The sequence below is a fragment of the Styela clava genome, chromosome 13 (assembly GCF_964204865.1).
Source record: "Styela clava chromosome 13, kaStyClav1.hap1.2, whole genome shotgun sequence".
Classification (NCBI taxonomy): Eukaryota; Metazoa; Chordata; class Ascidiacea; order Stolidobranchia; family Styelidae; genus Styela; species Styela clava.
In genome coordinates, this window is record NC_135262.1 from 20,060,918 (window position 1) to 20,122,905 (window position 61,988).

At 38.4% G+C, this 61,988-nt stretch overlaps 2 protein-coding genes across 2 annotated transcripts; one reads left to right on the forward strand and one right to left on the reverse strand.

The window, feature by feature from the left end:
* Positions 1 to 36,949: 36,949 nt before the first annotated feature.
* Positions 36,950 to 45,064, forward strand: LOC120332639 (uncharacterized). The gene is made up of 3 exons (XM_039399933.2): positions 36,950 to 37,100; positions 37,380 to 37,583; positions 43,801 to 45,064. Exons 1-3 carry the CDS (start codon positions 37,063 to 37,065, stop codon positions 44,393 to 44,395), a joined length of 837 nt encoding a protein of 278 aa, XP_039255867.1. The 5' UTR covers positions 36,950 to 37,062; the 3' UTR covers positions 44,396 to 45,064.
* A 2,927-nt stretch (positions 45,065 to 47,991) lies between these two features.
* On the reverse strand, positions 47,992 to 59,292 carry LOC120332442 (plasmanylethanolamine desaturase 1-like). Its single transcript, XM_039399685.2, has 5 exons — positions 57,878 to 59,292; positions 57,441 to 57,560; positions 56,732 to 56,968; positions 52,443 to 52,635; positions 47,992 to 49,934 (listed from the first exon to the last, which is right to left on the reverse strand). Exons 1-5 carry the CDS (start codon positions 57,975 to 57,977, stop codon positions 49,787 to 49,789), a joined length of 798 nt encoding a protein of 265 aa, XP_039255619.2. The 5' UTR covers positions 57,978 to 59,292; the 3' UTR covers positions 47,992 to 49,786.
* Positions 59,293 to 61,988: the final 2,696 nt, after the last annotated feature.

Below are 61,988 nucleotides of genomic sequence, written 5' to 3' on the forward strand. Positions count from 1 at the left end.
TCCTAATCGCCCAAAAACCATATTACCTAAGTGGGCGTGGCTTTCTACACGTTTTCTCGTCACTGGGGGGGTGGGGGCACTTCCCCCACCCCCAAACATGTTTGGAAAAATTCCCAATACCCGGGCAAACCGTTTCCCGGCCCGGAAACGCAGCTAAACGGCTTCTAAACCCCAAAATCACTCTTGCGTGACCTGATTGACAGCCTAGAAATGGCAACGTCGCACATCCTTACTTTTGGGCCACTAAAATCTCGATTTGGCCCACTTCCTCTGGCCCGATTTTTCTGAAAAATTTTCTTTGGTATATTGGGACCCTCAGCTATCTTTTGACACCCCCCGCTTGTCTCTAGGGCTTGCGGTTCTCCGTAACATACCCTGTTGGATCGGAGTCTGTGATTGACCTTCCATTAATATCTCTGGCCGCTGGCTTTTGATTTTTGTTGTGGCTATCGCCACCCATCACGAGACGTGGCGGGGTAGCATCCAGAATAAACGTCTGCCTGCGGCACACGACGAGGGGGGCTGCGGGCGCACAAATAGTTGGTTTGGACCATGCCGGTTTTGTCTACGACGCTCGGGCCGCCATCCGTTGCGTCGGACGGATCGCGGCGTGATCCGACCGACGCCATTTGCGCCCCCTGACATAGACAGTTTTATTCGTATGGACGGTTAATACCAAAATAGGTCGCATTGTCGAAAATTCTAACTTTTCTGATTGAAATATCGACATTGCGACAATTTTGTAGCAATGTCGAAATTTCCGTCCAAGAATGTCGCAATGTCAATTTTTCATACCAGATTAGGGTTGTTCTGCAAATTATATAGTTTGTCGCAATGTCGATTTTTAGTTGTTGAATTTTCGACAGTGCGACAAAAAAGGATTAGGGTTGTTATGCTAATTAGATAGTTTGTCGCAATGTCGATTTTTAGTTTTTGAATTTCAGTCTGTTTTCATCGATTTTAAGGTCCGTGATCACTCGACCGTGACGAAATTTTATAGGCATAAACTACACTCCAACTACCTTCTATAACCCAAATACGAGACCCCTATCTATTACCGTTCTCGAGATATGGCAGAAAATCACTGGACCGTTACTGAAGCCTATGGGAAAAAAAATTTCGCTGATACGTGATTGGAATAAGTTTTCTGATCATGCCCATGCTTTTAGATTCTCGATAAGACCTCTCTGAAGCCGGCAAAAGGCCAAAATCACTAGACCGTGACGGAGGCACGGGAGCAAAAAAATTCCTTGAAAAAAGTATTAAACTAAACTTTCTCAACCTACCTATGTATTTTTTTTTCTCAATATCTCAATTCTCAAGCGCAACGTTCCGAAGTCACTGGACCGTTACGGGGTAGGGGAATCCCCAAAGTTGGGGTGGTAATATATTCTATTAATTAGTCCCTTCGATAAATATGCATCACTTTGCCCGAAAACCGATTCCAAGTGCTCCTAATCGCCCCAAAACCATATTACCTAAGTGGGCGTGGATTTCTACACGTTTTCTCGTCACTGGGGGGGTGGGGGCACTTCCCCCACCCCCAAACATGTTTGGAAAAATTCCCAATACCCGGGCAAACCGTTTCCCGGCCCGGAAACGCAGCTAAACGGCTTCTAAACCCCAAAATCACTGTTGCGTGACCTGATTGACAGCCTAGAAATAGCAATGTCGCACATCCTCACTTTTGGGCCACTAAAATCTCGATTTGGCCCACTTCCTCTGGCCCGATTTTTCTGAAAAATTTTCTTTGGTATATTGGGACCCCCAGCTATCTTTTGACACCACCCGCTTGTCTCTAGGACTTGCGGTTCTCCGTAACATACCCTGATGAAACGCTTCGTGTAATAGACCTTCCATTAATATCTCTGGCCGCTGGCTTTTGTTTTTTGTTGTGGCTATCGCCACCCATCACGAGACGTGGGCGGGAGAACATCCAGGGGAAGGTCGCTACGCTACCCGCGAGGGGAAATGTATGGAAATATTTTTAGTAAATTAAGAAGCATATGTTTGTTTGAAGTTTGTTGGAGGGCCCACGTCGTTGCGCCGGACGAATGGCGGAAATTCGTCCGGCGCTGTGCCCCCGACCCCTCTAGTCCATTAAGAAGTTCAAATACCCTGTAATAAACTGATCACCCCTAACGGGAGTCAAATTTTCCCAATTTTAAGGTCCGTGATCACTCAACCGCGACGAATTTTTTTTGACATAAACTAGACCTCAACTACCTTGTATGACCCGAATATGGCATCTCTACCTTCTACCATTCTCGAGATATAACGTAAAATCACTGGAGCGTGACTGAGGAGATGGAGAAATAAAATTTCTTACAAAATAGATTCAAATAATTTTTCTAAACATGCCCATGCCTTTACTTTCTCAACAGGTCCTTTCAGAGGCCTGCAATAAGCCAAAATCACTAGACCATGACTGGGGAGTGAGAGAAAAAAAATTTCTCGAAAAAAGCATTAAACCAAATTTTCCCAACATACCTATCTATTTTATTTCTCGATAGCTTCGTTTTTAGGTGCGCAACCTTCTTATGCCACTGGAGGGCGATTGGGAGGGGGAAGTCCCACAGTTCTGGTGGTGAAATATTCTATATATTAGTCCCTTTGAGATTTAAGCATCACTTTGCCCAAAAACCAATTCCAAGTGCTCCTAATAGCCCCAAAACGATATTACCTAAGTGGGCGTGGCTTTCCACACGTTTTCTCACCTCTGGGGGGGCGGTGGCACTGCCCCCGCCCCCAATTATACTTGGAAAAATTCCCAATACTCGGGCAAACGCTTTCCGACCCCGGAAACTGAGCTAAACGGCCTCTAAACCCCAAACTCACTCTCGCGTGACTTGACGGACAGCCGATTGACCAATCAGCAGCTTCGGGCCACTAAAATCCCGTTTTGGCCCACTTCCTTTGGCCCGATCGCTCCCAAAAATTTTCTGTGTTTGTTTGGTAACTAGCCCCCGCTACATGCAAAGTTTCGTCCGGATCGGCCCTGTGGTTCTTCAGATAATAGTGATTCACGGTCGCTTAGAGTAGTTAGCTGTAGCTATTGACTTTCGTGCAACGAAATTTGATTCTATACTGTGCATACGCACTTTCAGTGCTCTCGGGTTGCCTAACCATCCAGGGTCGGTCGCTTCGCTACCCGCGAGGGGAAATGTAAGAAAGAGATTTGAGTATAAAAGAGCGGATGTTTCATTATGAGTTTGTTGGATGCACCAGGGTCGTTGCGCCGGACGAATGGCGGAAATTCGTCCGGCGCGTAGCCCCCAGCCACTTTAGTTCATTAAGTAGTTTAAATAACACGTCATAAACTGATCGCTCTCGATGGATGTCGATTTTTATCAATTTTAAGGTCCGTGATCACTCGACCGTGACGAAATTTTTTAGGCATAAACTTCACTCCAACTACCTTGTACACCCCAAATATGAGACCCCCATCTATTACCGTTCTCGAGATAGGGCAGAAAATCACTGGACCGTGACTGAAGGCTACTAGAAAAAAAATTCCGCTGATACGTGATTGGAATAATTTTTCTGATCATGCCCATGCCTTTAGATTATTGATAAGACCTTCCAGAAGCCGGCAAAAGGCCAAAATCACTAGACCGTGACGGAGACATGTGAGCAAAAAAATTTTCTTAAAAAAGTATTAAACTAAATTTTCTCAACCTACCTATGTATTTTTTTTTCTCAATATCTCAAATCTTAAGCGCAACATTCCGAACTCACTGGACCGTTACGGGGAAGGGGAATCCCCAAAGTTCGGGTGGTTATATATTCTATTAATTAGTCCCTTTGATATTTAGGCATCACTTTGCCCAAAAACCAATTCCAAGTGGTCCTAATAGCCCAAAAACCATATTACCTAAGTGGGCGTGGCTTTCCACACGTTTTCTCACCACTGGGGGGGTGGTGGCACTGCCCCCACCCCCAATTATACTTGGAAAAATTCCCAATACTCGGCCAAACGCTTTCTGGCCCCGGAAACGGAGCTAAACGGCCTCTAAACCCCAAACTCACTCTTGCGTGACTTGATGGACAGCCGATTGACCAATCAGCAGCTTCGGGCCACTAAAATACCGTTTTGGCCCACTTCCTTTGGCCCGATCGCTCCCAAAAATTTTCTGTGTTCATTTGGTAAGTGTCTCCCGCTACATGCCAAGTTTCGTCCTGATCGGCCCGTCGGTTCTTCAGATAATAGTGATTTACGAGTGCTCCCAGAGAGTACTTCCAGCTTTTTGTCTTCTGTGCAAAGACTTTTGATCTATACTGTGCATACGCACTAAAGTGCTACCGGGTTGCCATACCATCCAGAAGAGGTCGCTGCGCTACCCGCGAGGGAAAAGGGGATGTCTGTTTGAAATTGTTGTTAACGAAGTTGTGCTGTCGAGGTGGTTATTTCGAGTGGCAAGTCGTCACGCCGGACGAATGGCGGAGATTCGTCCGGCGTAGGGCCCCCCGTCCATGTCCACCATCTCGGTTCACATAATCCGGAGTGCACATTTCCGAGTTTCTCAATAGCAACGGTGTTTCTTTTCGTTTATATACTAGCGATTTTTTCTAATCTAACGTTTGTGGTGTGTGATTTGATTGACGGCGTCTAAACGGCTGGATCAATCTGGATGAATGTTCTCCTGTTCTCCTAGTATCGTGCGTTTCCTAGAAAGACTGGACTGATGTTTCCTTTACATGGCAGCAACAAATAAAAGTTAAAACTAATTCAAATAATTAGCAATATTCAGTGATAATCTGGCCTCATCTGTCAATGCTGTCAAACCCGAATGAAAAAAAAACAATCTTTTATCATAAAAATTATTTATTTCGTACAAGATATATACAAATTACACTGCTGAACCCAACGGCTAAATATTGCCATTCACAGCGAATACGTATTGAGAAATGATAGGAGTATCACTTTGTATATTTAAAGACCAGAACAGATTCATAATAAAAAATCGTTTCTTATACAGATATTTGCCTATATAAATTACCGAGCTTCCATGTGGACCCAGGAGGTGTCGGTTTACCCACTCGTTAGGACTTGTCAATGGGGTCCTATCGCGTTCCAGAAAACTCTTGAAACGCCCTATGCCCATGTTAGCAGTATTATTACATTGTTAAGGGACTAAAGCCTTAGTGCCACGACAAGGCAACACAGTACCGTAGGTAGGAAAAATATTTATTGTTATTCGCGTATAATCCTAATTAATATAAATGTTCAAAAATGGACCATGGGACTTCATCATCAAATTTAATTGTTTTCAGTTCCCACTAAGCCGTCACTGTCATTAACTCTAAGTCTTCCAAGTCTTTCAAGAATGAGATCGTCATAGAAATGCATTCTATCAGGAAAAAAGATATTCCCTGATATTACGTTCAACATCACAGATAATACAGTCTCTGGCGTAACATTTTTTCGGAGGTGTGAATGAATCGTTCTTTCGACATGTCTTCGTTGTACTTCCGCTTCGTTCTGGGAAAGATTGTCAGAGAAACCAAATATAATAGCTAGTGGAGCCCATGGCATATAATGTCCTTGACTAGTGAAAGTGGTGCCATTGCCCGCATTGTGTTCCGCTATTCGGCGCTTGATACTTCGTCCTGTTTGTCCCAAATACGACACATTTGGGAAAGAAAGGGAAATGAGTAAATAGACAACTCCGGATTTAAAAACTGGAATCTCTTTCGCAGTGAAAGAATAAGGAAAATTATATTTGGTAATGAAACGAGAACGTCGATCGATATTAGCCATTAATCTTGAAGATATATGGGAGGTCCAAAAGTCATCGGTGCGTAGTATTTCAGCAATTGTGCTAGTTGTAACGAATTGATCGCCGACGAAGTACATACAAGATAAAGATGGTACCCGCGACAGGAGTACTATAAGTTGAGACTTTTCCCAAAGACGTAAATGGCGCTTGCTCTGCTCCTGATTGTTTATCTCAGTGGCAACGAGGCTACAGGTTTCCCCCATAACGCGATGAATTGTATTAGCCTTGTAAAAGCGAACAGGAAACTGGAGTCTTCTTGCATGAGTCAAACCGCTTATTAGGACATCATTGGTATAACGCGGCCTCAGAATGAAAAGTGGCCAATCGGAATTCATCGTAGAAAAAGAGCGTCCGCCAGGGGGCACGAGTTTTACTTCAACTGCAAATTCTGATGACAGTTCATTCGAATGTAGAAATTTTTGAACAACGCAGAGTTGTCCTTGAGAGAACTTCATATTACCGGAATTATTGTTATAAGTTAGTCGAAGAACAGCGCCGTTGAATAGGGAAATTTCTTTCGGTTCCAAAACTTGCCTGGTTATTTCATGAGTTTGAGTTGAAGTAGCTGGTCCCCAAGTCATTCCGTCGTATACCTCGTCAATAGCAAAAAATGATTTTAATACAACATCAGGGTCATCGGCTTTCGCTTTCAAAAATTCATCAATGGCCATTTGTTCGCCTTTGCGTGTTGAGACAATCCTCATTGCTTCGTCCGGAACGCAACTCCAATCTGCCACGAAATTGCAAGTATCACGCAAAATGTTGATGATATCGTTAATTTCATTTTCTTGCAAAGAAGGTTGGCGGATTATTGATATAATTTTCTGGAGGTCTATATCACCTGAAGATCTGACGAAATGCTCAAGAGGTAGAGCTTTGAAAAAGGCCATGAAATGCAATGATGTCCAGAAAGGGGCGCCTCGAGGTGGTGGAAGTTGACAGGGATCTCCATTTGCAATAACGAACTTGTGACCAAACGATTCGTCCGAATACATAATTTCCTTCATACATCTATCTAGCATTGCGTACATTTCGGATGAAATTAGCCCAATTTCTTCAAATATGAAGATATCGGTTCTTTGCAATAAAACCATTTTCTTGCCATATTTTTCCAATTTATGCATCATAAGGCAGTAAGACCTTTCTGGTAAGTTGTTGTATTTGTCAGCAACGGGCAATGGAAATACTTGATGAATGTGTATCCCGCCTAAGACCCGTGCTCGTTCGGAGGTCAACGAGAGAAGGGTCACTCGAAATCCCAGGCTCAATGTGATAAATGCAAGAATCTGAATCAAAAAAGTCTTTCCTGCACCAGGAGGCCCAACGATACAGGGAAATCTGCTGCAGGGTGTTTTAGGCTCTGGATGCATGTAAGATTTCAATGCATTTAATGCCATATCGAGAGTCTTAATTTGTTCCAAATAACTTTCATCTGTCTGATTGTTTACTCTTGGTATCAATGACGAAGTTGCGCAGTCAGAAAAAACTGGAATCCAATAGATCAGTGGTTCGATTAAACTGGCATTGAAAACGTCTTCAACATTCGGAATATTTTTTACTCCGGCGTTGACTAAGGCACTGCGTAGCGACTCGATTAAATTTCGTCTTCTGACGTTTTCAATCAGTGCTATCTCATCTTCAGCCGTATTTCTTATTGCTAATTCGGAAATGGGAGGAATTGTTGAAATAAGATCACCTGAACCACACACAATTTCCGTTACAAGGTCGTCGACGATTTTCGTGAATCCTTCAAGTTTTCGTCTTGTAATTGGAAGATGAAGTCCTTCTTTGTCCATATACAGTTTAAATATTTGACTTGCATCCTGCTGGCTATACTCGGGTTTTCTGGAAAGCAATCCAGCTTGTTCGAAGACGTCACGGAAAGAAGTCGTGCGATGAAACAAGTCAAATTCCGTTTCGTAATAGCCAAGGGTCAGAACCATATGATAGAGAAAATTGATCCTCTTACTAGGATAAATGTAAGAGCTCACAGCAACAGTTTCTTTGATATCTTTTTCCTGGATAAAGATTTTTGAAGACTCTTGGTTATTTGCATCCGTTTCGGATAGAATACGCATCAGGAATTTCCGACTGAACTCATAAAGATCTGCGCAAGTTGAAGAAGTGAAGTCTGTTTCATTCAAGAAGTCGCGTAACTTGTTGAGTCCGGACCTTCTTATCTTCACCTCGTACCCGCACGCATCATAGAGTCTGTCGGTCATGGGATCTAAAGATAAGCGTAAACTAGAAGAAGCACGATTACCAGTATAAACAAATATCTCATGATATAACAGCAGTTTATTGACGGATATAAGCTCGGGAGGTCTGATATTGAACTTTTCCGTATTGGAATACGTCAACTGAGATTGGGAATATTCTCGTGCATGTAGCCGTTGGTTTACAGTAAAACGCCTCCACTGAGGAACAGTTTCAACTAGCCTGCAATCAATAAATGATGATCGATCACCGGTAATTCCATAGTTACAGTGATGCGGTCCGGTGGCATTCTTCGATTTCACTCGCCAAACCCGATATTCCGGAGGATTTGTATTAACATGTATGAAATTAGCGGTTGATGTTGTGTAACTCGCATCGTTAATGAAGGTATTCATTTCGTAGTATCCTATTTCAGTTACCGCTAAACCTCTTGAGCTATCTTTACTTGTTTTCTTATCATTTAACATCCGTTGACCAGTAATTTTAACGTGAGTTAATCCATCATCAAAAACTTTTACACTACCTTGTTCGAGTCCTTTCAAATGTTTACCTCCACTATGACTCTCTTTGCCTACGTGGTATTTTATCAAATACGACGTTGCGAATCGACGATCACAGGCCGTGCAGTTGAAACTTGATCCCAAAGCGCATTGTATTATAGGTATGGTCGGTAGATAAGTTGGCGGGTTCGTCGTTGGGTAGTGATATCTGCCTCCACGTAGCCTTGGATCAATCATGGTCAGTTTAGTAGAAAAAGACCCATCAAGTTGTCGGAAATCGGTGTTGTCGGCAAATCCGATGCGACGCATTCGTTCCATCATGTCATAACTATAAAGATCGTTTTTCACCTGGAACGAGTAATGACAACTTGTTGGGTGTTTAGGAACCCGGCATACAACCTCTCCTTTGTCGTTTTTTCGTTTCATACAGCGTTCTCCCGATTTTGAACAGTCATGCGTGGACAGCTTACGATATAAATGCCTGAGTTCATCGAAGTCAGTAGAAGTTTCCACGATTCCTTTCCTCTTGAGTTGATGACGTGTGACTCCAAAGCTTTCATCATTGAACACGGCTTCAGGATTGCAGGAAATCCGATTTAATGTTGTTTCTTCATCTTCATCAAATAACGCTGCACCGATGTGAACGTGTGCTTTGTTACCAGGTGATCCAGTAGATTGGAACTCCAAACGGGCAAACATATGCTGTATAGGTCCTGCAGGCTGATCTGGGCTCTTAACAAGGTACCGAAGAAAAACATTAATGAAACGAAGCCACATTCTATTGATCATACCCATATTAGCGTTATAAATTCGTTGATAATCGGATCGAAACTGGCACATTCGTTTAATACTCTTAATGATCATCATGATACCCGGAGTCCTAACTTCGTTGCATGTCATCGTCATCCAGTATTTCCAAGGATACCTAGTAGTTAGAGCTGTCAGTTCTCGAATTTTGACATTGCTATCGGATTCATCATATGGAAGAGGACTATCTTGTACTAAGCATTGGAGCGACTTGTTCTCGGCTATGTGCTCAAGTCCTCGTCGAAAAACTAGTGCAGAGGAATTGTGGTTTAATTTGTCGTTAAGTTTAAGGTCAAAATAAAAATGCAGGTTCGAATGTTGCTGACTCGTTGGTAAGCTATGGTCGCGCATTCGAATGCTAATCATGTCGTGTTTGGATCGCAAGGACCTAGGAGACCGCGATGATTTTGAATGACAAAAATGAGCTTGATGAATAGCTCCAATCGGAGAATTCTCTTTCATTGCCCAAAAAGTTGTTGGTAGAATTTGTGCCTCAGGAAAGAGTAGAGACACAACCGTTGAGTCACTGTTTCCAGCGAAATGGTGGAGTAAATTTTGAGTTCTTGCACTTTTCCTGCGTCGTACCCTTCTTTTAAGAACCTGGAATGAGTCATTGAGCAGAAAATGCAAGGGAAATGGGTTACTCTTTTCATTAAATAGAGGTAGGTTCGATGAGATGTTATGTAATGGGTCGTAAATTGTTTCATCTTCAATGAAGTCCAAATTTGAATGATGTAACAAAATTTCATTTACATCATCGGAGTCTATAGAGGAAATGCCAACAACATCAGCGTAATCATCTTCATCCATGTTTACGGTTTCAGGCACCACAACGCAATCTCGCTCAGTCTGTATTTGGACAATAGCATCGTTCCGCATCTCAGAAATGAAATGACGGCGGCATATTCCGACATTGCATTGATTTCCCAAGTAGCTCCAGTGGCATCCCCAAACAGCTTTATTGGTACATGTCGTTTTGAAGCATTGTTTATGCGTGTAACGCGGCTCCTTAAGGAGAAAATCATGATGCTCTAGATTTCCACATTTGAAATATCTTTGTCCGTCTAAAGACCTTGCAAGACGTTCCACGTCCACCGCATTAGAGAGACCACCGTATATAGCTAATTGCCACGATGGCAGTTGTGGAAGAACATTGTACTTGTGCACCTGTTTTTTATTGACCAACCACCAAGACATTTTGTTATCCCACCGGAAAGCGTGCCCATGCGCGGAAGATAACAACATAAGAAGATGTCGATCCATGAAACAATGTGGAGGTGAAGTATGTCGATTTCGAGAAGTCCCGGGCTTAACAATCAACAGAACAGCATCATCTTGTAATATTAAAGGAGGTGGTGGACAAAAAACATCTGTAATGTACGTGATGCATTTTCGAGCAATTATTAACAACATATTTGACAAAATCTGTGCTTCTGAAACGATTCCCTTTTGTTGCTGAGCGACAATCGTATGACTGAAGCTGTTCTTAAAATCATTTTTTGCCATACTTAGTTTGGACCGGGTTTGGAATTGTTCAACAAATGCAACAGTACATAGAATGGAAGCGGTATATTTGTCATCATCTTCCACTGCTTGCATGAGGGCTAAATTGTAAAACTGTCTGCAATGTATGAGTATAAATGATATCAGTCCGGCGGGTGACCATGGGTCGCTGTTGAAATTATGATCGTCAATATTAATTCTTTCACTAAAATTAATATCGAGATGGCAACGAAATGGCTTACATCCAAATGAGTCGGCGGGGTGAACAATTACCAAAAACATCTTATATGGATCAATGAATCCACCGGCAGATTGTGAAGAACTCTGGACTTGCTTTGTTCGTTGTGCTCGCCACATATAGTACGCATCAATTTCGGATACGTAAGTTCCTGAGGTCGCATGTTTATTAATAACGTCATCATCATAAATCCCAGACTTTTCCCTTCGATGTACATTATAAGCGAACAAGTATGATTCTGCATCCCGGCGTTTAGTGGGATCCTTAAACAGTCTTTTTCTGATGTCATGACGTTGTCCTATTATAAGAGAATTCATGGCCTGATGGTCACGAGAAATTGTCATTTTATATGGATTTGGATTCAACGAGCACGACGACATTCCAAAGTGGCCACCGCGTACGTCTATGACGTGTCCTGAAGAATTCCATTTTTTAATCTTCCCCAAACGTTTAACATGAGGAACCAGGGTGCAGGGAGCTAAATAGTCGTATCCTTGCTCTGCATTTGGCCGAAGAACTGGATTGGTTGGTGGATGGAGAGTTGGTCGTTTGAGGGATTCGTGTTTATTTTTGCACCATAATATGCTTATCCCATATTTATCCGATACAGCTATTCCGGCTGCACACATGTAATTGTCCAGATAAGTTGTTTGCGCAGGTGGCCAGTCAGGTCGTGCTCCTCTAAAGGCGTCCGGATCAGTTCCTGATAGTTTGACATCAGTTACGTCTGCCAAATAATGCAGAAGAGGGATGAAATCGCATTGTTCTAGAAACTCCCAGCAGCCCAGCGGGCATTTTACGTCAGCGACTGGGAACAAGTTAAATGCTTTTTTGATATAACCCAAGTCGTACGTGGCCACAAGAGAATTAAATCGATTAATATCGTGAGTACGATCTAGAAACTTTGACTCTGTATTATTCAAATTGATTTCACTCCACATTTTCCTAATTGTTGATGGCAAAATTGACCAAACTAATTGAGGGACGTGATGATCGTTACCGTCTGTTGACAAAAGTGACAAAATGACGCTGGGCCAAGAACAAAACCAGGAGGTGCGAGTATTTATAAAAGTAGCAGTCAAATAGTTGTGGCAAAGATCGCACAACAATAACGATTGTGTTGCTAATATATTGCGATTGAGAGATCCGTATAATTTTCGCTTGAATGGTGGTGACCTGAACCGCAAATTAATGTTATAATTTGCAGTACTGTTCCTCCAGCAATTGGCACATTTTCTGGTGGCATGTCTAATACCTCGAAGGTTCAATGGAAATTCCGGTTCATCTGGCCGTTCCGTTCGCTTAGGCACACGGTTGGTTGATTCAATTTGTAATATTGAAGACGACAAAACCTGGGCGGTTGCTTGCTCTCCTGATTCAACGTGTGTTTCCGCAGCACAATAGCCACTGAATGGACGGTTGGTATTAGGCAAAATAGCCCAAAACTTTTCATCGGTCTTAGCTATCAATAAACGAAATTTTTCACCATCTCCATGACGAACTCTTGTTCTTCCATTTGCGTCGATGATATCAATGCAACCCATCAGGCTTGTAGCCATTGCTTTAAATTGAATAGAACAAGGGGAACCATCGGTCAGGGTGCTACGCAACATTTTTCCATAGTCAGATGCATGTTCACGCTGATATTCGCAAACATTATTTGACAATTCCATCCAACAGAGACGGCGCAAGGATTTAACGGTATATCGAACGTTGGAATAGCATGCCAATGAATCAATAACAGCTTCGTAGAATCCGTGAGGTGGCAATCTCGGAATATGCTCAAAATAGTCATTGAGGTTTTCCGCTTCAAGTATGTTTCTGATACGATTTCGTATACTTCTGTCTTCGTCCGATGGGAAGGTACTGGGAACGATATTTATTGGCGGAATAGATTGTTCCATTGGTGTATCATTAGCTTGTGAAATGTTCAACGAAGTAGAAGACGGGAGCAGAGCTACATAATGTAAATCGCTTGATAAATATCCAATGTTAACTACTCGCGGATTAGTTCCAAAAGAACCGAAATGTTTTGTCCGATCGTCCCATAAGCGAATTGTTATTGGAAACAGAGCAGCTATCGCATAAAAACAACATGTCTGGGCCCATTCACGAGTAGTTCGGGTTAAAAAAATAAATTTGTTAAATTCCAACTCGCGATCGTCAGCATTAGTTTCCAATAGATCTCGATAAATATGTGCACGACTACTAAGCTCATCGGCTACAGTTGACCGAAGTTGTTCGATAGTGGTCGGTATATTGCGTAAGCCAAGAAATTGCATACCTTGTACTATAGAAATGTATGCACAGTCACCATCTCCCGAATTGTTTACTAAGTGTAAATTATTTAGTTGACATACCTTCGAAAGCCATGACATACCACCAGGATTACCGTAAGATCTTTCGCGAAGTCCGTCAGTGCACGGCGGGGAAGCAGTTGTCGGCAGCAAATCCCAAATAGTTTCTCCGATAACCGGATAACGAGTCGATAGCAGTTGGTTCGAGTTCTGCTCCGTTGATTCCTTAGCTACCTCGGCGTTTCTGTCAGTCAGTTCGTAAGAAGTGGCTTCCTCTTGAGTTGTCTGGCCCGGAAACAAATGTTCTTTGGCTTCGATGGACGCTTTAACGGCACATGTCCGCACATTATGATCCGTGCCCTTGCAGTAAGAGCATGCGCGTTTAGCTCGTTTGCGTCCAACCATAATGCCTGGAAAATTATTTTGATAATCATAAGTATTGATGCTTAAACGCCAAGATAGAAGACTTGCCTTGGATTGCCGGGTTAAAAGATAACGCAAAAATTGCACAAAATCTAAAAAATTATTTTCATTTTATTAAATATTGAAGAAGTCCGACATATACCTTTAAATCGCAATTATCGTTCAACTATACGAATTTCTAACATATGAAATTGGTACACACACTTGGTCTTAAGATTGTCAATTTTACATACATAATGCACTGAACCCGAAAAAAATATTTTAATATTATTAAATATTGAATTATTATTGAATTAAATTATATTTTCAATCATAACGTAAGATATTCAAACGCTTAAGGTATTATCAATCGCAAGAATATAAATGGAAAAGACATGCCTTGCTGCAGAAAAGCTCGAAAGTGTGTTTCGGCTGATGTTTCTTGAAAATGTAAATATTAGCTTGAATAAAATGGCTTACAACCACATTAATTATATTTTCGAGACTTGCATCCATATAACCGAGACGTAAACAGCATATAGTACTACCGATCATAGGCGTGAGGTATACGAATAACAAACGGTAAAAAATAGTATAATGAAATTATGACAATGCTCTTAGGGTTCTAATGAAACGAAGGACTCAGAGCTAAGTGTCTGTTTGCACCCCACCACTTTCTTAATATCAAATAAAAAACGTATCTAGTACATAGAAGTCAGTATATTCTTGATTACGAGATATGTCTAACAGCGTGATGAAGCGTAAACAATGATAGTGAATATATATAATTATATATCATATAAAGCGCGCAGAGAAGAGGAATCCAAGATAGAACACCATTTTTTCTTACCCTTAAATCGCAATTAACGCTAAACTGTACGAATTCCAGAAATTATGAAGTTGATACACACAATTGGTCTCGGATTATCGGGTGTATGCAGAGGATGCACTTAACCTGAAACAGATATATTCATGTTAGTTAATATTGAATTATAAAGTCCGACATATAAGATTTTTTTCTTACATTTAAATCGCAATTATCGTTAAACCCTACGAAATCCTGAAATATAAAGTTGGTACAAACATTTGTTCTCGGGTTGACGGGTGTAAATATATAATGCTAAAAATGCATATGTAATGCACAACCTGAAACGGGTATTTTAAAGTTTTGAAGCATAAACTCACAGATAGAACACTATTTTTCTTACTATTCATGTATTATTTTTTATGTGGCTGAGTGTGATAATCGTGTCTGTTTGCGCCCCACCAATTTCTTCATGTCGAATGAAAAACGTATCTACTACAAAGTAGGCAGTATATTCTTGATTACGAGATATGTCTAACAGCGTGATGAAGCGTAAACAATGATAGTGAATATATATAATTATATATCATATAAAGCGCGCAGATAATAGGAATCCAAGGTAGAACACCATTTTTCTTACCTTTAAATCGCAATTATCGTTAAACTGTACGAAATCCAGAAATTATGAAGTTGGTACACACAATTGGTCTTGGATTATCGGGTGTATGCAAAGGATTCACTGAACCTGGAAAAAATATTTTCATTTTAATAAATATTGAGTTATAAGTCCGAGCTCAAGAGACTTTTTTCTTACATTTAAATCGCAATTATCGTTGAACCCTACGAAATCCTGAAATATGAAGTCGGTACACACATTTGTTCTTGGATTGACGGGTATAAATATATAATGCAAAAAATGCATATAATGCACAGAACCTGAAAAGTTGTTTTTATGTTATTGAATATTGAAGCATAAACTCCAAGATAGGGAATTTTTTTCGTACCTCTAAATCGCAATCTGCTTTTAAATTGTATTTATTATGGATTGGGTACTTTACCTTTATATTACAACTCTCGACGAATTTTGAATATAAGCTCAGAATAGAAGCTTGAATATAACCTATTGAATGATTAAGATAAATATCTGGAATCGTGTGATATGATAACAAATAAAAATGATAATTAGTTGACTAAGACGAATGTACGAAAATGAACCCACATACACTGGTCACACTCAAATTTCCTTTTTGCTTCTTAGTTTTGTATTTATTTTATATTTTTTCAATTTGCCTTGGATTACAGACAACGTACACATTTATTTTTATATGAACAAGTGGCGCTAATGATTTATTTTAAAAACAATGAAATATTTTCAATCATAACGTAAGATATTCAAAAGCCTAATGTACATTCATAAAAATGTTTTTCAAGCAAGGATATTTTTCCGCATTGTATGGTTGCGTTTTCGTTATTTTGACATACTCCTGATAGACATATGTAACATTGTTAAACGGGTATGAGCTTTCCAAGTAATCAAATATTGGAATCGACCAACAATGCGTCGCGGTTAAACTTCGAAGTGAAGAAAATACCTATCAAAACGTAAATAACCCGAAACGTCCACAAAAGGGTAGAAGAGAATTAATAGCCGATGGTGGATAATATTAAAATGAAATTATGACAATGCTCTTAATGTTCTAATGAAACAAGGACTCGGAGCTGGAGCTAAGTGTCTATTTGCACCGCACCACTTTCTTAATATCAATTGAAAAACGTATCTAGTACATAAAAGGCAGTATATTCTTGATTACGAGATATGTCTAACAGCTTGATAGTGAATATATATAATTCAAAATCATATAAAGCGTGCAGAGAATAGTAATCCAAGATAGAACACCATTTTCTTACCTTCAAATCGCAATTATAGTTAAACTGTACGAAATCCAGAATTTATGAAGTTGGTACACACAATTGTTCTCGGATTAACGGGTGTATGCAAAGTATCGGATGTATGCAAAGGATGCACTGAATCTGGAAAAAAAATTTTCATGTTAATAAATATTGAATTATAAAGTCACGAGATATGCGATTTTGTTCTTACATTTAAATCGCAATTATCGTTAAACCCTACGAAATCCTGAAACATTAAGTGGGTAATAACAATTGTTCTCGGATTGACGGGTGTAAATACATAATGCTAAAAATGCATATATAATGCACAGAACCTGTAACGGTTATTTTCATGCTTTGAAACATAAACCCCAAGGTAGAACACTATTTTGTTTTACCTTTCAGGTATTATTTCCTATGTGGCCTAGTGTGATATTCGCCTTAATTGATTCCTAGGAACCTGAAAATGCGCACCTGTCATTTGGCACATTTGGGTTAGGATTAAGTATTGATCAAGCCTGCTTTCGCTGTTGTTGATATATGTTAAAACGCTTTGAATTGATTTGTGTTATTTCGTAATATAGTCGCTATCATATAGTACTACCGATCATAGGCGTGAAGTATACGAATAACCAACGGTGAAAAATAGTAAAATGAAATTATGACAATGCTCTTAAGGTTCTAATGAAACGAATGACTCTGAGCGAAGTGTCTGTTTGCGCCCCACCAATTTCTTCATGTCGAATGAAAAACGTATCTAGTACAAAGAAGGCAGTATATTCTTTATTACGAGATATGTCCAATAGCGTGATAAAGCGTAAACAATGATAGTGAGTTTATATTATTATATATCTTATAAAGCGCGCAGAGAGTAGGAATCCAAGGTAGAACACCATTTTTCTTACCTTTAAATCGCAATTATCGTTAAACTTGTACGAATTCCAGAAACTATGAAGTTGGTACACACAATTGGTCTTGGATTATCGGGTGTATGCAAAGGATGCACTGAACCTGGAAAAAATATTTTCATGTTAATAAATATTGAGTTATAAAGTCCGAGCTTAAGGGACTTTTTTCTTACATTTAAATCGCAATTATCGTTGAACCCTACGAAATCCTGAAATACGAGGTTGGTACAAACATTTGTTCTCGGATTGACGGGTGTAAATCTATAATGCAAAAAATGCATATAATGCACAGAACCTGAAAAGTGGTTTTTATGTTATTGAATATTGAAGCATAAACTCCAAGATAGGGAATTTTTTTCGTACCTCTAAATCGCAATCTGCTTTTAAATTGTATTTATTATGGATTGGGTACTTTACCTTTATATTACAACTCTCGACGAATTTTGAATATAAGCTCAGAATAGAAGCTTGAATATAACCTATTGAATGATTAAGATAAATATCTGGAATCGTGTTATATGATAACAAATAAAAATGATAATTAGTTGACTAAGACGAATGTACGAAAATGAACCCACATACACAGGTCACACTCGAATTTCCTTTTTGCTTCTTTTTTTATTTATTTTATATTTTTCCAATTTGCCTTGGATTATAGACAACGTACACATTTATTTTTATATGAACAAGTGGCGCTAATGATTTATTTTAAAAACAATAAAATATTTTCAATCAAAACGTAAGATATTCAAAAGCTTAAGGTACATTCATAAAAATGAATTTCAAGGATATTTTTCCGCATTGTATGGTTGCGTTTTCATTACTTTGACATACTCCCGATAGACATATGTAACATTGTTAAAAGGGTATGAGCTTTCCAAGTAATCAAATATTGGAATCGACCAACAATGCGTCGCGGTTGGACTTCGAAGGGAAGAGTACACAGCTCAGAATTTCATGCATCGATCCGATTATCACTGATTCCTGACGTCGTTAACTTGAGGTTGCTGATCACCCACACACTAACTCATTAATGAGCCTTTTCACCCTTTTTTCATGACCTAACCTGGAGCCTTCTATAAAATAGCATATCATAACAAAGCTGTCGGCTATGATATGCAAAAGCGTTGTTGTTATCCTCCGTTGTTACGAAGTATTATTGTCTATGTGGCTGAGTGTGATAATCGCCTTAATTGATTCCTCGGGACTTGAAAATGCGCACCTGTCATTTGGCACACTATGGTTAGGATTAAGTATGGACCAAGCCTGTTTTCGTTGTTGTACCCCAGTATGCCATAGTAAACTTTTGATTATATCACTACACAAAGCTTTTAACAAGTAGGAAATAAATACCTAATAAAACGTATACACCCCAAAACGCCCTCAAAGGGTAGAATAAAATTAATCGCTAGTATATCAATGGAAAAGACATGCCTTGCTGCAGAAAAGCTCGAAAGTGTGTTTCGGCTCATGTTCCGTGAAAATTTAAATATTAGCTTGGATAAAATGGCTTACAACCACAGGTGTTCAGTATGATTTTTATTTGTTCGACATTTTAAATGTTTTCATGCAAAATTAATCTTTTCTTTTTCATTTAATTAGTATTTTCATAAATATGCTGTCATACGCCTTGAAAATGAAATACTCAATACTATGTACCGAAGTGAGTGATCGTACGGCAGTCGAATGTGGCTACAAACGGCTGATAGCTGTGAGAATACGAATGTACGAAAATGAACACGCATACTAAATTAAAAACACTGGGTACTGTTCAATGTTCTAATGAAACGAATGACTCTGAGCTAAGTGTCTGTTTGCACCCCACCAATTTTTTTCATATCGAATGAAAAACGTATCTAGTACAAAGTAGGCAGTATATTCTTGATTACGAGATATGTCTTACAGCGTGATGAAGCGTATGTCTTACAGCGTGATGAAGCGTAAACAATGATAGTGAATATATATAATTATATATCATATAAAGCGCGCAGAGAATAGGAATCCAAGGTAGCACACCATTTTTCTTACCTTTAAATCGCAAATATCGTTAAACTGTACGAAATCCAGAAATTATGAAGTTGGTCCACACAATTGGTCTTGGATTATCGGGTGTATGCAAAGGATGCACTGAACCTGGGAAAAATATTTTCATGTTAATAAATATTGAGTTATAAAGTCCGAGATATAGGACTTTTTTCTTACATTTAAATCGCAATTATCGTTAAATCCTACGAAATCCTGAAATATGAGGTTGGTACAAACATTTGTTCTCGGATTGACGGGTGTAAATATATAATGCAAAAAATGCATATAATGCACATAACCTGAAAAGTTGTTTTTATGTTATTGAATATTGAAGCATGAACTCCAAGATAGGAAATTTTTTTTCGTACCTCTAAATCGCAATCTGCTTTTAAATTGTATTTATTATGGATTGGGTACTTTACCTTTATATTACAACTCTCGACGAATTTTGAATATAAGCTCAGAATAGAAGCTTGAATATAACCTATTGAATGATTAAGATAAATATCTGGAATCGTGTGATATGATAACAAATAAAAATGATAATTAGTTGACTAAGACGAATGTACGAAAATGAACCCACATACTAAATTCAATACACTTGTCACACTCAAATTTCCTTTTTGCTTCTTAGTTTTGTATTTATTTTATATTTTTTCAATTTGCCTTGGATTACAGACAACGTACACATTTATTTTTATATGAACAAGTGGCGTTAATGATTTATTTTAAAAACAATGAAATATTTTCAATCATAACGTAAGATATTCAAAAGCCTAATGTACATTCAGAAAAATGTATTTCAAGCAAGGATATTTTTCCGCATTGTATGGTTGCGTTTTCGTTACTTTGACATACTCCCGATAGACATATGTAACATTGTTAAACGGGTATGAGCTTTCCAAGTAATCAAATATTGGAATCGACCAACAATGCGTCGCGGTTAAACTTCGAAGTGAAGAAAATACCTATCAAAACGTAAATTACCCGAAACGTCCACAAAAGGGTAGAAGAAAATTAATAGCCGATGGTGGATAATATTAAAATGAAATTATGACAATGCTCTTAATGTTCTAATGAAACAAGGACTCGGAGCTGGGGCTAAGTGTCTATTTGCACCGCACCACTTTCTTAATATCAATTGAAAAACGTATCTAGTACATAAAAGGCAGTATATTCTTGATTACGAGATATGTCTAACAGCTTGATAGTGAATATATATAATTCAAAATCATATAAAGCGTGCAGAGAATAGTAATCCAAGATACCATTTTCTTACCTTCAAATCGCAATTATAGTTAAACTGTACGAAATCCAGAATTTATGAAGTTGGTACACACAATTGTTCTCGGATTAACGGGTGTATGCAAAAGTATCGGATGTATGCAAAGGATGCACTGAACCTGGAAAAAAGATTTTCATTTTAATAAATATTGAATTATAAAGTCAGAGATATACGATTTTGTTCTTACATTTAAATCGCAATTATCGTTAAACCTTACGAAATCCTGAAATATTAAGTGGGTAATAACAATTGTTCTCGGATTGACGGGTGTAAATACATAATGCTAAAAATGCATATATAATGCACAGAACCTGTAACGGTTATTTTCATGCTTTGAAACATAAACCCCAAGATAGAACACTATTTTTTTTTACCTTTCAGGTATTATTTCTTATGTGGCCGAGTGTGATAATCGTCTTATTTGATTCCTCGGAACCTGAAAATGCGCACCTGTCATTTGGCACATTTGGGTTAGGATTAAGTATTGATCAAGCCTGTTTTCGCTGTTGTTGATATATGTTAAAACGCTTTGAATTGATTTGTGTTATTTCGTAATATAGCCGCTATCATATAGTACTATCGATCATAGGCGTGAAGTATACGAATAATCAACGGTAAAAAAAGGTAAAATGAAATTATGACAATGCTCTTAAGGTTCTAATGAAACGAATGACTCTGAGCGAAGTGTCTGTTTGCGCCCCACCAATTTCTTCATGTCGAATGAAAAACGTATCTAGTACAAAGAAGGCAGTATATTCTTTATTACGAGATATGTCCAATAGCGTGATAAAGCGTAAACAATGATAGTGAGTTTATATTATTATATATCTTATAAAGCGCGCAGAGAGTAGGAATCCAAGGTAGAACACCATTTTTCTTACCTTTAAATCGCAATTATCGTTAAACTTGTACGAATTCCAGAAACTATGAAGTTGGTACACACAATTGGTCTTGGATTATCGGGTGTATGCAAAGGATGCACTGAACCTGGAAAAAATATTTTCATGTTAATAAATATTGAGTTATAAAGTCCGAGCTTAAGGGACTTTTTTCTTACATTTAAATCGCAATTATCGTTGAACCCTACGAAATCCTGAAATACGAGGTTGGTACAAACATTTGTTCTCGGATTGACGGGTGTAAATCTATAATGCAAAAAATGCATATAATGCACAGAACCTGAAAAGTTGTTTTTATGTTATTGAATATTGAAGCATAAACTCCAAGATAGGAAATTTTTTTTCGTACCTCTAAATCGCAATCTGCTTTTAAATTGTATTTATTATGGATTGGGTACTTTACCTTTATATTACAACTCTCGACGAATTTTGAATATAAGCTCAGAATAGAAGCTTGAATATAACCTATTGAATGATTAAGATAAATATCTGGAATCGTGTGATATGATAACAAATAAAAATGATAATTAGTTGACTAAGACGAATGTACGAAAATGAACCCACATACACTGGTCACACTCAAATTTCCTTTTTGCTTCTTAGTTTTGTATTTATTTTATATTTTTTCAATTTGCCTTGAATTACAGACAACGTACACATTTATTTTTATATGAACAAGTGGCGCTAATGATTTATTTTAAAAACAATGAAATATTTTCAATCAAAACGTAAGGTATTCAAAAGCTTAAGGTAAGGTACATTCATAAAAATGAATTTCAAACAAGGATATTTTTCCGCATTGTATGGTTGCGTTTTTATTACTTTGTCATACTTCCGATAGACATATGTAACATTGTTAAAAGGGTATGAGCTTTCCAAGTAATCAAATATTGGAATCGACCAACAATGCGTCGCGGTTGGACTTCGAAGGGAAGAGTACACAGCTCAGAATTTCATGCATCGATCCGATTATCACTGATTCCTGACGTCGTTAACTTGAGGTTGCTGATCACCCACACACTAACTCATTAATGAGCCTTTTCACCCTTTTTTTATGACCTAACCTGGAGCCTTCTATAAAATAGCATATCATAACAAAGCTGTCGGCTATGATATGCAAAAGCAGTGTTGTTATCCTCCGTTGTTACGAAGTATTATTGTCTATGTGGCTGAGTGTGATAATCGCCTTAATTGATTCCTCGGGACTTGAAAATGCGCACCTGTCATTTGGCACACTTGGGTTAGGATTAAGTATGGACCAAGCCTGTTTTCGTTGTTGTACCACAGTATGCCATAGTAAACTTTTGATTATATCACTACACAAAGCTTTTAACAAGTAGGAAATAAATACCTAATAAAACGTATACACCCCAAAACGCCCACAAAGGGTAGAATAAAATTAATCGCTAGTATATCAATGGAAAAGACATGCCTTGCTGCAGAAAAGCTCGAAAGTGTGTTTCGGCTCATGTTCCGTAAAAATTTAAATATTAGCTTGGATAAAATGGCTTACAACCACAATAATTATTTTTTAGAGACTTGCAGCCATAAAATCGAGACGCAAACAGCATATAGTACTACCGATCCTATCAGATGAAAACCGTATCTACTACATAGAAGGCAGTATATTCTTGATTACGAGATATGTCTAACAGCGTGATAATGCGTAAACAATTATAGTGAATATTATTACAAATCATATAAAGCGCGCAGAGAATAGGAACGAAATGAAATCCACATGTATGTTGGATATAATTTCAACTCTCACCTCGACTCACCTCGTACGGCAGTCGGATGTGGCTACAAACGGCTGATAGCTGTGAGAATACGAATGTACAAAAATGAACACGCATACTAAATTCAAAACACACTGGGTACTGTTCAATTTCCTTTTTTGCTTTTTAGTTTTATTTTTTATTTTTCATTTTTTTGCCTTACATTACATACATCGCTGTCACTGAATATATATTTTAAAAACGATGAAATATTTTCAATCATAACGTAAGATGTTCAAAAGCTTGAGAAACATTTATAAAAACGTATTTCAAACAAGGATATTTTTCCGTATTGTATGGTTGCGTTTGCGTTACTTTGAGATACTCCTGATGGATATGTAACATTGCTAAAATGTTAGGATCTTTCCAAGTAATCAAATATTGGAATCGACCGACAATGTGTCGCGGTTTTACTTCGAAATGAAGAGTACACGGCTATCTCAGAATTTTATGCATCGGTCCGAATATCACTGATTTCTGACTCGAGGTAGATTGTTCAGTTGATAACTCAACTGATCACCCACACACTAACTCATTAATGAGCCCTTTCAACCTTCTTTCAAGACTTAACCTGAAGCCTCCTATAAAATAGAAGCTCATAACAAAGCTGCCGACTAGTATACATTAACGCAAACGCAAACGAGTTTTTATCCTTGCTTGTTATCAATTATTATTTTCTATGTGGCTAAGTGTGATAATCGCCTTAATTGGTTCCTCGGGATTTGAAAATGCAAGCAGTTGTCTTTTGGCACGTTTGGGTTGGGATTAAGTATAGACCAAGCCTGTTTTTGTTGTTGATATACGGTATGTAAAAAAGTTTTGAATTGGTCGTGTTATTTCATAATATAGCCGCAGTCAGACATTGTTAACTTTTGCTTTTATCACTGCAGAAAGCGTTTAACAAAAAAAGGGAAATTGCCATTGATCAATATTTCAATGATGTTTTGTTACACTCATCTGTCAATGCTGTCAAATTCGAATGAAGAAAATAAAATTCATTATTATATAAAAAAATATATATTCATTTCGAACAAGATATAAACTAATTACACTGAAGAACCTAACGGCTAAATATTGCCACTCACAGCGAATACATATTGAAAAATAAAAGAAGTGACACTTCTTCGTTTTCTTATACAGATTCGCCTGGATAAAAAACCGAGCTTCCATGTGGACCCAGGAGGTGTCGGTTTACCCACTCGTTAGGACTTGTCAATGGGGTCCTATCGCGTTCCAGAAAATTGTCGGAACGCCCTATGCCCATGTTAGAAGGACCAATTACAGTTCACATACATGAAAACTACCCACTTCCGACGTTTTCAGTAGCTGAACTTTCGAAGTCACTGGCGTGCGACTGTGAGGAGAAATACCCTGTTCGACGGCGACGAAACTTTCCCATAAGACGGTGACGAACTTTCCTTTAATTATCCTCTTCCAGAATTAGGTGACATTTTCCTCGAAAACTCAAACGTTCAAAAATCTCCGAATTGCCGAAAATAAACGAACCTCGAACACGTTGTGACTTGATTGACGGCCTGATTAACTTGCAACCTCTCTCCGTCCCACAAAATCCCCGTTTTGACCCCCTTTCTATGATCAGATCGCTCTGATAAATTTTTGGACCGGCTTTATAACAGTCCCCGCAACCGTGCAAAGTTTCGGCCCGATCAGCCCGAAAGTTGTCTTGGAAATGCTCGTTCTACACCCGACTCATAATGTACCTCAAACGCTCGACGCGCGAAATTTCACGAAAGAAAAACGCTCGCGAACGAAATGATTGCTGTTGCCTAACCACTTGACCCCTACCTCAGCCACCTCGGTTCAAGCGCTTCAGAGGTACCCATCTCCGTTGTGCTCGCTACCGATATGTATTTCCCTCTTGTTTATATATTGGCGATATATTTTCAACCCAAAGTTTGTGGTGTGCGTACATAAGCTCAAACACGGCGTGACTTGATTGACGCCCTGATTAACTTGCAATCTCACTCTGTCACACAAAACACCCGTTTTGACCCCCTTCCTGAGATACGATCGATCTGAAAATTTTCTGGGCCTGTTTGGTAACAGTCCCAGCACCCGTGTAAAGTTTCGGCCCGATCGGCCCGGCAGTTGTATGGGAAATGCTCGTTCTACGCCCGACTCACAGTATACCTCAGAATTGTACCACTAACGCTCGACGAGCAAAATTTCACGAAATAAAAACCGTTATGCACGAAGTTCTTGCTGTTGCCTGACAACCTGCCTCCGTCATCTCGGTTCACGCTCTTCAGAGGTACCCACCTCCGATCTCTTCACTATGAGTATATTTCTTTTTCGTCTATATAATAGCAATATACTTTTATCCCACCGTTTGTGGTGTGTGAATTGATTGACGGCCTGATTAACTTGCAACCTCTTTCCGTCCCACAAAACCCCCGGTTTGACCCCTTTTCTGCGATCGGATCGATATGAAAAATTTTCTCCGTCGTTTTGGTAAAGGTCCCTGAACCCGTGCAAAGTTTCAGCCCGATCGGCCCGGCGGTTGTCTTGGAAATGCTCGTTCTACGCCCGACTCACAGTATATACTTTCATCTACCATCGCCCAATGGGCGAGGCTTTAAACACGCCATGACTGACAGCTCGATTGGCCAATACCCGATTCGGGCCACTAACAGCCCGTTTTGACCCCTTTCCCTAAACGCGATCGCTCTGAAAAATTTTCTGGGTCGATATGGTAAAGGTCCCTGCACCCGTGCAAAGTTTCGGCCCGATCGGCCCAAGAGTTGTCTGGGAAATGCTCGTTCTACGCCCGACTCACAGTATACCTCAGAATTGTACCACTAACGCTCGACGCGCAAAATTTCACGAAATAAAAAACCTTATGCGCTAAGTACTTGCTGTTGTCTGACGACCTGCCTCCGTCATCTCAGTTGACGCTCTTCAGAGGTACCCACCTCCGACCTCTTCACTATGAGTATATTTCTTTTTCGTTTATATAATAGCAATATACTTTTATCCCACCGTTTATGGTGTGTGACTTGATTGACGACCTGATTAACTTGCAACCTCTCTCCGTCCCACAGAACCCCAGTTTTGACCCCCTTTCTGCGATCGGATCGATCTGAAAAATTTTCCCGGTCGTTTTGGTAAAGGTCCCTGCACCCGTGCGAAGTTTCGGCCCGATCGGCCCGGCAGTTGTCTGGGAAATGCTCGTTCTACGCCCGACTCACAGTATATACTTTCATATACCATCGCCGGATGGGCGAGGCCTCAAACACGCCTTGACTGACAGCTCGATTGGCCAATAACCGATTCGGGCCACTAAAAGCTCGTTTTGAACCCTTTCCCAAAACGCGATCTCTCTGAAAAATTTTCTTGGTCGTTTTGGTAAAGGTCCCTGCACCCGTGCAAAGTTTCGGCCCGATCGGCCCGGCAGTTGTCTGGGAAATGCTCGTTTTACGCCCGACTCACATATATACTTTCATCTCCCATCGCCGAATGGGCGAGGCTTCGAACCCGTCTTGACTGACAGCTCGATTGCCCAATAACCGATTCGGGCCACTAAAAGCCCGTTTTGACCCCTTTCCACAAACGCGATCGCTATGAAAAATTTTCTGGGTCGTTTTGGTAAAGGTCCCTGCACCCGTGCAAAGTTTCGGCCCGATCGGCCCGGCAGTTGTCTTGGAAATGCTCGTTTTACGCCCGACTCACAGTATACTTCCAAAATCGCAAAGTGACAAAAAACAAAAATGATTGCGCGCAAAGCGCTTTTCGTTTATATACCCATCGATCTATTCTATCCTAACGTTTGTGGTGTTTTCACACGCAAAACTTTCGAAGACCCTGGCGTGCGACCGAGAGGGGTAATTCCCTGTTCGACGGCGACAATACTTTCATTCAAGTATCCTCTTCGAGAAATAGGTGACACTTCGATCGAAAACCCGTTCAAAAGCCTACGAACGGCCGAAAACAAACGAAACTCGAGTGGGCGGGGTCTGGCACACGTTTAACCACCGCAGAGGGCGGGGGGGCCAGCCCCCGCCGCCCAAAGTACCCGAAAAAATTGCCAGGGCTCGGACCGTCGCTCCCCCGTCCCGGAAACGCCGCGAAACGGACTCGAATTCAAACTGAGCGACTTGATTGATCGACATATTGACAGGTGACCGCGCCCCGATTTTAAACCCCCGTTTTGACCCCCTTCCTCCGACCCGATCGGTCTGTAAAATTTTCTGGGTCGTTTTGGTAACGGTCCCCGCACCCGTGCAAAGTTTCGGCCCGATCGGCCCGGCAGTTGTCTGGGAAATGCTCGTTCTACCCCCGAGCTGTAGATATACTCGAAACTACCAATACTCACGCTAAAAGCGCAACGTTACCCGACAATAAAATGCTGACGCACCTTCAGTGCTCGCCTTGCCGGACCATCCAGGGACGGTCGCTGCGCTACCCGCGAGGGGAAATGTAAGAAAGAGATTTGAGTATAAAGGAGCATATGTTTCATTATGAGTTTGTTGGATGCATCAGGGTCGTTGCGCCGGACGAATGGCGAAAATTCGTCCGGCGCGTAGCCCCCAGCCACTTTGGTTCATTAAGTTGTTTAAACAACACGTCATAAACTGATCACTCTTGATGAATGTCGATTTTTATCAATTTTAAGGTCCGTGATCACTCGACCGTGACGAAATTTTTTAGGCATAAAATTCACTCCAACTACCTTGTACACCCCAAATATGAGACCCCCAACTATTACCGTTCTCGAGATATGGCAGAAAATCACTGGACCGTGACTGAAGGCTACTAGAAAAAAACTTCCGCTGATACGCGATTGGAATAATTTTTCTGATCATGCCCATGCCTTTAGATTATTGATAAGACCTTCCAGAAGCCGGCAAAAGGCCAAAATCACTAGACCGTGACGGAGGCATGGGAGCAAAAAAATTTTCTTAAAAAAGTATTAAACTAAATTTTCTCAACCTACCTATGTATTTTTTTTTCTCAATATCTCAAATCTTAAGCGCAACATTCCGAACTCACTGGGCCGTTACGGGGAAGGGGAATCCCCAAAGTTCGGGTGGTAATATATTCTATTAATTAGTCCCTTTGATATTTAGGCATCACTTTGCCCAAAAACCGATTCCAAGTGCTCCTAATCGCCCAAAAACCATATTACCTTAGTGGGCGTGGCTTTCCACACGTTTTCTCACCACTGAGGGGGCGGTGGCGGAGCCCCCACCCCCAAAAATACTTGGAAAAATTTCCAATACTCGGGCAAACACTTTCTGGCCCCGGAAACAGAGGCAAACGGCCTCTAAACCCCAAACTCACTCTTGCGTGACTTGACTGACAGCCGATTGACCAATAAGCAGCTCCGGGCCACTAAAATCCCGTTTTGGCCCACTTCCTTTGGCCCGATCGCTCCCAAAAATTTTCTGTGTCAGTTTGGTAACTACCCCCCGCTTCATGCCAAATTTCGTCAGGATCGGCCCGCCAGTTCTCTGGGAAATGGTAATTCAAGTGCTCTCACCTAAGATACTTCGTACCAATGACTTTCGTGCAACGAATTCTGACTTCAACTTTGCATTCGCACTTTTAGTGCTCTATGTTGCCTGACCATCCAGGGTCGGTCGCTTCGCTACCCGCGAGGGGAAATGTAAGAAAGAGATTTGAGTATAAAAGAGCGGATGTTCCATTATGAGTTTGTTGGATGCACCAGGGTCGTTGCGCCGGACGAATGGCGGAAATTCGTCCGGCGCGTAGCCCCCAGCCACTTTAGTTCATTAAGTAGTTTAAATAACACGTCATAAACTGATCGCTCTCGATGGATGTCGATTTTTATCAATTTTGAGGTCCGTGATCACTCGACCGTGACGAAATTTTTTAGGCATAAACTTCACTCCAACTACCTTGTACACCCCAAATATGAGACCCCCATCTATTACCGTTCTCGAGATATGGCAGAAAATCACTGGACCGTGACTGAAGGCTACTAGAAAAAAAATTCCGCTGATACGTGATTGGAATAATTTTTCTGATCATGCCCATGCCTTTAGATTATTGATAAGACCTCCCAGAAGCCGGCAAAAGGCCAAAGTCACTAGACCGTGACGGAGGCATGGGAGCAAAAAAATTTTCCTAAAAAAGTATTAAACTAAATTTTCTCAACCTACCTAAGTATTTTTTTTCTAAATATCTCAAATCTTAAGCGCAACATTCCGAACTCACTGGACCGTTACGGGGAAGGGGAATCCCCAAAGTTCGGGTGGTAATATATTCTATTAATTAGTCCCTTTGATATTTAGGCATTACTTTGCCCCAAAACCAATTCCAAGTGCTCCTAATAGCCCAAAAACCATATTACCTAAGTGGGCGTGGCTTTCCACACGTTTTCTCACCACTGGGGGGGTGGTGGCACTGCCCCCACCCCCAATTATACTTGGAAAAATTCCCAATACTCGGCCAAACGCTTTCTGGCCCCGGAAACGAAGCTAAACGGCCTCTAAACCCCAAACTCACTCTTGCGTGACTTGATGGACAGCCGATTGACCAATCAGCAGCCTTGGGCCCCTAAAATCCCGTTTTGGCCCACTTCCTTTGGCCCGATCGCTCCCAAAAATTTTCTGTGTTCGTTTGGTAACTACCTCCCGCTACATGCCAAGTTTCGGCCCGATTGGCCCGCCAGTTTTCTGGGAAATGGTGTTTACCAGCGGCGGCTGTTAATGTACTTCCAGCTTTAGTCTTTCGTGCAACGAATTCTGATCCATACTGTGCATACGCACTTTCAGTGCTCTCAGGTTGCCTGACCATCCAGGGACGGTCGCTGCGCTACCCGCGAGGGGAAATGTAAGGGAGATATTTGAGTATAAACGAGCGTATGTTTCATTATGAGTTTGTTGGATGCACCAGGGTCGTTGCGCCGGACGAATGGCGGAAATTCGTCCGGCGCGTAGCCCCCAGCCACTTTAGTTCATTCAGTAGTTTAAATAACACGTCATAAACTGATCTCTCTTGATGGATGTCGATTTTTATCAATTTTAAGGTCCGTGATCACTCGACCGTGACGAAATTTTATAGGCATTAACTTTACTCCAACTACATTGTATAACCCAAATATGAGACCCCTGTCTATTGCCGTTCTCGAGATATGGCAGAAAATCACTGGACCGTTACTGAAGGCTACTAGAAAAAAAATTTTGCTGATACGTGATTGGAATGATTTTTCTGATCATGCCCATGCCTTTAGATTCTTGATAAGACCTCTCTGAAGACGGCAAAAGGCCAAAATCACTAGACCGTGACGGAGGCACGGGAGCAAAAAAATTTCTTGAAAAAAGTATTAAACTAAACTTTCTCAACCTACCTATGTATTTTTTTTTCCCAATATCTCAATTCTTAAGCGCAACATTCCGAACTCACTGGACCGTTACGGGGACGGGGAATCCCCAAAGTTCGGGTGGTGATATATTCTATTAATTAGTCCCTTCGATATTTATGCATCGCTTTGCCCGAAAACCGATTCCGAGTGCTCCTATTCGCCCAAAAACCATATTACCTAAGTGGGCGTGGCTTTCTACACGTTTTTTCGCCACTGGGGGGGGCGGGGGCACATCCCCCACCCCCAAACATGTTCGGATAAATTCCCAAAGCTCTGGCAAACCCTTTCCCGGCCCGGAAACGCAGCCAAAGGGCTTCTAAACCCCAAAATCACTCTTGCGTGACTTGACTGACAGCTTGATTGACAGGTAGCCACTAAAAGCCAGTTTTGGCCCACTTCCGCTGGCCCGATCGTTCCGAAAAATTTTCTGTGTTCGTTTGGTAACAGCCCCCAGCTACATGCCAAGTTTCAACCCGATCGGCCCGCCAGTTTTCTTGGAAATACCCTTTTCACCCATAGATAGCGCATATACTTTCATCTAACCTGCCCTACGTGCAATGACCTCTGATATATACTGTGCATACGCACTAAAGTGCTACCGGGTTGCCATACCATCCAGGGTCGGTCGCTTCGCTACCCGCGAGGGGAAATGTAAGAAAGAGATTTGAGTATAAAAGAGCGGATGTTTCATTATGAGTTTGTTGGATGCACCAGGGTCGTTGCGCCGGACGAATGGCGGAAATTCGTCCGGCGCGTAGCCCCCAGCCACTTTAGTTCATTAAGTAGTTTAAATAACACGTCATAAACTGATCGCTCTCGATGGATGTCGATTTTTATCAATTTTAAGGTCCGTGATCACTCGACCGTGACGAAATTTTTTAGGCATAAACTTCACTCCAACTACCTTGTACACCCCAAATATGAGACCCCCATCTATTACCGTTCTCGAGATATGGCAGAAAATCACTGGGCCGTGACTGAAGGCTACTAGAAAAAAAATTCCGCTGATACGTGATTGGAATAATTTTTCTGATCATGCCCATGCCTTTAGATTATTGATAAGACCTTCCAGAAGCCGGCAAAAGGCCAAAATCACTAGACCGTGACGGAGACATGGGAGCAAAAAAATTTTCTTAAAAAAGTATTAAACTAAATTTTCTCAACCTACCTATGTATTTTTTTTTCTCAATATCTCAAATCTTAAGCGCAACATTCCGAACTCACTGGACCGTTACGGGGAAGGGGAATCCCCAAAGTTCGGGTGGTTATATATTCTATTAATTAGTCCCTTTGATATTTAGGCATCACTTTGCCCGAAAACCGATTCCAAGTGCTCCTAATCGCCCAAAAACCATATTACCTAAGTGGGCGTGGCTTTCCACACGTTTTCTCACCACTGGGGGGGTGGTGGCACTGCCCCCACCCCCAATTATACTTGGAAAAAGTCCCAATACCCGGGCAAACGCTTTTTGGCCCCGGAAACAGAGCTGAACGGCCTCTAAACCCCAAACTCACTCTTGCGTGACTTGATGGACAGCCGATTGACCAATCAGCAGCTCCGGGACACTAAAATCCCGTTTTGGCCCACTTCCTTTGGCCCGATCGCTCCCAAAAATTTTCTGTGTTTGTTTGGTAACTACCTCCCGCTACATGCCAAGTTTCGTCCCGATTGGCCCGCCAGTTTTCTGGGAAATGGTTTTTACCAGCGGCGGCTGTTAATGTACTTCCAGCTTTAGTCTTTCGTGCAACGAATTCTGATCTATACTGTGCATACGCACTTTCAGTGCTCTCAGGTTGCCTGACCATCCAGGGACGGTCGCTGCGCTACCCGCGAGGGGAAATGTGAGGGAGATATTTTAGTATAAACGAGCGTATGTTTCATTATGAGTTTGTTGGATGCACCAGGGTCGTTGCGCCGGACGAATGGCGGAAATTCGTCCGGCGCGTAGCCCCCAGCCACTTTAGTTCATTCAGTAGGTTAAATAACACGTCATAAACTGATCACTCTTGATGGATGTCGATTTTTATCAATTTTGAGGTCCGTGATCACTCGACCGTGACGAAATTTTATAGGCATAAACTTTACTCCAACTACCTTGTATGACCCAAATATGAGACCCCTGTCTATTATCGTTCTCGAGATATGGCAGAAAATCACTGGACCGTTACTGAAGGCTACTAGAAATTTTTTTTTGCTGATACGTGATTGGAATGATTTTTCTGATCATGCCCATGCCTTTAGATTCTTGATAAGACCTCTCTGAAGCCGGCAAAAGGCCAAAATCACTAGACCGTGACGGAGGCACGGGAGCAAAAAAATTTCTTGAAAAAAGTATTAAACTAAACTTTCTCAACCTACCTATGTATTTTTTTTTCTCAATATCTCAATTCTTAAGCGCAACATTCCGAACTCACTGGACCGTTACGGGGACGGGGAATCCCCAAAGTTCGGGTGGTGATATATTCTATTAATTAGTCCCTTCGATATTTATGCATCGCTTTGCCCGAAAACCGATTCCAAGTGCTCCTATTCGCCCAAAAACCATATTACCTAAGTGGGCGTGGCTTTCCACACGTTTTCTCACCATTGAGGGGGCGGTGGCGGTGCCCCCACCCCCAATTATACTTGGATAAATTCCTAATACTCGGGCAAACGCTTTCTGGCCCCGGAAACGGAGCTAAACGGCCTCTAAACCCCAAACCCACTCTTGCGTGACTTGATGGACAGCCGATTGACCAATCAGCAGCTCCGGGCCACTAAATTACCGTTTTGGCCCACTTCCTATGGCCCGATCGTTCTGAAAAATTTTCTGTGTTCGTTTGGTAAGTGTCCCCCGCTACATGCAAAGTTTCAACCCGATCGGCCCGCCAGTTTTCTGGGAAATGGTAACTCGTAGGGTCTGCCCTAACATACTCTGGACTAGTCTTTCGTGCAACGAATTCTGATCTATACTGTGCATGACGCACTATAGTGCTTTTCCTTGCCTTACCATCCAGGGGAAGGTCGCTACGCTACCCGCGAGGGGAAATGTATGGAAATATTTTTAGTAAATTAAGAAGCATATGTTTGTTTGAAGTTTGTTGGAGGTCCCGGGTCGTTGCGCCGGACGAATGACGAAAATTCGTCCGGCGCTGTGCCCCCGACTACTCTAGTCCATTAAGAAGTTCAAATACCCTGTCATAAACTAATCACCCCTAACCGGAGTCGAATTTTTCCAATTTTAAGGTCCGTGATTACTCAACCGTGACGAATTTTTTTTGACACAAACTAGACCTCAACTACCTTGTATGACCCAAATATGGCACCTCTACCTTCTACCATTCTCGAGATATAGCGTAAAATCACTGGAGCGTGACTGAGGAGCTGGAGAAATAAAATTTCTTTCAAAATAGATTCGAATAAATTTTCTAAACATGCCCATGCCTTCACTTTCTTAATAAGTCCTTTCAGAGGCCTGCAATAAGCCAAAATCACTAGACCATGACTGGGGGGTAAGAGAAAAATAATTTCTTGAAAAACGCGTTAAACTAATTTTTCCCAACATACCTATCTATTCTATTTCTCGATAGCTTCACTTTCAGGTGCGCAACCTTCTTACGCCACTGGAGGGCGATTGGGAGGGGGAATTCCCAAAGTTCAGGTGGTAAAATATTCTATATATTAGTCCCTTTGAGATCTAAGCGTCACTTTGCCCAAAAACCAATTCCAAGTGCTCCTAATAGCCCTAAAACCATATTACTCAAGTGGGCGTGGCTTTACATACGTTTTCTCACCACTGGGGGGGCGGTGGCAGTGCCCCCACCCCCAACATCACTTGGATAAATTCCCAATACTCGGGCAAACGCTTTTTGGCCCCGAAAACGGAGCTAAACGGCCTCTAAACCCCAAAATCACTCTAGCGTTACTTGATTGACAGCTTATTGACCAATCAGAGGCCTCGGGCCACTAAAAGCCCGTTTTGACCCACTTCCTTTGGCCCGATCGTTCTGAAAAATTTTCCGGGTTATCACGACACTATCCCCGACCTACATGCCAAGTTTCGTCCCGATCGGCCCGGCAGTTTCCTGGGAAACTGAGAATCACACCCTCTCTGAGAATATACTTCATACCAGCAGTTTGCACTCTGTGCAACGATTTTTGATTCAGACTGTGCTTTCGCACTTGCGTGCTCTCGGGTTGCCTTACCATCGAGCTTTACCCAGGCTGCGAATTAAGTGTCATCTAAAGATGTTTTTGCTGGTGGGGTACTGGGATGTTCATGTCTTCGCTCTATATACTCTAAGTCTCCAACCATAACCTAATTATAAACAAACAGTACGTCTACATTTATGCGCTGTCAAAGAGTAAGGCAGTATAGCTTTTTAAATATTGTTTTGTTTAAATTACTTAGGATAGCACATAGCAATGAAGTCTTACGTATGACTGCAGGCGGCAAAGTCGCCACTTCCGCTAAAAAGGCTCGACGGCGTGGCGCAACATGCTAAGCGTTAGGAATACGCTCGGTTTCCTCCACCATCAAGACCATACCATCTGAAAAAATACCTGGCTGACTAATCCCATACCCGACATGAACTGGTAACCGGACGAGTTGTGGTTCGCCATATGATTAAACTGTCTTGTGGGCTTCCCTCTCTCCGGGATCAATATGTAAATCCTGTATCCTAACATTTATCCCAAATTCCTAGTCATAGTTTAACGACAGACCTTGCTCTGTTATCTGGATTTCACGTTTAATAAATTAAAACAAGTTTAATTTTCAGAATGTATTTTCATTGCTAAGTTACCTATTACTATTGTAGAAGTTTCATAATAATGAATTTTATTCATCTTTACAAGTTCTCGTTAATTTCCGAACTATCGAGGAGCTGATATATTGACTGTTTCATTATTTACGATTAGGTATGAGGGTTTCGTGCTCTCTCTTCATGTGTATTCGATTCATACATTGTAGGCCTACAATGGTTGTGGAAATATATAAAATTGTTCGGTGTCTTTTTTCGGTATAGAAACGCAGTCTGTTTCAATTCCTTACCGCATCACATTCTGCTCAAAATGTCGTGCAAACCACACAATAGGCGTATCAGGTTGCGGGTTGCTGCGGCTAATATCCGACTTAGAATGCAATGAATATGACCTGACACGCGGCACCATCTCAGCAGAAAGTCTTTTATTGTTATCATAGTGGAGCATTGGTTTGATGCCAACTCCTACCAAGCACGTAAACAATCAAATTATAATTCGTAGGGTTCTGATTTCATAATTTAATCAGGTTATGAAAATTGGTACTCATTTCGCGCGTAGCGTGTATTTATTTATTGAAAGCGTGGCTAATTACTGAATTTGGTCGTCAGAAGCTTTGTCAATAAAATATCTGTCGATGACAAGCTAGCAAAAAAAGACGTTTTGAAGTCTGATGAGCCATTAGTACAATTCAATGATCTAATATTAATCCCAGGTGTCTCGTATAACGCTTCAGAAAACAGAAGTAGACATATTTACATAATTGTAAAGCCAACATTAGTCTGTAGCCTGCGCAGGTCGTATTTTCACAGCATGCTTGCTGTTATAAACATCCAGTTCGCCCGGAATTCAGGTTGTCGAGGTTCTCGCATCGATTTGGTGGTTGTATTTGAATTCCGCAAGGACCATAACGGTAGAAGTAGTCGGTGAAGGTAATTTATTGCAGAATTGCTTCTTTGAAACTGAGTATCGATCGCGCGCTATCTCAAAATTAGAATTCGTACGACGTACCAACCCGTCAGTAAGAGTTTTTTGTAACTCTATAAGAAAGCATAATACTGTACACAGGCTAGTTCACGGAGATATCAATGTGACGTTATTTTTTAGCCGAGCTTGTTTGTAATTTCTACGCGGAAAACGGAAGTTCGTTAATTCATTCTAATCATTCAATATCTATTTTCGAGTATGGGCCACAAACATATAGGCGCGAGCCATGTATGGATCACACCTGTTATCGTTTTACTTCTTTGTGTAATAATCTAGATGGAATATGACAGAGGAAAAAAAAGTCGTTTTGAGAGAAAAACATGATTCTATTTTGCTATATGGTCAGCACGGGAATAGTTTCGAGTTTATTTTTAGATCTGTAAAGCAGTGCGCAATGCTCAGTTTCTCCTTTCTGCCGTCGTATAAACATGGTTATGCAGCTGGTGATACTCAAATGTCCTTTTATAGTCGGAACTATATAGAGTTATTCTATTCCTTTGCGCTTGTAGTGTTCAGCTGTTTTTTAAGCTCGCCTATGAACATTGGGAGTATATACTGTAATGTTTATTATTGTTTTATAGCATAATTTTAAAATATCACTTGTAGTAACGTATCCGCACTAACGATATTCTGATTTGATACTTGGTGGAACAAAATGTCGACAACAGATCTGGCTGCAAAACAGAAAAATAGGTAAGATATTGGAAACAATAAATACGGTAATACTACTATGAAAACAGCGATAGTTTCTTAATTCATGCTTTCAACCTTACGTACAAAAATTTGTTGGTAAGCGAGGGAGATTGGCCAATTTCTCTTGAAAATTTAAAAAAATTGGTTCTTTTAAATTTGCCTATACAGACCACAAACCGTCACCAAATAAGAGGAAAATAAGAATTCACAAAAACTCTAATTTATGATAAGCTTTAATTAATGCTATAGAGATTGGCTGAATGCTCGCATTTCTTTCAGAGACTATGACTACATTTTCAAAATTGTTATTGTCGGCGACTCGGGTGTCGGAAAAAGTCAACTTTTGTCGCGATTTGCTCGAAACGAGTTTTCATTAGAATGCCGAAATACCATCGGAGTTGAATTCGCCACCAAAGTTATGGAAGTTGACGGAAGACTCATATGTGCTCAGGTGTGGGACACAGCAGGACAAGAACGATATAGGTATGATTGGTAGTTGATGTCTTCTTCAAAATAAATTAAGTGATTTTTGATACTTCACATTTTATTATGTTGTTCCAGAGTGGTCTATATAAATAGATGTTATACGTCAGTTTTAACGTATGTATTGTGTTTTTAAAATAAGACGGGAGAAATGGTCGCTTCAAACAATAATTTTCTTAGTGTGGCGTGTTACTTGGATTTACAAAGATCCTCGTTCTTTCAGGCGTCTTTAGTCGACGTGTAATTTCTACCTGTACCTGTATCATATATTTTAGTACTTTGAAAAAACTGACTCTAGAAGCAGGGAAATCGAAACCGCATCATGAATCGAAAACTTCATTTGATTCGACGTAAATTCCATGACGTGTAATCGCAACGCGTAGAGTGATAGGCTGGGAATTTTTTATAGTTGCTAATTAACTTTTTCACTGTGACCCTTTCCTCTCTGTTCTGAAGCGACTAGTAGATATCGAGATCACTATATTTATGGTTCATCACATTCTACGCAGTTTGTTTTATCCATTGTGAGGAGGTTAGTGGTAAATATTAGAAATTTTTCTTTTGAATACCGACCGACGGTGTATGGAAAGTTACAGAATTTGAATTTCCCACAGTTCAGTCTATACGTAACGGTTTCGATATTGCAAATGGTATGGAAGCATTTTTTTTTTCCAGTCATGCTTGGATAATTGTATATTGCTTGGGAAATAGTTATATATATAATCCGTATGGATAAATAATATCATTTGTTGTTCAAAATATTGACATGTGATCGTTTCCGTTTTGGGTCCTGAAATCGTCGACGTCATTTATATTCTTATCGACGCCAGTTATATGGTGTTATATATGAAATACAACTATTGATATGTAATGTTTTTGTGCCATATATAAAGCCGCCTCTGGCAAAATTGTGCATCAACAACCGCATTTCGTTGTCATCTCCTCGCGTCAAGTTGAGTCATGTGATATTAATTAGCATTATATGCCAAAGCGAGAAATTCCTCACGCAAGTGACGTCAACCACGTGCATATGACGTCGTCTACAGCAAAACAGAGCGTATTCATATTTTATCATCTTTTTGAAGTATGACCGAGTGTTGATTAATCTAGATTAGAATTTACAATTGCTCAAACGTTTTCAGCCATAAATATATCAAATAACCCGGAACTAGTTATTTTACATTTACTATAGACTATATAAAAACTCAAAAGCAAATGATTGTGCATAAATGTAACAATCTGATATACTTCCATTATGAATATGAACAATAATTTACCCTGGAGTGGAAACGGCAAAATACGAAACCATCATTGTTTTAATGTAGTCATTAATCGGAGTACATATGGTATGTATGACCAATTGAATTTTATTTCAGCATTAGTACAACTGCGTGAACGTATTATATTGCATAATCCTGCACAAATTTCTTTTCACACAATTCAATTTTAGTCACACAAGTTCAATCTGAACTATTGTGGAAGAAAATAATTTTGTTATGTTGTGGGATTGGGCCACAAGACTTCAAAGGCATCGATGTTAATTTCTTTTTAAACATTTCGCGGCATTTTAACATACTTAATTAAATTTAATCAATAATTTGATCGTCAAACTTAGTGCTCGTTTTAGAAAAATTACATTTTCTGGTGGTTTTCGCACAATTCAGAGCAGACAGACCATTTTTGGAATAATATACGAAACTGTTCTAGATTGAATTTATATTTGGAGCGGGATTTTCCAGTTTGATTGGATTGTATGATAGCGTATAGCTCACAGCCATAGTTTTCCGTATGCAACCCAATAGTTTTCCGAAAATATTTCGCAGAGTCAAATTTTGGCTTCTGATCCGACATATGATGAATGCACTTGCAAAATCTGGAGCAGATTCAATCTCGCTTTCGTGAGATATCGCGTACATCTAACAGACAAACAGACAAATACCTATCAACATACTTATCGATTAAAATCGATAAGTAATAAATGATATTCTAACACTGTTCCTATGATGGTTTGTTTGATTTCTGAATATCATTGTCTTGACGCAATTTTAGTAAGCCTTCATTTTTTGACCATTTTCGGCAAATCCTGAGATCTCGATTGTTGTGATTGTGACCGTTCAATTTTGATTACCCATTTACCGCAGTGCATTCGCAACAAACGAATTATTCAAGCACTGAGGCCTATGCGATGGAAATTCAAAATAAGTCCATTTTGTCTCGCGATGTTGTCCAGCGATGAACCCTACGGGCCAGTAAACAAAGTCGCTTTCTGTATATTGTTTGTCAGAGCTTGTCAACTTACTCGAAGTGAAATTAAGAAGACAGCAACGACAGGTCTTGACAATTGTCAATTAAATTGTGACATCGGTGGACATTTCAAGATCGATACACGAGTCAAAATCAGTTGCCCAAGAAAATAAATTTGCCATATTTCATCTCTTTGAAATCTGAGAAAAACTTAAATATGAATACGTTCATCCCGGACTTTATTAAAGCCTTTTCTTTATTATAGGTCTGACCATATGTCATGTTTTGCTGGAAATTAGCGTGAAAAATGATTCCACGTGTAATGGACACCGAGGGATTTGACTAAAATTTTAAATTGGGTTCAATTGTTGTGATTTTAGGTGCGCGACATCTGCTTCTCTGACAACTTATTGCTATTAAATTGTTTGTTGAGCAGATTCTATTCTCTTTTTGTTCAATACAAACCAGTTCAGTAAACTAAAATAATGTAGTTATTGTCGTTTCCAGTCACAATTGAACTGTTGACAGGAAAACAGCTTGTCTAGAATCTTTCTTCATATTTCGCTTCAATATTGAACATTTAAAATTTTGATTTTGTATATATCAGTAAAGTAACGATAAATATCGAGTTGAACCTCGTAGCTGTATTTCGACTGCGCACTGACCCAATTTCCGTGATGAATAAGCAATTTCGATTATTTGAACTTTCGCCCTGAATATCGATTCAGTCATTTGCATCAATCAGTTGCACTAAAATCTTTTGACCTCGTAGCGCATACTACAACATATTGACTATGCTAAATGTACAGCCATATTTATCATTCCTAAATTTACTCCACCTTTTTTACTCTAATAGACCGAGTAGTGCATAGAACATATTCTGATTCATACTTCGTCATCTATGAGTAATAGGACATTTTACTAATTGTAAACTTTTAACCAGATAGGGGAAGCAATTATACTTATAATTCTACTACACAGAACTGACGTTTAATAATGTACCGAGTAACCATTTTAAGTGGAATTAATATTGGGATGAGACTTTAATATACCAGACGATCTATATGTTTTTATTTTCTCATTTTATGTTGGTTATTAATGGCAGTTTGGTTACTCGAGGAACAATCTGGGGGATAATTCCATTGTCTTCGAAACTAACTATACCGTTTGGCATTCGAGTGTTAGCATAGTGAAAGTTTTTTATTGAATTGCGTCACGGATGGCCTCGGTGTAATCTCCCAAGAGAGATTAGGGCATTATATATTCAAATATAATTGCATTTACCGTCCGAATTTCAGATAAAAACGCAGAAGTAGGATACTCTTCATAAATTTGGAATAATTTTCCTGATAAGTGTATTTCGTAAATTTCTGCTGATACGTTATTCCATATTCAGAAAAGACTGCATCGCAAAGTTTACACGGATAATATAAAACGAATAAAATTGTAAGAGCAATTGAAATAAGTTTTTTTTTCTTTTTAAGTTACAAATTGTTGTTGCATATGAAGGCGAATTGACTATATTTTATCCGAAATACCTAAATATAACGACATTTGAAGTGATTTATTTCGATAAAATCGATGACATATTTTTTTAATTTTATTAAGAAATCGCTGTTCGCGTTGTGCAATTTGTATGTATTACATTCATACACAATTCATGCCAAACGACCTATTATTGTCGGGTGCGATTTAAAGAGGTGCAATTCTTGATTTTTTTATAACACGTCGATAAAAATTGCAAAGATCACATTCTTCCAGTGATTGTTGCCAATAGAGAATATTGAACTATTCGACACATTAGCACGGAATTAAGGTCATATATGCATGAATGTAATGAATGTTTCCCCGAGCATCGATTTCCCTGTTTATTTCTGTACTAATGGCCAATCAGCAACGAAAGTTAACGATGATGTAACAATGCCAATTTGTGCCGTCGCTCAGACACGTTTTTTCGCTCAGACAGATATTCAAGCATGGTTGTAAACATTGGCTCGTTATTGCGGTAATTTGTCAGTTTTGAGTTGTGTTTCAAAAATTAGTTGCAAATCAAATAATTTAGTTGTCAATATGTTCTTCGAAGAGCTCTAGTTTAGTCGCAATAATCAAAATTTTGTCCCGAAAAAGCTGCGATAGACTAGGCTAAAATTAGCTACCTGTAAGCGGCACATGGTTGAATATTTTAACAAAAATGATGATTTTGAACATGCAAACCAGTTTGTAAACGTCCACTATCCCAGACACTCCTAAAACAAATAATAAAATTTGCAATAGTAAAGTATAGGGTGAATTTTTCTGGGGTCAAGGGTCATGGAAACATTAGTATTGAAGTCAATTTTTTTTGGTTATAAGTAACGGTAATACTATTACAAGAAACAAATTGGTACTGATTAATATCTAAGATATGGCATGAGATAAGTCCTTCCAAATTCAGAAGAGGTACAAATTTTGATAGATATGGCAGGCAACGTGGAGTTGTTCAGACATTCAGTAGTAAATACAAAATGCAATATATTTAAAATAAACCTAGATTTTTAGAGTTAGTAGTCCCTCTTGCTATTTTTATGTCAAATTTTAATATACTCTTTTTGATGACTAAATTAATTCAAAATAAATTAACTGTGGTTTGTTCAATTCTTTGGCCGCAATGCATTTATTCCTTTACTCCCGTTTATTTTCCATTATTAAACGTGGCGAATAAATTAAGGGATGGAAACCTTTTAAAAACAAAGTCATATTTGTTTTGAAGTCTTTGGAATGTGCCAACAGATCATAGAAGATTGACAACCACTGTACTAATGTATTAAAATGAAACCAGCAAGATTCAGCTAGTCAAGTTCAATTGTTAAAGTAAAAGCTCAAAATTCGCGAGCAAACAGATTGTCTACTTCAAAGAAATCATGGTTTAAGTTAAAAAATAATTGGATGAGTTACGTTCTTTTTCATCCTCACAATACTGAAATGTATATATTCATTCAATGTTGAGTCACCTATGGGTCAAATTTATGCAACATGATTTAACATTATTGGATGCGACCCAGTATGGAGAATAGGCGACTCTAGATGCATACAAACTTTAAAATATTCAGCGTATGGAATGAATGTCAATTATATCGATTGGAGCCTTTTAGTCAAAATGTGGCATCGACATGTCGAACATTAAACTAGATTATTCATATATATAAGATTTATTGTTTGAATGAACCATTTGCTTCTCTATGGATTCGTTCGATAAATACATATTATATATATAAATAAAACTCTCGATATCAAACTGAGAAAATATTACTATCAAAAATGAAATCAATTTATTTTGTAGAAAACTTGCCACATGTTTGGTATAAAAATACCGTTTCTGTTGAATCACAGAGTATTAAGAATCAAACGCTTGACAATCTTGCGTTATAATGCAGTGGAGCGGTATTAAAGTCTGATAATAGGCGCATTAACGTTCCACGGTCATTGGTCGTGGAACGAATTTGCGATCGATACTAGGCTTAAGTACAACAAAGGTTTTAGCGATTTTCCAAAGACCTCGTAGCCCAGCCGTTTATCGTGCATTTCGGATGATTAGATAGTTAAATTTCTGTGTTCTTTTCTTCCCTCTTCACGCAAATTAAGTATGTGACTGCGATTCGTATAGATTTTCTGTTAGATTTTTTATATGAATCACTGCCCATGGGCTTCAAAGCTGTAATCGAGCATGTGTCACACATACCCATTTTCTATTTTGTATGTTCGTATTGGTAGTGTTAATAATGTTGTTAGAAAAGATTGAGCACCGGTCATAAAAATTATTCTTGGGAAACTCAATACTGCAGGAAAATGGTGATAAATTTCACCGATTATTATCGATTCCGAGGTCAACTGAGAAAATTTTTATATTTTTCGAATAGTTGTTATTTCTATTTATATTTATAAAGTTGAATAATTGAAAGAATGGTCTAACAATATACTTTAATTTAATTTTCAGAGCAATTACTGGAGCCTATTATCGGGGAGCCGTTGGTGCCATGATTGTGTATGACATAGCAAAGCTTTCTACATATGACAGTGTTCCAAAATGGTTAGAAGAGGTCAAGCGTTATACAAATAGTGGTGGATCCAAACCCTCTTTCGTCAACACTGGTTCCGGCCTTGACAACCCAGCACTCAAACACGAATCTAACGACGCTTCAGCAATTACCACAATGTTGGTCGGGAATAAATTAGATCTGCGGCATTTGCGATCGGTGCCAACTGTAGATGCACAGAAGTGGTCTCGTGGTGAGCGTGTTTTCTTCACTGAGACATCCGCTCTTGATGCCACAAATGTCGAAAAAGCATTTACAATGATTGTAAGAGAGATCTATGATCAAGTGCGGCAAAGAGAATTACAACAAGTCGTCAATAGTGGCGCTGGACTTGAATGCGGTTCCCAAGCACTGAAAGTTGGTAAATCAGCAACTCCAGTCAACACCACTACGGTGAAAGATCACCAGCCAAATTCTAAGGTTCGAAAGGCGTCTATGATTGCAAATGAATGTAAAGAGGAAGTTAAAGGCTGGTGTAACACATTCTGCTGTTGATCTTTTGCCTCGAAATACATATTATTCAGTTATTGTTGCAGAATTCCATCAATGACTCCTAACGTCGAATACGAGTTTTTGAAACAACAGCCCTGATCTACTACATCAATCAATGTTCAACAGTTTTACAACTGAATAGAATGCCGCACCTTTAATTTTGAGTATAAAGCAATATCTGGGACTAAATCTAAAATCGTGAACTTTTGTAGTATACCATGCATGTGGACCCTATTTTTTCAAGCCTGAACAAAAGATGAGCTCAACCGGCACAAGCTTTTAGCTATTACACACACATTTCTTTTTTTAAAGCCTCTATACATATATCATTCTGAAACGTTTTATTATGTATTTTACGTCAAGGATTTATCATCCGCGGTGCCACCGTATCATTTTCTGTTTTCTTATTTTTACTTTTGTATGTTTTGTCGTCATTATAATTTTCATTCTTCCATATGAAATGTTTTCACTACATTGTTCACTGTGATATTATTTTCTTAATTCATAACACACAATCATCAATTTACTAATTCACTTTTGCCCGGACGTGGGTCCTCAGGTTTAGTCCTGCATCCATACATGATAACACTATATATTTATTGTTTCCATTCATTTTTTGTAACATTATCGTCTATCATTCCATGACTTTTCAATAAAATTGTTGCTACTAAGTTGTATTTCGTACATGTGTCGTATTCGTACGATATATATATACATATGTTCATGGTGTAAAAAGGCTTGCCACGAAAATATCGGTATAATATAGCAATATAAGTTAACGTTATGTAACGTTTTGGTGTAACTATTAACATGAGTTAGAAGTGTATTTTAAATCACAGGCTAATTTTTCTGCACTACAGCATGAATCCAACTAAAGTTTGCATCGTTACAAACATTTTTGCCAAAGCTCGATTCAATTTGAGCTGAAACCCACGAACGTTGATTGAGCATTATTGCGGATCTTGTGCTAAGTGGTATGGATATATTAAATTTTGAAAATATGAAGGACATTTCACTGATGTTTTATAGAGCTTTGTAAATATACCAGAAATCTAACCTTTTTGACTTCTCACAATATTCAAAAATAAATTATAGCAAGATGAACAAACGATTCATGGATAAGCAACCATTTCAACGGATCATTAAATTTAAATATACACTCCAAAAATAAATCATACTGCAGCTGCTTCGAACAAAAATTGATGAGGAACAATGATATATATTTTGTGTGAAAAGTTCAAACCATAAAACAGACAAGAATATTCTTTATTTTGTAGTTGGCCGGCTTTTTAAATGATTTTCCATAGAAGTGGGTACCCGTGGCTAATATTAGAGTCGGAGCCAGAATCAAATTTTTCAATTCGCGTCGCAGTATTCTAAATCTAAATGTCGGGCACTCAGATCAAAAAAAGTTTGATGGTTTTTAAATATTTATAAAGGTGACCGTACATTTGAACCCATGTACATTTGAACCCATGCGTATATCCACGGGTTCAATCTATATGCAGGTGCTAAAACCCATGGGTTAGGGTTAGTATGGGTCTAACTATCCGTGAAACAAAAAAAACTTCATAGGTGCAATAGCATACAGGTGCAATTGTCATGGGTTCAAATGTACGTGGGTTCAAATGTAATGGAACCATTTATAAATATATTCACCACAAAGGCCACAGCTTGAATGAATGATCATAATTTGGTAAACTTTGCACGAATCGGATTCAAATTTTTGTCAACCAACATCTACATAATAATATATATATATATACTTTACGGAAATGAAACACAGAAAGTTTTAGTACAGTCCCCTTGACGTGTATAACACCTTTTATTTCAATTATATTTTGTAAAAGAGATTACTAAACGCGTTGGCAAATATGTACGTCGAATTACAGCTTGAAAGTACCTTGTTGTCACGTGGTCGACCATGTGAATGAATCCCCTGATACACGACTACTGAAGTAATGTCTAGGTAAAGTATTGAACGGAAGTTTTGAAAGGGATATTTCATTAAATCGCATGGTACAGCTATTTTACTTTAACAAACAGCAAATCTTCAAACCGTTACTTTTTGATTTGAGGGATATATGTTTCTCGATTCCGGTCCAGTAGCAAAGATAATACTTTTCATTTCACAGTTTGGCGATAGGGACGATCAAAGTCAACACAAAAGATAATAATCAGAATAAAAAGAATTTGGAAATTTGGGTTCCACATTCATTGCTACAATTTTCGTCAGCGTCTCTCTCCGCTAACGGTCGCAAAAATCGCTTCAGAATTTGTCGAACAGTCCGCGCAGACCTGCAAGAAATATAAAACCTTGGCCATCAGAGCTTGATACATGCGCAATAAGAACCGACAATTGCACGTAGATGGCCGGAACAGTCACGCCAAAATCACGAAACATGCTTCAGACTATAAAATATACTAACAATTTAAAGTCTGATATAAACTCATTCTATACGGCCGCAGTAAACAGCTTGACGGGGCACATGTGGCCCGCGGAGAAACCTTGGCTTAGGGCCTCACATTGTATAGATTTGGCCATGGCGGGACGAAAAAGACCTGACATCCACGAAGACACCTGGTAACCTTTGGAGTATTTATTTGGCCTGTTAGTGTAAACCTATCTATTTCTCGATGTTTGCCGATTAACCTGGCGCTTTCATAAAGCAATACCAAACATTTGCGGATGTGAGATTGGTTGATTCAATTCGGTCATTACACCAGACCATCATGGTCCATATTAAAAAACACAAATAAATCAATACAGGAAAACACAAAAATAGCCTAGCACTATTACATTATTAATTATTTTGTCATCGACGATGGAACTAACTGGACTGAAACCATTAAGTTTTTTTTATTATTATCTTCCAAGTTCTTCGATCTTATTATAGCAGAATATTACGATTCGGAATTTGACATCAGCGGCTCACTGATTACCCAAAGTGGACCATATATAAGGAGCGTAGCGTAACGATTTTTGCATATATTATCCCGGACTATATCATCTAAAAATCACGTCACAAACACGTCTATACGAGAAAGATAGCTAGCTGCCTTTGTTAGTGAGTTCGTTGTTGTAGGACGGACCATTATGGGCAACCGTCGCTGTACTTTGTTTATCCCTATTACGTTATTGTGACGTAAATTTAGATGACGCAGGCAGGATGGACATATGCAAAAATTGTTACACTACGCTCCTTATATATGGTTGTGGACGTGGATACGTGGTATTAAAACACAATTGAATAGATCACAGGTGTTAGAGCCGTTCCATAAGTCCAGCTTGGTTCAGGATTAGGTTTTGGGTAAATTATTTTGTTGTGGGCTTCGTGTCGATATATTTGAACATTGGTTCTGATTTGTCTCCAGTTTTACATAGTGTGCGTTACGAACACAGTCAACATTTGGGATACTTGGAAGTAAGAGTCTGAGCGTCACACCTTTTCAGTCAATTGGCGGGATGTAATCAGTATTCTGCCCATTGAGGTGTAATGATTCTGCCACATCCCCACAAAAATGCTCCGAGCAAAACATCAACCACGTACATGAGAAACAAAAATTTTTCTCCAGAATCATTGAAACCAACCGACAGATCATTTGATACCTGATATATATATTGAATTGTTCAGACTTTATATAAAAAAATAAACAAATATCACACAAGTACATAAAGATAATAAATAATTTCTTGGAGCTAATTGGAGAAATAGGTTATCACTCTGATGTTGACTGAATTGTGGATGATTTAGTTAACATTTGAATTATCGAGATTGCATCAGCCAGCTGAATATGCCACTTGTCACCTGCACAACTGCAACTCTGGATGATATAAAAACTTTGTTGTAAGCAACTAGATAGGGCATATTCATTCATATAACAAATAAACTCGATACTGATTATCCTGTTAAAACTCATTTCTAACCAAAGTATAAATAAAATTTAGTCATGTTAACACAGAAATATTTTAATATAAAAAATACTCATAAGTCAAAACACAGGATGGTAAATTACAAATGTATACCTAGTTCAGAAGAATTGTGAGCGACAAATTATGAAACAGTTTAAATGAAAACTCCCTGCATCATTTACAAAGACAGTTGTTTCCGAAATAGGGGTCACCAAACTTTTTTGACCGAGGGCCGGACAAATATTTTTGTCAATGCAATACATTCACAAAAGTTGGAAAATCCATTCAATTTATTTAACAATATAAACTCGACTTTTCTGAAGTCTTAAATATTATAGTCTATATTGCAGAATATAGATCAAGAACATCATAGCAAAACAAATTTTTCTAGAAAAAACACTTCGCCATTTTTTCGTGTTATTGTGGGCCAGATAAAAAAGTCGCTGTGGGCCGCAGTTTGGTGGCCCGTTTTAAGAAATAGACTGTACTTTATGAGCTTTGGGGTGTTTTCACACATCCCAAACGAGGCTCTGCACAGGCAGTCACCGACTAAATATGAGGCTACATTAAGACATGGGCGAGTTGAACCTAAGATTCTTTACCTGCGAAATTGATTCAACATGGGGGTCCATTTGAGTAAGTCTAATTAAGTAGAATTATGCATATAATGACAGTAGAGGATAATAAAAACTTGCTTCCAAACACTGCCTTGGTTTCATAAATTTTTGAGAACTTCAAGCTTTTGGTCTAAAGTGATACAAAATATTAACTCTTTGGAAAAAGGTATCAAGCATATGAATGGAAATTAAAATCAATACATACTGTTATTGAAAAAATGTCATAAAATAGGCATCTAACTAAAATAGGAAAGTTAGAAGTTAAATCACAGCCATTAATCAGTAACATTGATGCATCTCAGCCAAATACTGGCAACTGATGTGATAAGTGTTATTATAATGTAAAGTCATTTAGCTAAGAAATAAATATCCTGAAAAATCCTACCATAGAAGTGAAAATTCATCCCCGATTTTTTTAAGCAGAGAAGAGGTTTGGTTCGTTCTGCCCATAACTGGCCAACATAATTATACCAACGGTACAGCTCTTTCAAATTATTAGAAATGGATTATCGATAGGGAAAATGAAGATGAAAATGAGGATGCATAATTAGCCTACAGACAATTAAATTTTAGTTTAAAACAAATACAGAATAGACCATAATAAATAATACTAGGTAGATAAAAAAGAAGCATCAGGAAAAAGGAAATATCAGTATCTAATTTAGAGATATAGAAACATAATGGTTTCATGATTTTCATTCACCTATTCGATTGGCATAATTAAAATTTGATATTTACAATACACAATTAAGTAATTATCTAAAGAAATAAAACAAACATTCTAAACTGTGAGAAGAAGACCATAGCTGTGCATTAATTAATACTAATAATTGGAGTCTATCTAAAATTAGGAAAAGGCCCTTATCATGTTGTTGGGATGGTTTTAGCCCATTTCATATCATCATCCCGTGGCTTATACCCAGTACATTTCTCTATTAGATACTCTAATGTTGTCCAAAAGCCAATCTTCTCAAGTGGGTAGTTCAACCATCCAGTGGTTATACAGAAATATCTATAAAAACAACGGTTAGTTTTATTACTGCTGATTAATTAATAACTAGCAAAATGTGGTGTTTACTGAAAAGCTACCTCAAAAACTAGGGACATGTCAGGAATTTCAAATGGGGGGTCTGAAATTTCTAATCGCCAAGTTAGACTGAAACAGCTAGCAGGTCCGACCAAAGGTACTCCCAAAGTATGTGAAACAAGGAGGCGGACACCGGAGCCCAGTATGTGTACCAGGTTAGGGTTAGGTCATAATTTTATTCCAATTTTCCTTATCCTTATTTTAGTTCTATTACGAGTTCAGGGACTAGCCAAGTGACTCCCTTAGTATTTGTACCATAAAACTATGGCCTAATGTGGTACACATACTAAGTTCCGGTGTCCGCCATCTTGGTTCACATACTTCGGGAGTACTGGAAAATGTGGGTTCTTATGAGTCTTGAGGGTCTGAAAAGCAACTCAAGACACAAAAAATTGCTATGTATGATACAGAAAAATGTAATTTGTTTTAGATTAAAAAAAATGGCTATGTTTGTCATTCTTGTAACTTGTTCCTGCTTTAAGTACATCTTTAAAATTCTACTGAGTTTGAATAATTGATTAAAGCTGGTTTAACTTATAGGATTGTTGAATAAAAACCTTTTACAACAATTCCTAGATTAATACTATTTTCAGTTGCTCAATAACAGACTTATTTGAAAACAGAGCAGAAGAATCAACCTTTGAACCCTGCTAATGTTTTATTCATACACCGACATTGTGATACTTGATTTCACAAGTGAGATTAGAAGCACTTGGGATTTTTGTACTTTGGTTCTTGCGATAAGTAATAGCCAACAGCCCATGCTTGATCAAGATCTTAATCTCAGAACACAATGTTTACTCGGTAAATAAAACACAAGAGCAATAATAGTTGTACAAATAAAGTGTATGCTTTTGCTATCCATCAGCTCAAAGGTGTGTACAATATAATATAAATTCATGAGTTAAAACACGTTTCAAACTCAAGTCGAGTCACAAATGGTATTGCGAAACAAACAAACTGGGTATGCTGGCTTTTTAATAATTTTTCAACTGCTCATATATCTACATATCAAGTGAAATCAAAAAATTATATTGATATTTGGTACTCAGCGAAATAGGGACATAACATTTTCAAACAACAAAATTTTTCTTTAAAAATCTAAAATATCATAGATGACAGACAAAAACAATGTATCCCAAATAACAACTAATGTAATGAAGTTATCCCAGGGAAGCGAAGAAATTTTAAAAATGGTAGAGATGGCATGAGACAAAAGAGAGATGGAAGCAACTGATGAGCACTTGGTGAGTCCCAATCTTTTGATCTCAGTGCCTCCCAAATGCCTTTTCTGGCTCATTTTGTTAATAAACTCAACTCAAATATATTTATTATGTTAATCTATAACAAAAAATGATGATTTGTGTTTAATTTTGGCTTCCCTTCGAAAAAAAAGTGCCTGCAATTACGAAGAATATATTTTTTGTTATCGCAACAACAAAAATTAATCGCATTTTTTTTATCAATAAACTAGGTAACTTGCTTAGTATTGGAGATATGAATAAAAGATAATGACTATGTCATTTAGTAATCCCCAGGCTTGCAACTACAACTTTTATTGCTTTCATCTAAAGCCCTGTACTCTTCAATTTGGTCAAAATAGTTAAATAGTGTACAAAATATATAGGGCCTTCGGGAAGGCCCTTTTGTCTACAATGTTTATAAAAGATTTACGACATTATCGAGTGGTAACAGTCTGCTCCAATCACATTTCAATCGTTGTAAATCTATAGAAATTTGCAAAACAGTAAAAAAAGTGCCTCGATTAATAGTGTGCCCCCATACTTGAGATTTTTGAAAAATATGTAACAAATTTCATAAGTGACGAAAAGTTCCTATTTTCAATATTTGAGCAGACTAACAAAAACTATGTATGTGTATTAGTTGTTTAGTGTCTGCAAAAAACCTTTAATGAACTATTCAAAGCTGAAAAGCTAGAAAGTTCAACTACTATATGTACTGTGAGAATTTATTGCAAAAATGACCTAAATTAGGGCCTTAGAAGCCTTCCTTTTACAGTCGATATATCATTAACACCCACTTTAACCCAGAAATGGCCAATCGAGGAGTTTTAATCCATTTCAGTACCACTGGGCTAGTATTTGGCACATTAGCTTAACGATGTTGGCTTTACAACAAAAAGATCTGATTCAATAATGATGACAACCTACCCTGTATTTAATAAATTGAGCATGCTATGCCAACTAGAATATTACGATTTTTCATAGAATAAAATATTACTGTTAATGCCTTGTTCAATGAGAGGATATAAAATAGTTGAGAAAAAGAACATAGCCTACAGTCTGAGCCTGTGTAGACGAAATAACAATGACTCTTATAATCTTTAGTCATGCTGAAAACAATTTCCAATAAGTACACCCTTTTTGCATATCATCTCGTTTAAAATCATTTCAATAAGAAAAAACTACTTACGTCTCATGAGGAGAAACATGATGTATCCGATGATGTTGTCTTGGCAGAATAATATGGTAATTTTGTAAAATTTCCACCCAGTTGGGAAGCCCAAAATATGTATGAGACCATTTGTGGATTTGATTTGTCAGAGTAACAAACAGTGCAAGGAAAAAGATATAGCATGACCACCAGTAATTTTCAAGAATAAAAGCTGAAATATAAAATGAAATTAAAAAACCATAAACAGAATCAGGTCTTCATTCTGATATTCTAAATCAGCGGTTCCCAAAGTGAGCAAAAACGACCAACTGTGGGCGTTTTCGATAACAGTACGTACAAGCGCTGAAGAGAAATTGGGCAATTGGGAAGCGCTGGCTGCCAGATTGGGCAATTGTGAACTTCTTGAGAGGTGTATCTCATTACAATGCGATATTGAACTCCAACCAAAGTTCAATGCTTCATATTAATCATTCTGAATCAAATCAAAATACCAGGTGCAGGATCGGTTTAAAAGTTTTAAATTAGACTAGTGATAAATGGAGAATAAATTTATTTCAAAATTTTAGTTATGGGCGTTTGCTCATCAAAAAGTAGTCTCCAGAGGGGGACGCTGCAAGAAAAAAGTTTGGGAAAAACTGTTTTAAATCATGCTCACCACAGGTAGGGATGGGCAATATAGAATACCGAATCCGGAGGATTCGAATCCCAAAGTATTCGAATCCAACGGGATCCGATAACAGGATTCGGTTTCCGCCTCTCCGGCGCCAAGCGTCAATTTTTGTATTTCGGGTTTCTAATTTATCAATTATAGACGAGTATGGTGGCCCATCGTTGTCACGTGTAAAATTTAAAAAAAAAATGAAAAAATAAAATGAAAAAGCGAAAATAAAAAAATAGTTGTAAAAAAACATAAAAATAATTGAAAAAAAAAAAAAAAAAAAATTGAAATTAAAAAAAAAATTGAAAAATAAAACAAAAACAAAAAAATTGAAAAAAAAATTAAAATTAAAAAAAAAAAAAAAAATTGAAAAAAAAAATTGGATAAAAAGAAAATAAAAAGGTTGACAACGATGGTCCGCCTCGTGGCCCATCGTTGTCACGCGTTTTTATTTTTGAAAAATTTGATGCTGCTTGGGACCAACGTTGTCAGGCTTAATCCTACACGCACAAATGTGTTTCCTGGGTTTCTGACTCACTACTGATTTTCACGAGCAATATCCAATAAATTCAACATGAAAATGTTCTATAAATTCTCCATGCTACAAGTTCAACCACAAGCAATATATTTATAATAATGATAAGAGAATATAGAATTGGATACGAAAATTTGTTTTTACGTGTAGAAGGTAATTTAATTGGAAAATGCTGCTTAACTGCTCAGACACTCGTGCGATGCCGGTATGGTACCGTCTGACCGTACCGGTACCCATGCAATCACTCGTGAAAGGATGGGAGATACGGATAGTCTCGTAGAATATAGTCTACTGAAACACTCTCTGCGCCTGCCCCATACCGTACAGCCGTAACGTACCGATCCAGACAAATGATAAATCGCCCGTGCTCAACCATTTATTTCAATCCATACCTCGACTCACTATATTCTACTAGGATCATGGTATGGATTGAAATAAATGATTGAGCACTGGCGATTTATCATTTGTCTGGATCGGTACGTTACGGCTGTACGGTATGGGGCAGGCGCAGAGAGTGTTTCAGTAGTCTATATTCTACGAGACTATCCGTATCTCCCATTCTTTCATGAGTGATTGTATGGCTACCGGTACGGTCAGACGCAAAGCGACTATAACCGACTACCGGTATTTGGTAAGATGGTACGGTACCGGCATCGCGAGTGTGCAGACAACTGAGTAGTTAAGCAGCATTCTCCAATTAAATTACCTTATACACGTGAAAACAAATTTTCCGAATTTTCGTATTCAATTCTATATTCTCTTATCATTATTATAAATATATTACTTCTTGTTGAACTTGTAGCATGGAGAATTTATAGAACATTTTCATATTGAATATTGCTCAAGAAAATCAGTAGTGAGTTTGAAACCCAGAGAACACATTTGTGCGCGTAGGATTATGCCTGACAACGTTGGTCCCAAGCAGAAGCAAATTTTCTAAAAATAAAAACGCGTGACAACGATGGGCCACGAAGCGGACCATCGTTGTCAACCTTTTTATTTTCTTTTTATTAATTTTGTTTTTTTTTTAATTTTTTTTTTTTTTTAATTTTTTTTTTTTGTTTTTTTTTTCGTTTATATTTATTTTTTTTTTTTAATTTTAATTTTTTTTTTAATTTTTTTTTTAATTATTTTTATGTTTTTTTACAACAATTTTTTTATTTTCGGTTTTTTATTTTTTATTTTTATTTTCAATTTTACGCGTGACAACGATGGGCCACCATAGACGAGCGTTTTTCTCGCGTGGAAATCTCTCTCGTTTAATTAAACTTGCGTCTGCTCGCAAAGAACCCGTAAATCGGTAAACATCAAACACTGTAATTTCAATCGGCATATTCAGGACAAGAAGTCGGTAATATAACCTCACGGCGAGGACTCGTTATTGCACCATTTTTGCGTTTTCCTTCTTTGCTATCTAGCTAGCGTTATTTGTGCCGACTTACTGGTGATATTCCGATAATCTGAATGCAACAATCTTTAATTGTCTACAGACGTGCCTTGCCTCATTTTAAATTAAATGATTTTTCGCGACCTACGAGTTTTCCCCAAAAAATGATGCACGTAAACCAAAAGCCAGACGTTAAATGTTATAACATTAATTTAGATCAAATATTATTTACGAATAATTTTATTATACCATTTTCCGAAACACAAAGTTATATCGCAAAACGCGAACAACTGTCACATTTAAATTTCACTCTCAAAAGATTTCATATTTTTCGGTCCGTTTCTATCGTTCAAGATAGACGCACGTTTGATCGAGTGTCTAAATAGTATTTTAGTCGCCGATAAATTTTGAAAAAAGTTGCCGCATCTGGCGAAGATAGTGACGTATTGAATTTGAGTAGGGCTAAGTCTGGGTAGATAATGATTAATGATAACATTTCTATCGTTCAAGATAGACGCACGTTTGATCGAAAGTCTGTAGTATTTTAGTCGCCGATGAATTTTGAAAAAAGTTGCCGCATCTGGCGAAGATAGTAACGTATTGAATTTGAGTAGGGCCAAGTCTGGGTAGATAATGATATGTAACGATAATCATAGAAAATGAGTTCGTCTTCAGATGTTATTTCCTAATATCTAAGTACAAAATCGCGTTTACGGGAACTTGGTTTTACGTGTCTTGCTCTCACAGAATAGAAGGTTGATTTTAATTAATAGTGGTTAAATTTAATATTTTACAACGGCGCATAGGTTGCAGTGGCCACATGCTGGTTCAGCATCTAATTAATTCTCAGCGGGTATGTTTTAGTATACTCGGCAGACTTACATTAATAATGATTTAACGCCGTTTCATGTATATTTTGTATTTAACCGCTTACTATTGAAGTGTGTAAAGCGTGTCTTAATTTAGCATATCAGTATTTAGGGATCACATACATTTGGAACAATTGAAGGCAAAAAATATTGTAATATTCCTAAATTTTATTGTCCTGGGAACTGCCTGTTTAGTATCAAATGAAATCCAATGTTCAGGACATTTCCAAATAGATAATACATTCATAGTAAGTAATACATTTGCAATTTTTTACCATCTAAATCCAGCAATGTGGAAATTCCCACTATTTGAATAAGTATGAAAATAGAATAGGATTCGGTATTCTGGATTCGATTTAACTATTCTAGAATATTCTAGAATAGTAAATTATTCTACATTGCCCATCCCTAACCACAGGAATAAACTTTTACGAGATATATTGCACATTCCAAAATAATTAACACAAAATCAAATTCATGGTATTTAAAGATTTAACCAAATGCTATGAACTATGAACAATTTTGATATCAGCATCTTTAGATCCAGGATCAGGATTCAAATAAATTAAAGACCAGTACCTGTAATACTTGATATTTATTGACTGACATGAATAAAAAATGTATGACCATACCTGTTAGGCCAATTTAAACTCAATAAACCAGATAATCAATGAATAATCATTTACATTTACAGTGATCAATATTTTCCAGTGATCCGTGACTAATTGATTTGCATCGTAGTACCATACAAAAGCAGTGCTTCAAAAGCATCTTGTACATTGTTCTACCCAAGAAATGGGTGAGGCAATATTTAAAACAGAAAATATTCTAGAATTCAATCCTGAAATATGAACTCACTCTCAGGTTTTGTCATAAAATCTTTCGTCATGGTGCCCAGAGCAAGAATTGTCAAGGCACAATTATCACCATTGGTCTCTATCCAGTCATGGCGAGTAATTCCAGTTGGATCAATGTGATGTTCACGAAAAGGTCGAATGAAAGCACGGCCAAATATTGGAATATCAACAGATCCCCATGTATCAGCACCCCAATGTACTAGACCTGACATGAAGTCTGCCGATAAAATACCAGCAACTGAAAAATAGCACAAACATATTTGAAAATATAAATTATATAGGCATAGCTAGATATTTCAAAAAGCAGGTACAAAGGTGAATTAAAATAAACTTGGTTAAAAACTGTTCTTGTTCAAAGCCTAACACTTGTTTGTATGAGCAGAACAAATACATGAAAAGTGTGTGTTCAATTAATACCCTCTCAGTTGGTTTGCTGTTTTACTTGGGTATGAACATAGGAAATTTTTACTTGGAAGAGTACATTTCATACTAACTAACTAACAGCATCACAGATGAACAGGAAAAATTGCGCAGACTCAGATCACAGGTGGTGCTACTTTCAAATTTAGACGTTTGAGAGTTTTTAAAGAATTTGTAATGAATTATGTTAATCTTTTTATGAATAAACAACAATCCAGAAAAGGTTAGAGCACAAAACCAGCTACCATACTAAATGAACAATGAAAATTCAATACTTGAGCACAACTTACATGATGAAAGAATTATAATATGAAGACTGTCAATTCGAAAATAAAAAACAAGATATACGAGGTTGACTGACATCAATATTCCACAAAGTATGACACAAACCCATTCTTGAAATCTTTTCTCTAAAAAAATAGCAAAATTTGGTTAGAAAACAATATATCAATTTAGTGTAGTTTCACAAATCATGCTTAGTTATTTATTATTACTGTGATACATATTTATGAAAACAAGCTATTCAAATTGTACAAAAGCCAGAGTGCAGGTTGCCCATAACACTAGTTAATTATTATTAAGTATTGAATAACAAACGAACAGTTTTTTCATGTACGGTGAGGGAGGAATAATAGTTCCAAAATAGGCAAAAGTTGGGAACCACTGCAGTATATTAAAAGTATAAATAAAATCATATAATGAGATTAATCATTATCTTTACATTCACCTGGAGTGTACATTTCACTCAAAGCCTTTGTAGCTATCTGTTTTGAATATCGTCGATCTTTTATTCCATCAGGTAAAGTCGGACCTTCGTCGTTGTCCATTTTGTCAGTATTATTTTCTATTGAGTAGATATACAGCGTATACAGCGTCACTTCTATCCCTATGCTTCAGTCTTCAAAAACAACAGTTTCCTCCAAGTTTTCTTTGATTAAATAACTGCATATTAATTTAACATTAGTATCAATTATTTCACCACTGCTATTTAAATATTTCAACTTGTAATGGTAACCAGACAAACTGAGTATAGGATGAAGGTACTAAAAGGAGACTGCCTGACTGTGGACTCGAATAAAAAATCCCCTTCATACTGTCATAAGGAATCAACGTGCGACTTGATCTGCTGATCAGAACAGCAAAATAACAGTGGGGCACAGTTCTTAGATTCCAAAATGTCCCAACATTTGGTTCAATAAAATAAACACTCAATTTGTCTCTGGAATAAGGGCACCTGCCGTCTGGCACAACCGCAGATGCTTCAGATCGCTCATGCTTGGCTTGACAATAAACTGAATAAATTGTGATGTGTGCCGGCCGTCACAATCATGACCAAAATTGTGTTTTTTCAAACTAACTCTTTCAAACTCTTGAATGCTACGGTAAAAATTTTTTTTTATATTTTTTACTATTGCGTTTAAAAATTAAATTGTTTGAGCCGATGGCTGAATTTCAATTGTTACCACAGACTGTCAGACCAACTTTAGGATAATACTGTAATACGTTATTGTCGAGGTAAAAACAAGAAAGTTGATGCTCGAGGAAACATCCTTTCTGCAATGTTCTCTTTTGTCTGCTCCTCTGGTCTGTCTGGTTGTCATACTTCTGTAGCCTACTCGTTATTTTACACAGCATTTCAAATAATTTTTTCATATTTTATTGTATCGTAGTCTAGATGTTCAGCTCTTTCTATCTTAGGACAGACAAAATTTCTGTAAGCGTCCGCAGATGCTGAGATGTGTGTTGATACATTTTCACGAATTAGGTGCATTCCGACTGTTACAATTTTTCTAGCTCATCACTGGATCTAACACACAATACCCAAGTGATAAACTTAAGGTACGGTACCGGTACCTAATTAGGCTACATAGCCTAGTAACAAAAATTATTTGCCACACCATATTATTTATTTTAATATTTTTTAGATAGATAGATTTTATTTCGATTTATTCGCAAAAAACAAAACAATACACAAAAAAGAGAAAAGCGAAGAATCTGGAAAGTCAACACAAAACATAAAAATAAGTTTATAACGTATTAAACGAGTTCACCCACCGAAGAGGAAGAAAAACAAATCACAACAAACATAAACATGGATACAAACTAACAAACGTATTCACGTATTAATCCTACCGGGTCTCATGTAGTTTCCTACCTAACATACTTCTAGCGGCACAACAATTTTTTTATGTGTCAATCCTAACCCCCACCTGACTATGCCATCCAAACATTACGTCTCTACGACGTCACAGTGACGTAATAGAGACCTTCAAACTATACGAACTGTCATCCAAGACGCGCACGTCTGCGCACCCGAAATCGAATGGCTATTTCTCTCGTTTTTACGTCGCGACTATCCCAATATGAGAGAGATCACTGACGTTAGTAAGTTCTTTATCGTCGGCGCAGATGCCATTTCGGGCGATAGTACGTATATTTAGGATAGGATAGGATTTACATATTTATCCCGGGGGAGAGGAAAGCCGATAAGACGGCTTATCCATATGGCGAACCACGGCCTCTCGTCCGGTTACCATTCCAAGTCGGGTATGGGATTAGTTTTTACTGTATTGTTTGTTTTCGGAAGCATGGACTTGGTGGTGGAGGAAGCCGTAACCGACCAGCGGTTACGTGAACCACCCAACGACGGCGAGGAGTCCAGCAATCCTCTCGCACATAACCATCCCTACATGGGATTCGAACCTGCGAACCCACGCAGAGTAATTAGAGGTGCGGTAGCGAGCGTATTCCTAACGCTTAGCCCGTTGAGCCACACCGCCGCGCCACCGCTTTAACAAGCTCCTTGACGTGATCAGGGTTGCCAGACCCCAGTGATCAAAAAAAGCCAAATCAAGACATAAAAAAGCCAGAAAAAGACAACAATTTTACCAAGTACAAAAACTCCATGATTTATCAGATTTTAAGCCCTTGGCAACGTACTGATGATGATATAGAGCCATTAGTTCATTCAGTGAGGTACACGAATAGAAAGTAAAGTACCTATAGAACTGTAGAAAGTAAAATAAATACCAGCGGACAGCATTATTTTACCATTCAATATATACAATACAGGGTGCCGCTCCAGTCTGTCAGTATGTAATATACCTACATGTTTCTACTTAAACCCGTGATATACCTTAATTTTTTTTCCCTATATCGTACTTTACTATTGAAAATTTTTTCACTTTCAAAATTTATAAACAATCAATTTTATTAAAAAATTATCTAACCCCCTGCCGCTCACAGGCGGACCACTGATATCTTATTCAGTAATTTTAGCGTAGTTAATCACATCGTTACTGCAATTGCAGAATTAAACTAAAGCTCACATAAACCATATCAGGCATAATGAAAATTAAGTTGTACAACTATTTTTAGGAAACCGAACTTAAAACTATCAAATAACACGCAAAACTATAAAAACGAGGCGATGTTTACAACCCTGCTGCTTAGACATCTGTCTGAGCAGCTGCAGAAACTGCAATTATTTGTTATTGGGTATGGTCAACGACTAACATGGGTATGGTTAAGAGTTAATGTAACAAACAAGGAAATCGATGCTCCAGGAAATCCTGATGTTTAGTAGCTAAGTACAGGTAATAAGCTATTATTCAGTTGTTACACACTAAATATTGTATTTTATATGATTCCAATATTAGACACTAGAATAGACTTGAAAAAAGCCAAAAAAACGCCAAAAAGCCAAACGGAAATTCTGACGCCAATCGCGTTTGAAAAAAGCCAAAAATGGCAAATTTGGCGTTAAAAAAGCCAACATGGCAACCCTGGACGTGATTGTGATGTCGTAGTGACGTAATTTTTAGATGGCATAGTCTGGTGGGGGTTAGGATTGACATGTCAAAAAATATCGAAAAATTGTTATGCTAAGCCCACTAAAAGTACGTTAGGTACGAAACTACATGAGACCCGCTTATTTCATATACCCAAACTTAACTGCGAACCTCGCACAGTCTGACAGTTGCAGAAAAACGGTAACGTTAAAAGCAATTGCCTGAATTGTAGACTTTTTCTTCTATGTGAAGATAAAAATAATGAAAATTGACATGAGGTAAGTTACGGCACGTCTATTTTTTACATGCAAGATTCATTCACTCATTTTATTTCGGTTCTCTGACATAAACATCCCCCGGGATAAAATATGTAAATCCTACCGGTATCCTAAACAATACAAAAAGTAAACACTAAAACAGACAAACAAAATGCAGAAATACCGTAATTAATTCGCTTGCTCACTCGTTGTTAATTACCCTTCACCTGTGAATCCTATGGATAATAATGGTCTTATCAGCTTCTATTTTTTTGATATACCGGTACTTACGAAAAACTGTTCTATTACAGTCACTTTGATTATTGGCGCGGCGGTGTGGCTCATCGTGCTAAGCGTTAGGAATACGCTCGCCACCGCACCTCTAAGGTTCGAATCCCATGTGGGATGGTTATGTGCCAGAGGATTGCTGGACTCCTCGCCGCCGTTGAGTGGTTCACGTAACCGCTGGTCGGTTACGGCTTCCTCTACCATCAAGTCCATGCTTCGGGAAAACAAATACCTAACTAATCCCATACCCGACATGGAATGGTAACCGGACGAGAGGACGTGGTTCGCCATATGGCTAAGCCGTCAAATCGGCTTTCCTCTCCCCGGGATAAATATGTAAATCTTACCCTTATTATAGTAAAGCAAGAGCTCTTCTACTGCTTTAACAGTGTACTATACCAGTAGCGGCGCGTCAATAGGGCCAACCGGGGCAATGCCCCGGTTGTTTTTTCGGTATAATAAAAAATATTCGAAAAATACCTCAATATCGGTTGCATTCACG

Bases quoted from the DNA above. Each gene is read 5' to 3' on its own strand.
- LOC120332639 (XM_039399933.2), top strand. From the start codon at position 37,063: ATGTCGACAACAGATCTGGCTGCAAAACAGAAAAATAG. The intron at 37,101-37,379 runs GTAAGATATTGG...CATTTCTTTCAG, and splicing joins GCTGCAAAACAGAAAAATAG to AGACTATGACTACATTTTCA. The intron at 37,584-43,800 runs GTATGATTGGTA...TTTAATTTTCAG, and splicing joins GCAGGACAAGAACGATATAG to AGCAATTACTGGAGCCTATT.
- LOC120332442 (XM_039399685.2), bottom strand. From the start codon at position 57,977: ATGGACAACGACGAAGGTCCGACTTTACCTGATGGAATAAAAGATCGA. The intron at 57,561-57,877 runs GTGAATGTAAAG...CTATTTTTTTAG, and splicing joins GAGTGAAATGTACACTCCAG to AGAAAAGATTTCAAGAATGG. The intron at 49,935-52,442 runs GTAAGTAGTTTT...TTGTTTTTATAG, and splicing joins CATGTTTCTCCTCATGAGAC to ATATTTCTGTATAACCACTG.